Here is a 53,564-nt window from a genome sequence, read left to right on the forward strand (position 1 = left end):
CGTTGGGTTAGAGATAAGAAGCAAACATAAAGCAAGTCAAAGGGAACAGTGAGAAACAAACAAGGGGAAGAGAATCCTACTAGAAGGGTCAGTCAGATGGCGCCGGCTGTGAGATGGTATTTGAGCAGAGACCCGAGGACGTGCTGGAGGGAGCCGTGGAGAGATGTGAGGGGATCATCCCAAGCAAGGCCAACTAGCAAGGGCCAAGTCTCTGCGACAAGCACCTGCTTGACATGGTCAAGAAATAGCCGGGGCTAGTCTGCTGCGAATGAGCAAGGGAGAGAGGCCATAAGACGGGAAGGTGGAGGTCATGGAGTGGTGAGGTCTTGTCTCTTGCCTCCCACTGAAATGAGAGACAGAAGACCGGATTACCCTTCCTTAACGCCACTGAAGAGGTCAGTCCCTCGCTTCCAGCTGGGATGCAGCGCAAGGCAGGAAAGGACTACATGACACGAATCCCAGTGCCAAGGAGGGAAGAGACGAGACCTGATGAGCATCCGCCTGCTTGGAAGTCTGCTCCAAGATCATAACATGGGGCTCTTGCAATTTTTTATCTGAAAACACTGCTAATAGCAGGGTGAGGTTCGTGATTTCCTTCAGTCTAAATGCAGTAACCTCCTATTTTCCCATCAGGTGAAACAGAAATGCTAGTCTAAATTCAGCCTAATCACGGTGCTAATAATAGCACAAACGTGAAGAGCATCTCCGAGCTAGAGATCCCCAAATTCTGCTTCTGAATCGAGCTTTGTTACATGCCCTTCAGGTTCAGGTTGATCCTCGTCCTGCGGAGAGCAAACTTGAAGGCACAGACACGACACCAGAGCTGGAACTTAGAACAAACAACTACTGAGCACCGACCAGGCAAATGTGCTGCTCGCAGTAACCTCAGCTTTCCAGTTGCTGTATTTTTAGCAGCCACTTCTGAGAAACTCATTTTTCCACATTGAAGCTACTGAACAATTTTCCAACAGAACTTGCACAAAATTTCATCAGCTAATTTGTTTACATCTCACAGATTTATCCCCTTCTTTCCTCCCCCCTCCCTCTCTTACTTCCCTTTCTCTTACAATCTTTTTTTTTTTTTTAGATTTTATTTATTTATTTGAAAGAGAGAAAGATCACAAGTCGGCAGAGAAGCAGGCAGAGAGAGAGGAGGGGGAAGCAGGCTCCCTGCTGAGCAGAGAGCCCGATGTGGGACTCGATCCCAGGACCCTGAGATCATGACCTGAGCTGAAGGCAGAGGCTTTAACCCACTGAGACACCCAGGCGTCCCAACCCTTCATTTCTCTTATTAATCATAGTTACATCCTGGGCCTAAATGGTCTCCTTTACGTATGAAGTCTCTCACTACTTTAGCGAAAGAAAGACCTTTTACTGTGTTTAATTTTAATGGCAAGTTGGGTACAAAAGTACATCTGTTTGGAGCCGTCTTAAGATTGCATTGCAGCTCAAGTCCTCCTGGTGAATTCTCTTTCTAGTGAGATGCTTTCGTGGTCATTGCTGCAAAAGAGAGGAAGAATATTTTTTCCTTCCGGATGGATGTCAGTCAAGGAGCTACATGGGAACTCCTGCCACTTCATGTCACAGCCTAGCACACCCGGTCCTCGTCGTCCCAGACTTGCTGGGATATGAAGACTCCATTTACTGTTTGTTCATCACTATGGGGAAAAAGACAATGTAAGGGAAATTTAAAATGTGATGATGTCACCAAGCACTTTTAAATCCCTCCACTTCTTCAGGTACTTAGTTCCTATTCTACACTGAAATCTAATCCGAGGCAAGCAAATCTCTCTTCTTGCACCCTTCCTGGACTTTCTTAGGAAGCTTCATCTATGAGGTATTTGCTGAGCAATACTGTGTGCCAGGTCGTTTTCTAGGTGCTGGACATACAGCAGTAAACAGAAAAAGGTAAAAATCCCTGTGATTGCTTCCAGTGGAGAGAAACACACTTTATAAAATTTAAATAAGTGAAATACATAGCTTGGAAAATTGTGATAAATGCTACGGAGAAACGGAAGCCAGGAAAGGAGAGTAAGAGGGCCTGGGGGTTACGGAATGAGCCGTTTTACATAGGTGGTCAGGGAAGGTTTCACGGAAAAGATTCACTCGAACAAACGGAAAGATTCAAACCCGTGAAGAATCCTTTCAGGAAGCGTTGTCATTTCTTCTCTAAAGACATATTCTCCTTGGTGAGTTTAAGGAAATATATTTAAAGCCTTGCGGATTTCACCTTACACAAATTCAAATATGTTAGCTTAAAGATGATCACTCTCACCCTTATTATCTAACATTGTTTTGGAGGAGACAGTAGCCGGTGAAATCCGCCAATAGAAACTAGATTTAAAAATAGCAAATGAGGAGGTAAACATCACAATTTGTAGATTCATAGACTTAGTATATCAACTGTTTCAACATAAAGGCATGGGGTTGGGGAACCAATTACAACTAAAAGAATTCAGCAATGTGACCAGTTACAAATGTACCCACGTCGTCTTCCTATCTATTTTTTTTAAGATTTTATTTATTTATTTGTCAGAGAGAGAGAGCGAGCACAGGCAGACAGAGTGGCAGGCAGAGTCAGAGGGAGAAGCAGGCTCCCTGCGGAGCAAGGAGCCCTGCGGAGCAAGGAGCCCGATGTGGGACTCGATCCCAGGACACTGGGATCATGACCTGAGCCGAAGGCAGCTGCTTAATCAACTGAGCCACCCAGGCGTCCCTTCCTATCTATTAATACAAACAACAACCAGTTTAAAAATGTAAAGGAAGATAAATCCCATTTATATTAAAGCAAAAGATGGCAAAATACTTAGGAATATATTTGACAAAAAATGAGAACTATGAAGGAAATTTTGAAACACCACCAAGGAGTACAAACAATGACCTTTAACACATGAAAATGAATAGTAAGCTCATGATTAGGAAGACTGAACATCATGAAGATAGCGATTCTCCCAAACTTAAAAATATATAGATTTAATACAATCCCAATGAAAATACCAATGAATTTTTGTTGGAAAAATAGCTAAGTGCGTTTAAAGTACACATGGATAAAGGAAAAAGCCACAAGGCTTTAGATCTATTTTTATGTTTAAAAATATAAAATTAATAATAAAAGGGGAACAAGTCTACTATATTCATTTTTATTTTGAAACTTCAATTAAAATAGCATGATGCCACTGAATGACAAATGAATTAAACAGAATAGAAGGTCTAGAAACAGACATAAATATAATAGAGGATTTAGTATAAAGGTAACATTGCACATCGCTGGGAGAAAAGATTACCAAGTAAATGGTTTAGGAACAACTAGGTTAGTCATCTATTTCAAAAATGTATGTCGTATCTTTTATATGAAAATAAACTTTTGGTACATTAAAGTTTTAATCTTTAAAAAAGCTCTAGAAACAAGAAAGACTTTTTTAATAGAGTAGGTAGAGTCCTACTAGATATAACACAAAACTGGGAAATCATTAAAAAAACAATAAATTCAAATACATAAAAGTTTTAAATTTCTGCAAGACAAAAACGCTATAAGCAAAATTAAAAAGCACACACATGCAACAGATTTTCAACATGGATAAAAAGTAACATGTGTTGCTGGTGGGAGTATAAAATGGTACCAGCTCTATTGAGAGCAATTTGGTACTATTAAATTTTAAGTGTATATGTATCTTTGACTCAGAAGTCCTTCTAGGATTTTATCCCATATATTTGATACATGTGAGAAAAGACATGTCCAAAGGTATTTATGCAGCATTACTTAAAATATCAAAATATTGGAACAAATGGGATATATCCATATAATGCAGTCTTATGCAAACTTTGAAGAGTAAGACAAATCTATATGTACTGATAAGGAAGGCTCTCCATTCTCTGCAGAAGCAGAGACCCCAAAACCAATGGATTAGGTGTGAGACAATAGATGAATGCTCCTGAAGAGATACAAAGAGAGGGCAAGTAGAGATGGAAAACGGACCTGGATGTGGTCCAGGACTGGAGGCCCTTTCAAAGGATGAGTGGGAACTTTTTAGGTCCAGGAACACAAAGAAAAGGACTCAGTGATAAGTTATTCTTAGTGTGCACCCCCCACTTTGTCTATAGATAGTAACTATCTTACCAACCTGGATAGTCTTAAAATGTCCCTTGAAGAGGAAGTGGAACTCAATGTGGTGACCTTGGACATCCTACATAGAGATGAATAACTAAGGGAAAATTCTGTCTGACCAATGTGGAATTGAGGGGAAAAAGTTGGAAATTTCCATTTTTAAAAAGTAATCGATACCCCCACAACTATTATATATGTCATCCCAAGGAATTTGAACTTACTTCCAATTCCCAAACTTTGTATCAATCATTCTCATTCATGGTGTCTTCCATGAAGAGCACTGTTAAAAACAGCAGTCCTGACGAAACTCATTTATGGTGATGGAAATCAGAATAGCCGCTATCTTTAGGAGTAGGTAGGTCAGGGAGTAGTAGGTCGGGGAGGGCTCATCTGGGAACCTTCCGAAGTACTGAAAATATTCTCTATTTTGATAATTGGTGGTTATTTGCATGTATACATACTTTAAAATGTTTGTTTAAAACTTACAGGCTTGGGGCACCTGGGGGACTCAGTGGGTTAAAGCCACTGCCTTCGGCTCAGGTCGTGATCCCAAGGTTCTGGGATCGAGCCCCGCATCGGACTCTTTGCTCAGCAGGGAGCCTGCTTCCTCCTCTCTCTGCCTGTCTCCCTGCCTACTTGTGATCTCCGTCTGTCAAATAAATAAAATAAAAATCCTTAAAAAACAAAAACTTACAGGCTTACCGTACATAAACTATACCCCAACCTTTAAAAAGTAGCCTGAAATCTCCTTCCATGAAACCACAAGCTACTTGGACATGGGTTCTCCACATTTCTCTCTCTCTCCCATAAAGAATAAAACTCATCATTCAGCAAAATTCCAATGCCAGGTAGTACAAATGCAAAGTCACAAGGAAAACAGAAACACAAATATATTTAGCTGACGGAGAGATCAAAAAAAAAGCAAATAGTGAACTGTGGCTTCATCAAACATTTACAGAACAGTACAGGGCAGAACAAAGTAGCTGATAATCAAGTTATATGTTAAGATTATATTTGCTTTAGGGCAATTTATTTTCAAATTTGTAATTGGTTTTAAAGCCTTCATTTAAATCTAATATTTTGTTAAGAGATTCTGACAAAATTTTGTTTAATTGTGGGTTTAGAAAACTATAATCTTTTAATGATTTTTTTTTAAAATGCTGTTTAAAATTTTTAATTTCCTTTCTGAGATTTTGAATTTGCAATTGCCCTGCTACCCAGGGGCAGCTGCCAAACACTCGAGCTGGACTAAGAAAAGAAAGTTGAATTCTTTTTCACACTGAATTTTCTTCTTTTGCATATATGGAAGTTCTCTCCAGTTTGGAAGGTGTTGTGATTTGCTTTAGTTCTGGGTCTCTGCTTGTTTCTGTCAAAAATACAATAATCCCCACTACCCTATTCTCATTCCCCTCACTTCTCGACAGAAGTAACTTTTGGTGGAAGGGTAAAGAGCAAAGAAAAGTCATAGGCCAAGGATGGCCAAAGTCAATAACCTCCAGGACAAACCCACTAAACTCCCTCCTACCAGAAGCCACAATCTGAGGGGTGTGGGATAAGCAAAGTCGCTGCAAAACAAACTGCTGTGAGACGGAGGGCTGCTGTCAGAAGGAGCTGCATCAGATTCACCCAACTGCACCATAATGTCCATTAGCAATAGTACCTTTCGTAAGAGTCCCATGAATTCTGAGCTCATAGCAACAGAAGGCCAGGAAATAATCAGATTTCAAAGAGAAGAAAGAACTTGGTAATATTAGTAACAATTATTTCCAACTTCATTTTTCTCTTTTACGAAAAAAAAAATGACAAGGAAAACAGAATTTAGTGTAGCCCTGCTAAAATATACATCAACTTGAAGTTGTTTCTATTATTTATGAATCAAAAACTCATGATCAGTTTTTGTATTTTCATCATCTAACCATTTCTGTAAAGACCTTACACCTTTGAATTATGGAAAGGGAATTGAACCTGGATCTAGAATATTTCATTTGAAAATCAGGGCTTTGCATGTAACAATTTATACAAATGTAAGCTATGAGAGAAGCAGCGTTACCAAGTGGGAAGAACAGAGGCTCAGACATAAAAAGATCCTGGTTCAAATCTGAGCAATATCACTTTGACCATGCTAAGTTCTCTGAACTCAAATGCCCCATCTGGGCTGTTGCAAGGATTAAACATTAACCTAAAGAGAGGCCTGATCACTTAACAGGCATCCAATAAATGATAGCTATTATTTTGAAGTTTTCTCCATTTCCTTTAGTCATTTTTCATTCATTTAGTCAATAAGTAGTCATTAATAGACACTCTGTTAGGGTTTAATTGTGAATAAGACATATACAACTCCTATCTTCATGGAGTTGTCATCTAGTAGTGATGGGCACAAACTGAAAATTACAATATAATTTTCTATGTATTGTTAATAGGGAAAGTGTAGGGTCCTAAGAGGACACAGAGGAGAGACACGTAATCCAGACTCAGGTTTGTACTACGGAGGCTCCTTGGAGAAAATGTAATTGAGCTAAAAACTGAAAGACGAATAGGAATTAGCAAATGGAGAAAAGGGAGTACAGGCAATTTTCTACGCAAAGACACATGCAAAGACCCAGGAGCAAGAGATATCACTTTGGTCAAAAAATACCTCAAAATACCTACCAACATGTACTCTTTGTCCTGGGATTAGAACATAAACACTTCTATATAAATTTTTCTGTCCTTTCCTTGTCCACAGACATCACGTCTTTCAGCCTATCATCTGATAAACACCCATTGCAGACCACCGGAGAAAACTTGTTTTCATTTTCAGCCAAAATCCTACCACAACCGATCACATTATCAAGCATAAATTCCTGGTTATGTGGCTCAATAATTCACAACTTATATCCTTATTCCAAACTACTGATACTATAAACATATCAGATTGAATGGTGAGAAACACATATCACTCTCCACGAGTTCAATAATCCAATTAGAAAAATAAAACATACAATAGATTATGCAACAAAATACTATGTGATTAAATATTAATCATAATTGGACCATGAATGTAATAGATTCTGGTTGGGCAATAAATGTCGTAAAAATTTAGACAAGGATAGACCATGTCAAAAATCTTATAAATGCCACTGCAGTTTGGGAATACTTTCTTCACATCATTCAGTGAGGGCCATGGGCTTGTTATATGCAGATACTGATGAGTTCGTTTATTTAGACTTTATCTGAGGGTCTGCTATTATATGCACACAGCAGGTACAAAGGCAAAACGAAGGTCCTTCCCATAGAGATCTTAAATTATTGTTGGCAGAGGAAGCAATAAACAAAACAAAAAATAAAGTGAACACTTTACATATATATTTTATATAGTCTTTGAAACAACTCCATGAAACAAGATTTATCATCCTCCTTTTACAAGAGACAGGGGATGTCGAATAATTTGTCTAAAATCAGACAGTCAGCAAGTAGCACAGCCAGAATTTTAACCTATGTCTATCAGACTATGAAGCTCATGTCCAATGTGAGCCATTCCATTCCACTGCTGGAACTTTCCGTTTCCCTGAACCACAGAGGTTGCTGGAGGCTTCTCTGGCACATGGCTGGTCCTCAAACGGTGTGCCCAGGAATTAGCCAAACGATTCTCATACTCTTTCTTCCCACCAGACTAGGTTGTGAACTATTTCTTACTCCTGCAGTGTTCTTCCTTCTATCTGCATTGCTTTACTTGTGGTTTTGGTTTCCACATCAAAATATATCCATGGGTTCCATTCTACGCAATCCTCTTCTCTGCTCTTAACATCTACAACTAATTCTCCATTCATTTGCCTCATTCGCCCAAAATAGCTGCTAAGTAGCACTGTACTCCCCTTCAAAGGCACGGCACTAATGGGCAAGGTGGCAACTGTGATGTTGGAAGGACTATTGTATTTGGATTTATACATATTAACAATAGCTCCACCATGACGTAATTAAGTGCCTGGCCCTTTTCTACATTATCTCACTTCGTCTTTTCAATAATACTGTAAGTTATTATACAAATTTCCTGTTTTGCAGGTAAGGAATTGAGGTTCAGAGAGGCTAGTTACTTGCTGAAGGCCAGGGTATAGTCAATTCAGGTCTTCCTGTGTGCTTCCTCTACACCATCCTGCGTTCTCCCTAAAACTATAAAAACTATAAAAGTAAAACTCCCTAAAACTATAAAAGTCACAGAAATGTGCATTTGAAAGGACCCCCAGTATCTTTTACAAGATCCCTTCTGGTGCAAAGACATCATGTAGGCACCCTTTCTACAGAACACTTCCCAGTCATCCAGTCTCTTTAAATCCTGGCTTTGTCGCATACAAATTGGGACCTCTGTGAGCCCTGGAAAGGTTCCTCTATCTTATCTATAAAAGGCAACACTACTATTTATTTCGCAGTTATTGTGATGATTTAATGACAAAGTACATAAAGGTCCTTGGAAAACAATAAATCAATTTACAAATGCTCCCTGAACTTCCTTTACACATAAGTTAAAGCTGTAGAAAAATTTTATCTTTGAATTTAAATCATTGTAAATTGATTCTTCTTTATATGCCACTGATTTCATAATGACAGATTTAAACAGAACAATATGTCCACAGCTTTTCCTACCAGGCAAAATTATTTTACATTACCGGTAAAACTGAGCCTGCAATACAAGCTTTCCTCAAACTCTTTTGGAAATGGAGGAAAATAATCAACTTTGAAACTGCTATGAGAAAGTGAATTTCCTCTTAAATGTGAAGTTCTGTAAAATAATTAAAATAGCTTGCAATAGGACAAGCATTAAATTAATTTTGTTATAAGTTTTATTAAAAGTTGTACAGATATTAAAATGCTGATATAACCATAATAGAAAACATTTACTAAGCACTTTCTTGACCATTATTAACTCATTTAGTAAAATTATCCAGTTATAGGAAAATGATAATTTAACAATTAAAGAAAAGTTTAACAATTGAAGGAAAGTTCGTGCCAAAGCTATAAAATAATATAGGCAAGAGAAAAACTACATACATACGTAACCTGACTTTTAATAGAGCTTTTGGTAAATTATTAAACCCAACAACAGAAATGTTACAAAGCACTTCATAGAAACTATAGGTTAAATTTTGTTATCTATAAAACGCCGACATGTATACTCTTTAAAAATTCATCCGTGACTATATTACATCCCTTCATCCATGAAGATGGAAAATAAGGTATCTCCATTTACCTGCTACTTATTTAGCTTTCAAATTATCTTAGTACATTAATCTTAATGTCTGTCATTTCCAGGATTGTTTCTGTGTTTTCTTTTCTTGGCATTCATATTGTTTCCCTTTCTTTTCCAAGGATTTTATTCTAAAAAGCCATAAAAATGTGTGAGCAAATATATACTTGGTGTGCATGCATGCCCACTATATGCATCTTTTTCTAAATTAATATTTCTTTTGATAATGAATATAAATCCAATCAGGACAGAAGGTTCATCCCTTCCTCACCCCCCACTAAGGCAAAAAGGTGGAAATACATCGTGTCTTTTGTATTGCATAAGCCCATCTCACTAAATGAAAACACTTAGTGTTTTACTTACAGCCAATGTCCTTCAAATTGCTTGTGGTGATATGTGTTTTCAGCAATGATGTCTGGAAAATCAAAGAAATCCAGTTTTCCACCTTCTAAGCTTCTTATACCTCTGAATGATGCAGGCTCAAGAGTTGCCAAATGAGATGGGCAAAGGCAGCCAAATAGGGCTTCCTAGCCAATCTAAAAATAGCAGGTGGTGGTGGGCAGATATACCATTTCTCTCTTGCTCTTTTTGTTTTTTTCCCTAGAAGCTAGGTACCATAAACATGGCTTATTCAATAACAAACAGTACAAAAAGAATTATATTCTCTCTTGTCCTAAGATCTAAACATGTGGTCAGTTAGGAAAATTTGTACATTTTGTTTAAAAAGACGTGAAAGTCGGGGCAAAGCTATATTCTGTATTTCTTACAGGAAGGTTTCCATATCCAATTTCCATTTGTTCAGAAAGGAAATCTGACCATAACTTCTGGGATCAAGAATTGCCTTAGCCTCTTTTCTTTCTTGGAACATCTTGAATAATAACTATTAACATTTGTATGTTTTGTAATTTAAGAAGTCTTTCCACTGATTTTGCTATTGGCTTCTTATAAGCTTGTGCCTTGGAAAGGTTCTAGTATTACAATTTGAAAAATGAGAAAACTGAGGCTCACAGAAGTTGCAGCTTGCCCAGAGCTATCCAGACAGATCTGTCTTTGCATTCTTCTTTTGTCACACACACTGACACACACACACACACACATACACACCCCTCCCTAAAGATTCCAACATAATGGAATTTAAGGTTTGAACTTTTAAAGTAACACACATATGTAAGCATGCACAAATATACATACACCAATTATGGGGAAAATGCTACAATTTTTCTTGGATTAGAGGTTCTTTACAAATGCAAAAGTTCTATTAAATATGAAAACATGAAATTACTAATTATTGAGTATAAATGATAAATTTCTTTAAAGAAATTCATTTTTCAAAGTTATCACTTGTGCTTGATTCAGCAGCACATGTACAAAATTATCAGTTACAAAAGAAATTAAATAAGTAGTTATCATGGGCATTTACATTTTGTTTGAAGATGGAGCAAATAAACAGCTCAGAAGGAAATACTAATGTGTAAATTGGTGATCTATATCTCAGAGGTAGGATTACAGATTTTCTTTCTTCTCATATTTTCTGTACATTTCAAATTTCATATAAGCAAGAAAATATGGTCTTAACTGCATTTTCAAAAATAACTTCGACATAAAAGTTTTTTTATAATATACTTTAAGGGAAGAAGGCAGGACACAAAGTTGAATCAATAGTGCCATCTCAATTTGGTAAAAAAGAAAAATGTTTCTTTGTAGATGCAAATATCTAATTCTGGAAGTTTGCTAGGACAGTGTTACTGCTGAACAATGGGATCCAGGAGTTTTCTTCTTATTTGAAACTGTGCAATCTGAAAATTATTCTAATGAGCATATTGTACTTTTATAAAGAAAAGGAAAATGTTTAAGTTTATTATCACTTCCAATGGGAAATTAAGCGGAAGTAAAAATAAATCAACTCAAATTATATAAATCAATGGAAAAATATTAGTATACCCAAATTCTAATTTAAACTTTTGGCTTTATGTCCATTAAGTTAGGTACAGGTATCTCTCAAGAAACAGAAAAGACGTGGGTCATTGCATTTTGTCAATAATCACATCTTAGCTTAAAAAAACCCTAAATGATTACATTTTCAATATGGAACTCAGGATCTGGAGCCCGAATGTAAGCAAAAGCCCCCCAAAGATCACAAACATATACAAATGTATGAATTAGGTCTATATATATACATATATGCACACACATGAGGATATATACACAGTGGCTATGAACAAGGGTGAGGAATTTCTAGGAGACTATATTTTTTCCTTTATAATTTTCTAGATTGTTTAATTTTCCATACTCAACACTGCTCTCGGATCCATGAGATTAGGAATGCCTTTCTCTCCTTTTCCTTGATTACTTTGTTTGCAATAAAATAGAAACTGCAGAACATCAATAGAGACCAAAAGTTTCATTCACTTTCCTTTTGGTTCTTTTTAAATAATATTGAGTATTATCCTGGTATTACCAGTCCTTCTCCACCAAAGAAGGTATTCTTCAATGTCTGAACAGTCCTGAGGTCCTGACCAGGTGTGAAACTAATGCAAGACTATTGCCGGCAACTGAAAACCAAACCCTTGCAGAAGCATCTGGCAACAAATGGGTGGGATGAGGAATTGAGTATTCTGTCCCTTTTACCACTAACCCAGGGCAGAAGTATTAGACGCATAACACTAATCATAACATGCTTTTATTCAGGGGCACCTGAGTGGCTCAGTCGCTTGAGTGTCCAACTCTTGGTGTTGGCTCAGGTTGTGATCTCGGGGGTCATGGGATAGAGCCCCACTACGAGTTCCCCACTCAGCGGGGGGTCTGCTTCAGGATTCTCTCTGTCCCTCCCTCAAGCTCTCTCTCTTTCAATAAATGATTTTTTTTAAAAATTAATATTCTCTTATTCAAATAAGAGAAGAGTAATAGGCTTCTAACTTGTACAAAAATAGAAAGAACAAGGGCAATTTGTAAACAAACAAGCTTTCTTATAGATACTGAGAGTTCTGTTCTACAACCTCTGTTGTAGGAAGGAACACAAAGATCCTTATGGATCTTGCTTGAAAACAATACATAAAGCCATAGCCCATTAATCTCATCTACTTCCCAAGAGAAGGACGGTCTCTTGGTGCTAGGGAAGTATCTAGTATCAATTTCTCCTGAGAGTCTTCTATAACAAATATTTATCATTTTTATAATCTGGATACAATAAAGCTGAGTTACTTTCATATTTTACAATGAGAACTTTTATATTCACACATGAAAAATTATAATTTTCTGAAACATTAATAAAGATACGAAAAATGTTTATATTCAACATCACTCAAAAAATTAAAATACAGAAAATAAAAAATAAAGGAAAATGCTAAGAATTTAGGTAGCAATCTAATCTTCCTTAGGTAGCTTCAAAGATCCTCAAGGGAAAAAATAATTCCTAGCCACTTAAATGTTCCTTCATCAGTCCCAGGTATATGGTATGAGATTAATAAAATATTTGCAGAATAAGTAACTTTTAAATATTAAATGAATTGCCTAATTTCTAATTTTCATACCAAAGACATTCTCTCAAGGACTTCAACTAGCACTCCAGTCCAACTCACCAGAGGCAACTACAATGAAGAGTTTGGTGACTCTTTCTCTGCACAAACATACACCATACACACATACCACATATATGTGTATTAGGTGAATACATGTTAGGGATATAGAGAGAGAGGTACATACTAGCTATAAAACTAGATGCATATAGATATAGACCTATCTCTGTAACTACCCATCCATCCACCCAACTACTGAGAGGGAGAGAAAGGTGATCATACTATAACTATGCCACTTAAAAAATACAGTGGATATAGTCATTCAGTTTTAACAACTCCACAAACTTTTCAATTTTCCAGGTGCTTTCAGTCACCAAGACACCAAATGAAAAGAGATAATAGTAATGGCTAACATTTTTTGAGAACTGTTCTAAATGCTTTATATATAACTACTATACATACACTATATTTATATTATATATATATAACTACTATATAACTATAGCCATTAAAATTACACAACTTTATAGGTGCATACTATTACTTGTGTCCCTCTTATAGATAAGGAAATTAAAATACGTTACTTGCTCAAGTTTATAATGACTTGCCCAAAACTAGACAATAAATGGCAGGGCCAGGATTTGAAGCTACCACTCTGTCTTTGAAGCCTGTATTCTTTCTTCCTTTTTTTTAGTTAAGATTTTATTTATTTATTTGACAGAACTAAAGAGTACAAACAGGGGGAGCAGTAGAGGCAGAGGGAGAAGCAGACTCCCCATTGAGAAGGGAGCCCAATGCAGGGCCTGATCCCAGGACCCCGGGATCCTGACCTGAGCCAAAGGCAGACACTTAACAGACTTAGTCACCCAGGTGACTCTGGAGCCTATATTCTTAACCAACAGTGACTCTGTGATGTTAAAAATATTACAGATAAATTCTGTTGGCATATACCAGATGTAAACACAACAGAACAAGTGTTTCAGTGTGCATGCTTTTTACAATTTTATCAGAAACTTCTATGAAGTGCCTTCAAAGAAACCATACCAAGAGGTTACATATTGTTTAGAGTCTGCCATTATTCCGAACACTTGCATTAGCAAAAAAAGTATGAATTTGTTCACATATATTTCATAAACTTACCAAGAAAAGAGATCTAAGTGTCTTACTATTACCTTCTTTTATGTCCCAAAGCAGCTTTTTTCCAGTTTTACTATCCATTTTATTCACTTAACTGTCACTAAATGATTTATGGTCGGTCATAAAACAAACAAACACATTATATCCAGTCACAAAAAAAGAACCTGAATCATACTTTTTAAATACCTGACTCAGACTCTAAACTCAGTTCTAAGAGTGTTGTTTTGTTTTGTTTTTATTTTTTTTTTAATTTTTTATAAACATATATTTTTATCCCCAGGGGTACAGGTCTGTGAATCACCAGGTTTACACACTTCACAGCACTCACCAAAGCACATACCCTCCCCAATGTCCATAATCCCACCCCCTTCTCCCTAACCCCCTACCCCCAGCAACCCTCAGTTTGTTTTGTGAGATTAAGAGTCACTTATGGTTTGTCTCCCTCCCAATTCCATCTTGTTTCATTGATTCTTCTTCTACCCACTTAAGCCCCCATGTTGCATCACCACTTCCTCATATCAGGGAGATCATATGATGGTTGTCTTTCTCTGCTTGACTTATTTCTCTAAGCATGATAAGCTCTAGTTCCATCCATGTTGTCGCAAATGGCAAGATTTCATTTCTTTTGATGGTTTGTTTTGTTTTTTAAGATTTTAATTACTTATTTGACAGAAAGAGAGACAGCAAGAGTGGGAACACAAGCAGGGGGAGTGGGAGAGGGAGAAGCAGGCTTCCTGCTGAGAATGGAGCCTGATGCCCATGCCAGGCTTGGTCCCAGGATCCTGAGATCATGACCTGAGCCTAAGGCAGACACTTAATGACTGAGCCACCCAGGGTGTCCCTCTAAGAGTGTTTTGAATAATAAAAGAATCTTTGAAATAAACATATAGTCTCTCAAGGTAACTATTCTGAAGAAGACAATATTCAATTGTCTGTTTAAGGTCAGTCTGTTAAGTTAGTTATCATACTTAACAGTTTCATTTCATTAACCAGTCCAGCAACCAGTCCATGTCAGCCATCAGCAAAATAATAACTTATGCCCATATTGGCTATCCTGTTCCCAAGCCAGATCTGATAGCTAATATTCTAAGCACCATAAACATAACAAAATAGCATCTCTGTGCCAAGTGGAACGAAAATTGTTTTATAACATTAACTAATTTCCTAATTTACTCTTTAAACATAAAGTGATTCCACTATAGCTGACCATAACAGCAAGGACAAAATGGCAGTTTTAAGAGATGCTTTACCTTCGAATGAACCTTTTTGGTTTTAAACAAGCAATGATGGTAAAAACAGTGCCTACGTACACATATAGATATATTCGGTATCACCAAACACCAGCATCACCACCAACATTTTGAAGTGATGCCAATTAACATGAAGAGGTCATATATCTTGGGGCACCTGGGTGGCCCAGTTAGTTGAGCAACCAACTCCTGATTTTGTCTCAGGTCATGACCCCAGGGTTGTGAGATCCAGCCTGCATCAGGCTCTGTGCTCAGTGTGAAGTCTGATGGAGAGGACCTCTCTCTCTGCACCCCCCGTGCCCCTCCCCCACGCAAGTCTGCATGTACGCGCTCTCTCTCAAACAAAGTCTTTAAAAAAATGTAATACAGGGGCGCCTGGGTGGCTCAGTGGGTTAAAGCCTCTGCCTCGGCTCAGGTCATGATCCCAGGGTCCTGGGATGGAGCCCCACATCAGGCGCTCTGCTCAGCAGGGAGCCTGCTTCCTCCTCTCTCTCTGCCTGCTTCTCTGCCTGCTTGTGATCTTTGTCTGTCAAATAAATAAATAAAATCTTTTAAAAAAATGTAATACATCGCAGAAGGGTCAATCAAAGATTAGGTTTTGACTACTTCTGTTACCCATTCGCTTTCTTGGTTTTCGTTTTGTTAAATACATCTTTCTTCCTGGAAAAATAAACATCTGAGTTCCATGTAGTTCCATAGAATAGTGAAAATATATTTGTATTTTTGTATATTTGTATATACAGTATTTGTATATACAATTGCCAAATAAATGGTAAACAGTTTGGCAAGACAGCCCTCAATATAAAGTCTAATGAGTGAACATTAGAAAATTAAATTCCTTGTCAACCTTAAGCATAATTATCTAACTAAGTACTGTTCCACAAAAAATAACAACTGGTATTCCTCAATCAAATACTCAGAGAAGTAGCACGGAGTTGTATGGTGGACTTTATGGTAAAATAATTCTAAAAGGCCTTTTGATTGCTTATATTTAATCCAGAAGCACATTTCTTCCCCCCAACATTTGAACACATAAAATATCATTCAGTGAAGTATTTATTAATCGATTATGCTTTTGCTCTGGCAATAAAAAAGACCTCTCAAGAACTCCTTTTCCAAAGACTCACCATCAAAATAATTTTGCTTGGATTATAGCCAGAGAAGAGGAAAGAATCAAGTATATAATGACCTCATGTGGTAAATGACTATAACTACTGTTTAACTTAATCATGGGCTTTATTAAATTACTTTTGTTATCAAATTTTTATTTTTAAATTGCTATTAGAAACAGGCATTAAATACTACCCAGAATTAAGGTAGAAAAGAAAAATAACTTTAGATATACAGAGCACAGGGTGAAAAAAAAAAAAAAAAAGCAGAGGTAAAAATTGTCACTATTGACTAAATAAAGTGAACCTACATGCTAGAGTCAAATATTTGGATTCTTGTTTCAGATTTTTTAATTTTTGTAGGATCTTGAGAAATCCCTTAGCCTCTCACATCCATGAAATGATGATAAATTCTGTCTCCTACAGACTTGTGAGTCTAGAAGATGGTTATATGAAAGGATTTTATAATACATTATATACGATAATTTTATCTTACTTATGGTATTTCTATTCCACATATAAAAGTTTTTAATCTCTTCATAAAACTAAACCAAAACCCCAAGTACAATTTCCTAGTTTGACTTCTAATTGTCACCTTTTATTCTAGTGTAATGGATACTGATTGGTATAATATTTTTCATATACTAGGCATAGAACTAGTATTAAATAAAGTCAAAGGATAGCCATATTGCTAAGAAACTTCCTTGAGGATGGTCTTAATTCTTAAAAATTTAAAAAAAAAAAAAAAAACGCACACTTCAATATTTATCAATTTAAAATCTGCCAAAGCAGAACTTAGGTGTTAATTTTTTGTGAAATCCCTGAACCAAATCCACATCTTCATTGATATATTCTGAGAACAGCAATATCATAGTCAGAATTTATAACTCTGGGGACCGAGTGGTTCAGTCAGTTAAGTGTCCGACTCTGGATCTCAGCTCATTTTGATCTCAATGTCATGAATTTCAAGCCCCATACTGGGTTCCAACACTGGGTGTGGAGCCCACTTAAAGAAAAAAAAAAAAAAAAAAGGGACGCCTGGGTGGCTCAGTCGGTTAAGCTGCTGCCTTCAGCTCAGCTCATAATCCCAGGGTCCTGGGATGGAGTCCCACATTGGGCTCCTTGTCCAGCAGGGAGCCTGCTTCTCTCTCGGCCTCTGCCTGCTACTCTGCCTGCTTGTGCTCTCTCTCTCCCTGACAAATAAATAAATAAAATCTTAAAAAAAAGGGGGGGGGGGCGCCTGGGTGGCTCAGTGGGTTAAAGCCTCTGCCTTCAGTTCAGGTCATGATCCCAGTGTCCTGGGATCGAGCCCCGCATCGGGCTCTCCACTCAAAGAAGAGCCTGCTTCCTCCTCTCTCTCTTTCTCTGCCTGCCTCTCTGCCTACTTGTGATCTCTGTCAAATAAATAAACAAAATCTTAAAAAAAAAAAAAAGAAGAAGAAAATTATATAAGTCAATAAACATACAATTATAGAGTTGCAGCCACAATAATCTAAAAAATGGTGGGTGGAGGTTGGTGGAGAAGAAAGAAATTCTTTGGGAGATAAATTCTGCTTTCTGTACCATGTATCCCCACCAATTTTTCACCCTTTGGGGGATTAATAATTCAAACTGCACTTAAAACTAACTTATAACATGACAGCAACAACAAAAACCTCTAGGGAACCTTCAGAACACATAGACATGTCATCTGCATGTAACAGACTAGAGTCCTGGAAGATGCAACCTCCTCATTCCTCTCATTTGATATAACTTATACAACGCAAAATAGCCTGATGCATAATTCACGTTTTCAAAATGACAACCTCTGTACAGAAAGTGTTAAGTAAATTAGAATGTTTTTGCCTGAGATGGTAATGCTTAAGTATTGACTTGTATGGCATACTTGTTTAGTGTATTTTGGTGTAGACAAAGTCTTTGTACCAAGAGAGCAAAAAGGGTGATTGCATGTAAAGTGATATCTTTCCAAGACATATTATGGCAAAAAGTTATTAACTAAACAGTTCTTACAGGGGAAGACTGGATTTGGCATTACTAATCTCAGTACTAATACGCTTTATAATTAATGGCAACATTGTAAGGAACTACACAGGATCAGGAAAAAAATTAATTCAACTAACTGAGGATGAGAAAAGTTTTCGTTGTACAAATAAATACTTAAAATAAAAAAAAACTTTATTAGGATATAGCCTTAAAAACTCTCCAAAGTATTACTAATCCTAAGTAGCTCAGGCCTCTAGGAAACATAAAATTACCCAATTTCAGGACTTAACATAAAGCTAATCAAGACAGTATGGCAAAAGGACAGACAAATAGATCAATGTATACATAGTCAACTGATCTTCAACAAAGGAGCGAAGTGAAGCAAAGATTACCTTTCCAACAAATGGTGCTGGAACAACTGGACATCCAGAAACAAAAAAAGGAATCTAGATGTTGACTCTATGCCCTTCACAAAAATTAACTCAAAATGGATCAGAGACCTAAATGTAAAATGTAGTTCTAAAACTTTTAGAAGATAACACAGGAGAACCCCTAGATGACCTTGGGTATGGCAACGACTTTTTAGAAACAAGATACAGGACCAAAAAAAAAAAACAAAAAAAACAAAACCCCAAAACAACAACAACAACAAGAAACGACATAAGATGTAATGCACAAGAGAAATACTAAGATGGACTTAATTAAAATTAAAAATTTCTGTTCTAAAAAAAAAAAAAAATTCTGTTCTGTGAAAAACAATGTCAAGAGGTAAGATAAACAATGGACTGGGAGAAAATATTTCCAAATGTCACATTTGATGAAGGACTGTTATCTGAACCTGTGTTGCTGGAGCGGAGGGGGTTGGGAGGGCTGGGGGGGCTGGGGATGGACATTGGGGAGGGATGTGCTGTGGTGAGCGCTGTGAAGTGTGTAAGACCTATACCCTTGGAACAAAAAATACCTTATATGTTAATAAAAAAATTAAAATATGAAGGACTGTTATCTGAAGTATACAAAGAACTCTTAAAACTCAGTAAGAAAATAAACCCAATTGGGTGGCTCAGTTGGTTAAGCAGCTGCCTTCGGCTCAGGTCATGATCCCAGCATCCTGGGATCGAGTCCCACATCGGGCTACTTGCTCTGCAGGGAGCCTGCTTCTCCCTCTGACTCTGCCTTCCACTCTGTCTGCCTGTGCTCGCTCTCACTCTCTCTCTCTCTTACAAATAAATAAATAAAATCTTTAAAAAAAAAAAAAATGGGCCAAAGAAAAAGACACCTCACTAAAGATATACAGTTGGCAAATAAACATTTAAAAAGATGGTTAATATCATGTCATTAGGAAACTGCAAATTAAAATGAGATATAATATACCTATTAGAATGGCCAAAATCCAAACCACTGACAATATCAAGTACTGGCAAGGTTGTGAAGCAACAGGAACTCATATTCGTTACTAGTAAGACAGCAAAATGATACAACCATTTTGGGAGACAGTTATGAAATTTCTTAAAAACCTAAACACACTTTTTTTTTTTAAGATTTTACTTATTTATTTGACACAGAGAGAGACTACAAGTAGGCAGAGAGGCAGGCAGAGAGAAAGCAGGGGATGCAGGGTCCCCGCTGAGCAATGAACCCGATGTGGGGCTCGATCCCAGGACCCTGAGATCATGACCCGAGCTGAAGGCAGAGGTTTAACCCACTGAGCCACCCAGATGCCCCCCTCTTATCAAGCAATCTAGCAATTGTACTCCTTGGTATTCACCCAAGTGACCTGAAAACTTTTGTCCACGCAAAAATCTACACACATGTTTATAGCAGTTTTATTCATAACTGCCAAAACTTGGAAGCAACTAAGATGTCCTTCAGCAGGGGAGTGGATAACTACAGTTTATGGAGACAATGGATAATTCAGTGCTTAAAAAAAAAGAACAAGCTATCAAGCCATGAAAAGAAGCCATGGAGGAAACTAAATGTAAATTACTAAGTAGAAGCCAATCTGAAAAGGCTACATACTAAATGCTTCCAACTAAACAATGTTCTAGAAAATGCAAAGCTATATAGACAATTAAAAGATTAGTGGTAGCCAGAGGTTGGGTGGGGGTGATGAACAGAGCAAAGTGGATTTGGGGGGCTATAAAACTATTTTGTATGATACTACAGTGGTGGATATATGTCATTATTCATTTGTCAAAACCCACAAATGCACAACACCGAATAAACCTTAATGTAAACTGTGGACTTTGAGTGATGATCTGTTGATGTAGGTTCCTTGATTAAAACAAGTGTACCACTCTGGTGGAGGATGTTGATGGTGAAAAAGGCTATACAAATATGGGAGAAAAGAGTATATGGAAATTGTACTTCCTACATAATTTTACTGTGAACCTAAAACTGCTCCAAAAAATAAAGTATTTTTTAAAAAGTAAAAAAGAGAGAGAGAGAGACTGGTAAAATCCAAGTAAGTTCTGTAATCTGGTTTAGCATTTCTGAAGGTAATAAAATTTATATATCTCTATAAAAAATACTTTGGGACTTTGTCCTTTAAAATAAGACACACCTGGGATGCCTGGGTGGCTCAGTCAGTTAGGCCACTGCCTTCCGCTCTGGTCATGATCCCAGGGTCCTGGAATAGAGTCCCACATTGGGCTCCTTGCTGGGCGGGGAGCCTGCTTCTCTCTCTGCCTCTGCCTGTCACTCTGCCTGTTTGTGCGTTCTCGCGCTCTCTCTCTGAGAAATAAATAAACAAACAAAATCTTAAAAAATAAAAATAAAAATAGAATAAAAATAAAATAAGACACACCTAATTTCTAGGGGGTTCTGCTCAAACTTTCAGACATAAATAATAAAAATATTCTGATAAGGGACTGTTTGCACAATTAAAATTACCTTCGTAAAAGGGTCAACTCTAAAAAATAGTACATAAGGTTGATCTGACATAGGAAATAGGATCCAAAAGAAATACAAACCACTAGGCTCAATACTCTTGTACCCACCTAATGGTACAGCTTTTATTTGGAGTCATAACAAATTTCTAAAGCTTTTATTTTTTAAAGCTTTTATTCAATTCTACAGATTATAGAAGGCATAAAGGTAAACATTTCTAGAGGTTACTAAAAATCTCTAATGTCTCTATCTCTATGTCTTCACTTAAAACAGAATCAATGTTATTTAAACCAGTTACCTTTTTTTATATTCATAATTTTTTTAAGTAGAATTTTAATTTTAAAAAGATATAATCATTTCAATGAGTATAGCTCCATCACAGTACATGAGGTTTATACTTATTTATTAAGCTAATATTTAGTAAGAAAATTCATTTGTATCACACACAAACAAAAACACCCTGTACAATATCATGAAATAGTTTCAATATTCATGGTGAGTGTAGGACTTGAGACAGTCTCCCTTTCAAAGATCAGTGCATCTGGAATGTTTAACCTACAAAATTATCATCCTTGATTATCTAAAAACCAAAACAAAAAATGACATTTTAAAAAGGAAAATAAGTTTCAAAGTTAAAGTGACTCTTCCCCTCCTTTCAAACACAGAATTTTTCCAAAATGTCAAGTAGAAAGATTAAATACATAGAAAAAACACTACACACCTTACCTAAACAAACTTGAGGGGAAAAAAAACAACCTTTATCTACACACCTAATAAAATGAACCCATGCAGCTTTTAAAAGTTACAACTACTCTACCTCTTTGTCTTCTTTATTATATATATTTCCTAAGATATATTTAACAAAAATGATAATGCTTTCAAGATACAGAACATATAAAACAAGATGATTTTTATCAGTCATTTAAAGGAGAAGGAAAAAACCTTAGGGTCTAACCCTACAGAGAAGCAGAGCAAACTGTGAAGTGACGAGTGGTCATGATGTTCTCAAAGTAGAAATGTGTGACTTTCATTTAAACTTTAAAATAGCAGGCCACCAGGGTGCGGGTCTGGCTCAGTCAGAAAAGCATGCAACTCTTGATCTTGATGTCATGGGCTGGAGACACACGATGGGTACAGAGATTACTAAAAAAAAAAAAGAAAGAAAGAAAAAGAAGAAGAAGAGGAAAATAGCAGGCTGCCTAATTAATCCAGACAGCAGGGAAAGCAGGGTACGGCAGAAAGTAAGAGCTGGAATAAAAGAGACTATACTGCTAAGAAGATCATCTTGTCTTGTCTTCAATTTCTCTTCTGACTCTCACCAACTATAAAGGTAATGAAAACAACTCATTCCCAGCACAGGGTCAACAAAAAATAAAATAGAAAAACTTATCCCTTGCTCTGGTCCACTAAATTTTTACCTATAAAAATGGGAAGAAATTTAGGGAAAACTATACCTTCACCTCCAATGAGTTAAAGACAATCATATTTTAAACCAATCTTTTAACTATAAGAGTAATAGTCCATTCTAAAAGAATGGCCTGAGAGAATGTAGGTAGCTACTTCAGGCTCCATATAAATTGAATCTTTATACTTTTTTCTTTTTTTTTTTTAGAAGTTTGTTTTTTTTTTTTTTAAGATCTTATTAATCTATTTAACAGCGAGAGAGAGAGAGAGAGAGAGACAGTGAGAAATGGAACACAAGCAAGGGAGAGTAAGAGAGGGAGAAGCAGGGAGCCTGGTTCGATCCCAGGACCCTGGAATCATGACCTGAGCCAAAGGCAGACACTTAAGCAACTGAGCCAGCCAGGCACCCCTCATTTATCTTTTAAGTACAGAAACATTTTGGGTTATCATTTCTGCTTTAATCCTCTAAAATCCCATAGAAAAAGATGTAGTCTCACCCATACCACAGATGTGGAAACAAAAGCCGAAAAAAATATTAAATACTTGTAAGATAGTTTATGCCATTACAAAATGGGAGCAAAGTCTGACCTGCTCCTTAATGAACGAATTTTAGACACATTCATAAATATCACTGAAGTGATTAAATACTAAAATGGTTTTATCTTCCACATAAATTAAGATGGTAGGGGAGACACTTGATCAAAAGTATTTAAAACTTCATAATCCTTTTATAGGGGTTCCTTAAATTCCACTTTCCAGCTTGCAATAGTACATTAATTTGCACAGGGTACATTACCATTGACTATATACCATTAAAGCTCCCAGTTAAGAAACTGGTGAGGGGAGAAGCCAACCTGCTGAGGAGAATAACAAGGGGAAAGACAGAAGGAGGCTGGGTCCTTTGTGATGTAGTTTAGGCAGTACTAACTCTGGAACCATCTACCTCCAGACCTTTTGTTATGAGAGATAATTAGATGTCTTATTTTTTTAAGGCAAAAAAGAAAAGAAACAGCTCATAAACTTTTACATAGAATTCATCAAAACAATTTTTTTCTTGGAACAAAAATGGTAAAAAACCTGGGTTTTCTAGAGACTTGTATGAATACTGAGCTACGAAGATACACAAAGCTGAAGTATCTGGAATCATTTGGCTGCCTGTAGTCTTCAGCAAAATCACAAAGTGCTCAAAAATTCTTTGACCTGAGGGGAGGAAATAAATATTAATGTAATTCCTTGGCTAATTTGAAATATCTTGTATTCATCTCTATTTAATAGTAATAACTGCTGAAGAACCCAACTGTATAACTAACTCCAACACAAAGCCATAGCATTTATTTTCAAAAGATATATTAATTCTTCAGTAGTAAAAGATAAATGACCTAAAATATCATTACAGGAGTTATTAAATTTACATCTAAGATTGATACAGTTCTCTAACAACCATACACAAATTTCATAATCTCTTTATAATAACATTGATCAGGGACATGCAGCTTTAGCACCAAAAATATTAGTAATTGTGATGGTTTAAACAACTCTCAAAGGTCCAGACACTTAAAACTTGCAATTTTTCTGAAGCACAAATCTGAATCATGTATGCAAATCTGTAATGTTAATATGCAAGGAAAGGTCATGTAAGTTGTGAATGGACCTAACCAACTGACTGACATCACAATGCAAAGATTCTGTTCTCCATAAATTCTAGATGACGCAGTAATTCTTCTGAAGAAACAAAGATTATTGCCTTGTAAAAATACTTAAATACCTAAGAAAGATATACCTAAAAAATAACTATTGTAATAATGTCATATGGTGACCGAGGGTGACTACACTTATGGCGGTAAGCACTGAGTAATATATAGACTTGTTGAATCAGTATGTTGTACACCTGAAACTATATAAAACATTGTATGTCAGTTATGTATTTCAATAAGAAAAAAAAGGCCAATTATTAGCATTATTAATCAAAGTAAATGTAAACAATAACATTTAAAGACTATTCTTAGTCAAAACACAGAAGTGTTAGATAAGATTAAAAAGTGGTTTTACAGATTGACTCAGTTAAAATGTTGGTTGGCTGTTAGAATTACAATGGCTGATTTAATTTTATTTCATTTATTTTCATAGTATTATAAATGAACTATATCCTATATTTTTAACATCATTATGGTATAAAGAGGTCATCTGAATTTTCCAGATATGCTTTACTTTTTTCTATCATGAGAAAAACAATCATATGCTTACAGAGTAGTTAATAATAAATGTTGAGATTTTCAAAATTCTTGATATATGTATTTTATGAACGTCAGGTTTCTGTTACAGTAAATAGCAGGCATTTTAGGAAGGAGAAAAAAATTAAATTTCTCTTAAAACTAAACAAACCAAAAAAATATGGCTTTGTCTTTAGAAATTGGATCATCACTAAGTTAATTAATACGGATAGTGGGATATTTATTACACAATCCCCATTACTATTCTCTCTCAAGTGCACATCAATAGATTTTCTCCCAGCCCCTTTATCAGTACAGATGTCACTCTTTAACAGAGTGTAATCAGCTCCCAAACACATGGAAGACAGCGGAACTCTGATTAAGACAATGACTCGATGATCAGGCGATGCCAACTCATCACTGACAAGGTCCCACATAAAGTCAAAACTAAAAGTCCTTTAATCTCAAGACTTTAGCTCATATAAAAATGGATGAAATCATTATCCTACAACTTCAAATATCTTCCATACTGAATTTAGTTGCAAAAGATGGATTTAATTTCACAAGTTAGTTTATTATTCAACTACCTAAAGACTGGTGATGGAGGGAAGAGAGGAAGAAGCGGGAACAAAGCAGAAGAGAAGGGAGTGAGCAAGAATTTTCGTTAATGTGATTATCCCTATATTACAGATAAAGGGATGAATAGATAAAAGAACCTCCTCATTCTAGGTAAGGCCACTAAGCTAGAATTTAAACTTAGGATTAGAATTTGAGGTCTAAATCCCTCTAAAGCTCTTAATTGTCTCTTATTGTAATTTTATGCATATTTTTCTCCTAGAAAATCATTTTTTCACAAGTTATAATACTTCTAGACAGGACAAATCATGTTAGTGTATAGTCTTTGTATAAATCTACCTTTTCAATCAGACCATCATGTTTGTCTTTAAAGTCTTCGTTAATATCCAATGTTAAGATAGGGATTTCTTGTAGAAAATCAAAGTTGGTTCTGTTTTAAAACAAGAGAGAGATGAACAAAATAATTAGAAAAAGCAATAAATAAAAGACAAGCACTAAAAATTCACTCCTATATTATCTCTGGGAATTCAAAATGTTGTCAATCATTTTACTTTAAATTTATCTAGCAAGTACTTGGAAACCCCTTCTTTCTGCCCTAGACTTACTAGTATATAACAATACTAATAGTAACTAAAAATCTCAAGTATAAAAAAATAAAGCTAGGCATTGTGACATGTAATTCTTCTCAAAAACCAAAAACTCCCATAAACTAAGGAATGTTTGCATTGAGAAGATGAGAAAACTAAAGCTCAAGGAAATCACTCTGAGGTTCAAAGGATGCCTAAGATTACACACTAACAAATCGGACCCAAGATCTGACTAATAATGACAACAAAGTCTGTGCTGTTAACAACTGTACGATACTACCTCCAAAGCCTTGATCTAAAAATTAAATTTGAAGTATCTTAAATTCTCTCTAAAAAAGAGTACCTAAGTAATGCACTCATAAATTTCCAACTTTACCATTTAATTTCCATATATTAGGCTATCAATACCACTGGAAGAGATTAACTACAAAAATTTCAAGAAAATAGGATCTCATTAAAATAAAAAGAACCAAAACTCACACCTAATTCTGGGAGATCCTATAATACTAGTTTAAAATAAAAATGGCTGAAAATGAAAATATGTACATGTTTTAGATTAAAATTTGATAAAGGTCTTTAAAATAAATAGTAAATAACTTACTTCAGTGTTCTATGCAGTAGCCAGCTCTCATGCTTATAGTGAAGCTTCTCTAAATATTCAAGGGGAATGCCTTGTTCTTCATTTCTTCCCCGTAAATATATTCTATTCAAGCATTTCTAAAAGCAAACAGAAAGGGGTTGGGGGCAAGGAACAATTATTCTTGTCTGCGATCATTAAATACTTCTTCTCTAGTGTCTCTTTAGTTATGCTAGACAAAAATCTCCATTTATGCCTTCCAGAAAATCGAAATAGTTCATTTTTTTCCTACTTGTGGAAAAATTTGGTGGTTCTAACCATTTGGTGGTTCTAAATCAAGTAGTACTTTCAGAATAAATCTATAAACTTATGGGATCCCTATTTAAAAAATACTGTATAAAGTAAGTTTGGTAAGAAGTTCAATACACAAACTATGCTTCAAAATTTATTATAAATCTTCTTTTCAAATACTTAAATATCCTACAATCAAAAGATATTATAAATAATATTGATGAAATAAAGTTTTGTGTTTATAGACTTGAAGATACTATATTTTCTAGCAAAATGAGATTATTATATTCTTTATGTTCTACATTTGCATTTACTATTTTTTATAATTAAAAATAAAAATTATTTTCAAAAATAGAAGTGAATTTCAAAATTATTATATTAAATTCTGGCTTTCTTGATATTAAAAAGAAGAACAAAATCATCAATTGGGGGGCACCTGGGTGGCTCAGTGGGTTAAAGCCTCTGCCTTCGGCTCAGGTCATGGTCCCAGGGTCTTGGGATCGAGCCCCACATCAGGCTCTCTGCTCGGCAGGGAGCCTGCTTCCTCCCCTCTCTCTCTGCCTGCCTCTCTGACTACCTGTGACCTCTGCCTGTCAAATAAATAAATAAAATCTTTAAAAAAAAAAAAAATCATCAATTGGAATCAGAAACCTAGTTTCTCTGAAAATTCAGCTTCAGTAGCAACACAGTATTCTTTCTGGCTAGTAGTCACGGCATTCATATTCATCAGAGCCTACTCTGTGGTTTAGGGAAGACAGGGGAATAAAAAAACATAAAAACCGGAATGGAAGCAGGAAAACCAGAAATCTGCTAATAAAGTAAGCTCTTAGGTTAGCTTTATGAAAGGAATCCACCTCCTGGATTCATTACATAATTTCATATATAAACAAGAATGGGGGCGCCTGGATGGCTCACTCAGTTAAGCATCTGCTTTCAGCTCGGGGCATGATCTTGAGTCCTGGGGTCGAGCCCCGAATTGGGCTCCCTGCTCAGGAGGGCAACTGCTTCTCCCACTCCTTCCTGCTTGTGCTGTCTCTCATTCTCTCTCTCTCTCAGATAAATAAATACAATATCTGGGATGCCTAGGTGGCTCAGTCATTGGATGTCTGCCTTCGGCTCAGGTCATGATCCCAGGGTCCTGGGACAGAGCCCAGCATAGGGCTCCCTGCTTAGTGGGTGCCTGCTTCACCCTCTCCAGCCAGCTTTTCCCTCTCCAGCTTGCTTCTCCTGTCCAGCTCCCCCATGCTTGTGTTCCCTCTCTTGCTATCTCTGTCAAATAAATAAATAAAATCTTAAAAAAGTAAAAAATAAAATAAAAAAACAGACACATGGCGATTCACAGATAATACCCCTGGGGATTAAAATATATATTTATAAAAAAATAAAAAATTATTTTAAAAAAAAAAGTCTGTTTATAGGGGCACCTGGGAGGCTCAGTGGGTTAAAGCCTCTGCCTCCGGCTCAGGTCATGATCCCAGGGTCCTGGGATCAAGCCCCGCAAAAAAAACAAACAAAAAACAACAACAAAAAAAAAACAGACACAATCTTTTTTTAAAAAACATATAATGTATTATTTGTTTCAGGGGCACAGGTCTGTGAATTATCAGTCTTACACAATTCACAGCACAATTCACAAATAAAGCAAAATAAATATAATCTTAAAAAAAAAAAAAAAAGAAGGGCGATGTTATAATCTATAATGAAAGTCACATTTTCAAGTAAGCTCCCTTAACTGAAAGTGGCAAGGGTTCTCTAAATCTCTTCTCAACTGAAGCCACTATCCAGCCCAAGCCATGAAAACATAAAAGATTTCTTGAAATGGACTTCCATCAACTTTGCAATTCACTCACAAGTATTTGCTGAGCTCCTACTATGTACCTAGGCAATGCAAATTCAGTAACTAAAATATCTGGTCTCACATCAAGAAACCTATATTCTGGGGCATCTAGTTGGCTCAGTTGGTTGAGTGGCTGCCTTCAGCTTGGGTCATGATCCCAGGATCCTGGGATCGAGTCCTACATTGGGACTCAGCAGGGAGCCTGCTTCTCTCTCTGCCTCTGCCTGCCACTCTGCCTACTTGTGCTCTCTCTCTCGCAAAAAAAAAAATAAATAAAAGCTTTAAAAAAAAAAGAAAACAAACCTATATTCTAAGGGTTGCTTGAGCAAATTTTTTTTTAAGATTTTTATTTATTTATTTGACAGAGGGAGAGAGAGAGAGATCACAAGTAGGCAGAGCAGAAGTGGGGGGGGGGGAAGCAGGCTCCCTGCTGAGCCGAGAGCCCAACGTGGGTGGGGCTCGATCCCAGGACTCTGAGATCATGACATGAGCCAAAGTCAGAGGCTTAACCCACTGAGCCACCCAGGTGCCCCACTGAGCAAATTTTTAAATCTAGCTGTGATAGATAAGAGACCAACTTCCCAAAGTTAGGAAGAAATAATGAAGAACAAAACTGAGGAAGCACAGAGTAGGGCCTAAAAGAGCAACTTGCTAAATGTGGGTTTCTGCTTTGCTGAGAAAAGAGAATCCTTCTATCTACGCAGCTTCTAATTTGGATGTGGGAATAGAAAGTAGGGAGTGGAGTTGAACTAAATTGCCTTCACTGCATACCACTAAAAGGACTTCTAAATATTACTTTAAATTGTCAATGGAGCAAGCAAATTTTTTTAAAACACTTTTTTTTGAAGATTTTATTTATTTGAGAGAAAGAGTGAGTGAGTGAGAGAGAGAGCGCACACGCAGGGGGAGGGGCAGGAGAGGGAGAAGCAGACTCTTCACTGAGCATCAGGGAGCCTGACATGGGGCTCGATCCTGGGATTCTGGAATCATGAACTGAGCCAAAGACAGACGTTTAACTGAGTCTCCCAGGTACTGCAGCAAGCAAATTTTTACTGAGTCTCACCTCTGGAGTGGCTCGAAGATAAATGATTCCATCTAGTTCAAGGCTTTGGCCAAACTGTTGATTCATCCAGTCATGCCAGTCTTGATAAATTGTCCACTCTGTTTCATTCATGCAGTCAGATTCATACAAATTAGATGCAAAGACATACCTGAAAGAGAGTCCTCATCAAAACATAATTCCTTTCCACAAAACACAAAGAAATAGAAAAGAGAAAATAAATCTATTAAATGGACATAGAACATTCTCCAAAAATCCATGGCAGATAATGAGTTAGCAGAAAAACAATTAATAGAGTATCTCCAACTACAAGAAATATGTTCTTGGCCATCAGTTCTCAAAAAGGTAGGGTCGGGACCCCTGGTAGTCCCCAAGGTCTTTCCAAGAGTTCCGTGAGGCCAGATTACTGTATGTATAATACTTCAACCAAAAGAACATGGTACACAGATTGACTATAGAAGCATAAATGAGTATCCAGCTGTCTCCCATTAAGCTAGACATTATAGAGATTTGCAAAATACAAGACAAGCCTCTTCTCACTAATTTCTTTGTTTTGAAAAATATAATTTTTATAAGTGTTATTTATGCTGATATGTAATGGGTTTATATTACTAATTTTAAATAAATTAGTAAATGTTCTTTATATTCCTCAATCTTAATTTTTAACATGAATATCAATAAGACACAAAGCTCTTTGGGCTCTTCAATAATTACAAAGAATGGAAAGGGATCCTGTGACCAAAATTTGTGAATATTTGTGTTGCACCAACTCTCTAGCTTAAAAGAATCCTTACATAAGCAGGGTAACCCTTAGAGATTTCTGATCTTGCTCAAGAAGCAAGTCTTGAATACAGATCCAGATTTAACCAGGGTAGATGAAAATTTTAAAAGGGTTGGAAGAAAAAAAAACTTCTCCATAAATTTGAATAATATGGCTACCATGGTCCCCAAAGTCTCCATGGAAGCTAGCAATTATGAATGCTAGAACTTCCCTAATGTCTTTATTACCAAACTGCTAAAGGAAATGTTCCATCTCAAATCCTCAGCATAGCCTCTTACTCCTTTGATTACCAGAAATAGAAAAAAAAATTCCAGTTCCATGCCACGATTCCAGAATGACAAGTGCAAGACATTTATATATACCTGTCACTATATATAGATCGCTCAAAAAATAATACAGGTTTCTCTGCGTCTTTGAGCTTGCCATCAAGGCAGGCAAGCTGGGCTCGTATTCGACTGAGGCAGGCATATGATTGGAAGGTAAAAGACCATCGTTCAGGTTTCTCATACATCATTTGAAGAACATTTCCACCACTTTCCTGAGATGTCGTCAGTTCCTATTTTGAATTTGAAAAAGAAACAAAAAGCAGAATGAATGCTCAATAAAGCTATTTAAAAATTTTTTTAAAGTTCAAAAAGAGAAGTTAGATAAATAAATGCATCGCAACTAGCAAAATCAAGATGATTAAGTCCTCTTCCTCCCGCTCTTTCCCATTGCAGTTCTCAGGTTGCCTGAGGTCTAGAAGAATCTGAAAGGCTAGCTTAACCATCAGTTCCTTAGAGCGTTTCCACAAGAAGTCACAACCTAAAAGCCTATGGCAGAAAATACTTGTTTAGCCCTTTTAAAATTCTGAATTAGTTGTCAATATTTATTTAACTCTTTTTTTTCTTTTAAGATTTTATTTATTTATTTGACAGAGAGAGAGCACAGCAGGAAGAGGCACAGGAAATACTAATCAAAACCATGAGATATGACTGTGTACCTGTCGGAATGGCTAAAATCAAAAAAGATAGTAAGTGTTGGCAAGGATGTGGAGGAAAAGGAATCCTCATACACTACTGGTGGGAATGTAAATTGGTACAGCCACTGTAGAAAACAGTAGAGAGGTCTCTCAAAAAATTAAAAATAGAATAACCATGTGATTCAGTAATTCCACTACTGGGTATGTACCCAAAGAAAACAAAAACACAAATTCAAAAAAATATACACACCCTTTTTTATTGCAGCCTTATTTACAAAGAGTCAAGATATGGAAACAACATTAGTGTCAACATTTTCCTTATCCACTCATGGATAAGGAAATGGATAAGGAAAGGATAAGGAAATGGATAAGGAAAATGTGATATATATAAAGGAATGGATAATGGATGTGGATAAGGAAAATGTGATATATATATAAAAAACATACATAAAATATAAAAATATTTAAAAATCATAAAAATACATATAGTGGAATATTACATACAGCCAAAAGAAGGATGAGGTTACGCTGTTTGTGACAATAAATGGACCTAGAGGGTATTATGTTAAGTGAAATAAGTCAGTAAAAGGCAAATATATGATTTTACTCATATATAGAATCTGAAAAAAACAAATGAATAAAAAAGTAAACAAAAAGCAGAATCAAATCTATAAATACAGAGAATAAGCTGATGGCTGTCAGAGGGGAGAAGGATAGGAGATGGGTTTGGGGAGTGGGTGTAAGGGAGTGGGAGATACATGCTTCTGGTCCTGGAATGAGTAAGTCACAGGAACAAAGGGCACAGCAAAGGGAATACGGTCAATGATAGTGTAAGAGTGTTGTACGGTGCCAGATGGTAGATACCCTTGTGGTGAGCACAGTGTAAGACAGAGTTGTGTTGAATCACTATGCTATACAACTGAAATTAGTGTGACATTGTGTGTCAACTACACTCAAATGAAAAAAAAAATTTTTTTAAATGTGAGAACCAAGCAATACTGTGCCTATAGTTCCTCTCAATAAAAATTACCCAGAACCAAATCACACATGCTTCCATTAGGTGGGACATATGCCCTCCAGTTCATCATCAGCCCCTGTCATTCCCTGCTGATTCTCACAACAGGCCTGACTCATTTGTTCAGCTACCTGACCCCGCTAAGCATTTTAGGCCCCAATTTTCTAATAAAACAGAACAAGTCCTCCCTAAAATCTTGTGATTTCATAATCATATTGTTGGAAACAATATTTTCAGTTTAAGAAAATGGAGAATAAAAAAATAAAGTAAAATCTCCGTAATCTTTTTTTTTTTCCCAAGCGTGAGATGGAGAGCATGAGCAAAAGGGGCAGAGGAAGAAAGAATCCTCGAGTAGACTTCATGCTGAGCACGGAGTCTGACATAGGACCCAAACTCATGACTTTGAGATCATGAGCTGAGCCAACACCAAGAGTAGGACACCAAACCAGCTGTGCCATTCAGGTGCCCCAATCTCTGTAATATTATAAATGAATTTGAAGTAGCATCTGGAACTCATAAATAATTTTCCTTTCTATAAAATAGTTAAAAAAAAAAAAAACCCAAAAAACAGCTTTCCCAGCTCCATCCACCAAAAGGTGTATAAACAATGACAACCTTTTAGGAATAAACATAAATGTCACCCAGATTATGATCTCTAAATACCATTTCCCACTGAAAAAAATTAGTGTCACATACCTGATTCCATGCCTGAAGAAAGAAATGTAAAAGATGAGGTTAACACATCTTGCTCCAGGAAACAAGTAAACTATCAAAATCTGCTGAGGCTGTACCACAGACAAGGGAGCCAGTTATGAAAGGGCTTCCACTTGTCAAGAAGATAGGCCCCTGGGGCACCTGGGTGACTCAGTGGGTTAAAGCCCCTGCATTCGGCTCAGGTCATGATCTCAGGGTCCTGGGATCGAGCCCCACATCGGGCTCTCTGCTCAATGGGGAGCTCGCTTCCCACTCTCTTTCTGCCTGCCTCTCTGCCTACTTGTGATCTCTGCCTGTCAAATAAATAAATAAAATCTTAAAAAAGAAAAAAAAAGATAGGACCCTTTGAACATCTGAAAAGAATGGTGAATAGAAGACAAAAAAAATTATAAATTCATAATACTAAAGAAAACCAGAAAACGAAAAAACCAAACTCTTGAATCATCTTTGGAGGTTTCTAGGTAACCAATTAATTATTCTGGAAATTTCTAGATATAGAGAAAAAGTTATCCAAAATTTTATGCTGGTCTTTTGTATGCAAATGGTATTTCAAATTAATGGAATAGATGAGGAAAAGATCTCCTTCGACTGAAGAATCTCAGCCAACAGCGTTGATTATTAGAATATCTATCACCTTTTCTAATACCAACTGATAGATTAGGGCACAATTAGCTATAGATCCTAAAATCATTAGAGAAGAGCTAATATAATGTATGAATTAGGCTGACAAAACCTAAACAGACCCCGGAAATGCAAGTCAGAACAGAGTGATTCTAACATCACAAAGGACATCCTCCTTCGTGGAAGAAAGTACACATCGGCACTTAAGAAGTCTAGCCAAAAAAGAACACCAAATCTAATCAAAGCCCTAGAGATCTAACTACAAATTTACAGGAAATACAGAGATTGAGAAACATGTTAAACTATACCACAGAGATGCACTCAGCCAAGACCAGAATGACGGAAACTATACAAGAACAAATGACCCAGTTTCTTCAACTAATAAACTTCAAAGAGAAAAGAGGAAGAGGAACCAATAGATTAAAATTTGAAAGGCATATCAACTAAATATAATATGTGAACCTTGTTTGACTCTTGATATCAAAAATCTACAAGAAAATTATGAGACAAAAAGAGAAATATGAACACAAACTAGATGTGATGACACAGTAGAATTATTAATCTTTTAGATGAAGGGTGTTTTTTTAAAGAATCTTTTTTTCTAGACTTTCTATTGAGTCTTTAATTTCTATAGCTAAATATATTATCTAGTACAGAGGTCATCAAAGTGTGGTCGGGGAATGCCTGAGAAGTCCCTGAGATGCTTGCAGGGGTCTATACCAAAAATATATATATTTTAATAATAAATGTACCTTTTTCCATTCTCATTCTCTCATGAATGTATGATCTTTTTTTCCTGAAGATTTTGTTTATTTATTTGACAGAGAGAGAGAGAGAGAGCAGGAGCAGGGGGACAGCAGGGAGCCTGATCCTAGGCTCATCCCCAGGACCCTGAGATCATGACCTGAGCAGAAGCTGGATGCTTGACCGACTGAACCACCCAGATGCTCCAAATGTATAATTTTCTAGAAGCTAAGTAACACATGATACTGCAACAGTCTGAATGTAGAAACAGATGTGAGAACTCAGGAATAAGTCAAACATTAAAAGATGTGCAAAATGAGATATGCAAAAAAATATGTATTTATATAATATTTAGATATGGAGACCATATATCCCACCTAGTGGAAGCATGGGGGACTTGGTTCTAGGAAATTTTTACGGAGAAGAACTATAGGCACAGTACTGCTTGGTTTTCATATCAAAAAAATATTAATGTTACATTAATTCAGTTGTATAGCATAGTGATTCAACACAACTCTGTCATACACTGTGCTCACCACAAGGGTATCTACCATCTGGCACCGTACAACACTCTTATACTATCATTGACCGTATTCCCTGTGCTGTGCCCTTTGTTCCTGTGACTTACTCATTCCAGGACCAGAAGCATGTATCTCCCACTCCCCTACACCCATTTTGCCCATCTCCTATCTTTCTCCCCTCTGGAAGCCATCAGCTTGTTCTCAGTATTTACAGATTTGATTTTGCTTTTTGTTTTTTATTTATTTGCCTTTCTCTGACTTATTTCACTTAACAATACCCTCTACCTATAAAGTTTTGTAATTAGATTTTTATATAGTCCAATTAAAGTAATATACATTAGGGGATACCTAATTTAATATGTGGCTTTCTTTTCTTTTTTTTTTTTAATTTTTTATGTTTTATAAACATATATTTTTATCCCCAGGGGTACAGGTCTGTGATTCGCCAGGTTTACACACTTCACAGCACTCACCAAAGCACATACCCTCCCCAATGTCCATAACCCCACCCCCCTTCTCCCAACCTCCCTCCCCCCAGCAACCCTCAGTTTGTTTTGTGAGATTAAGAGTCACTCATGGTTTGTCTCCCTCCCAATCCCATCTTGTTTCATTGATTCTTCTCCTACCCACTTAAGCCCCCATGTTGCATCACCACTTCCTCATATCAAGGAGATCATATGATAGTTGTCTTTCTCTGCTTGACTTATTTCGTTAAGCATGATACGCTCTAGTTCCATCCATGTTGTCACAAATGGCAAGATATGGGCAGCAATTGCACTACTGGGTATTTACCCTAAAGATACAAACGTAGTGATCCAAAGGGGCACGTGCACCCGAATGTTTATAGCAGCAATGTCCACAATAGCCAAACTATAGAAAGAACCTAGATGTCCATCAACAGATGAATGGGTAAAGAAGATGTGGTATATATACACAATGGAATACTATGCAGCCATCAAAAGAAATGAAATCTTGCCATTTGCGACAACATGGCTTTCTTTTTAAAGAGACCTGGTATTCTAAATGAATCTCTAATTTGTAAAATATATAGGAAATAATTTTGAGCATTTGAGGACTGTCCATTGTCACTTCACTACTATAGTTCATGGTCAATAAATCCTACCATTCCACACTTTCCAAATCAAAATAAAAGGATGAACAGAAACAAGTCACCAATATTTCTTCCTCTTTGTGGCAATATTCTTTCTTTCTTTCATAGTAATAGAATGTATTAGAATACTTTAATATTAGAGTTGTCAGATTAAGAAAGAAAAAACAAAACCCAGGACCTCAAGTTAAATTTGAATTTCAGATAAACAACAAAAAATTTTTTAGTATAAGAACTCCCCAAATGGGGCACCTGGGTGGCTCAGTGGGTTAAAGCCTCTGCCTTCGGCTCAGGTCATGATCCCAGTGTCCTGGGATTGAGCCCAGTATCAGGCTCTCTGCTCCAGGGGCCGCCCCTCTCTCTCTGCCTGCCTCTCTGCCTACCTGTGATCTCTGTCTGTCAAATAAATAAAATCTTTAAAAAAAAAAAAAACCTCCCCAAATATTGCATGTACTTTAACTTAATATACAATAGCTTGTCTTTCCAACCCAGTGGATTTTCATTTTTGTTTTCTTATTTAATTCTTGCACAAGCTTGATTTTTCCCATTATCACTCCCATTTTAATGATAAAAGTTTAGAAAAATTAAAGTGCTTTCTAAGATTACATGGCTAAATAGTAGCTGAATTAGAGTTTATAAGTATTTAGATTATATATAAAATTTTAGTGCAACAACATATAATGACACTGAATTTTACCTATAATCTTATCATTAAGCATATGCTTCCCTTTTTAAACTCTTAAGCCCATTTTAGGAAGGAAAAATAAAACCAATTCCAATTTTATCTATAAGGAAAAGGACAATCTCACATACCTTGGGATATGTCATTCTCACTTCCTAATATTCCCTCTCTCTAAATTCCAGTGACCCAACAGTAATCCCTAAAAGTTTCAACACATACCAAATCAAATATATAAACCTGATGTTTCCATTTACAGGAACCATACCCCATTGTTATTAGTTCAACTGCAACTGCTTTAGCAAAGAGTTTTTATTCATAGTCCAGACAACCAGAAGGGAAAACAGCCTAGGAGAGAACTCCTCCCTTTGTGAACTAGAAATGATCATTTCCCTGCCTGTCAGAAAACCAAGAATGAGCTCTGCCCTAACAGATGATTATCTTGAATACTACTGTTTTTAAAAGAAAGACATTTTATCCACCATGTGCACTATAGGGGCAAATAGTTATCGATAATCCCAGACAAAAGGAAGAAATAAGAAGCTGTCTTCATAGGTCCTTTGATGGGCAAAGACAGCTTTCTCAGCCTTTTCCGTAATGTGAACCCATATAAAGATTCCCCCCAAAAGTCATAAAAAGTCTTCAATCTCGTATAGTAACTTTCAAGGAATAAAATATGATGGCTTAATTCCTAGTCCAAAGAAACACCCCTGAACACTTCCTAGAAGTTCACGCTCAAAGTAGGTAGTTTTCCTCTGGGGGAAAAAAAAATCCAGATGTGTAAATATTGACCTCAAAGTTTCAGTTAAGAACTAAAAACCACACAAACACATGGCACTCAGGCAGAATTTAAATTACATACCACAAACCACATATTAACTGAATCTTCTTCTTTTTGAAGAAAAAAAAAAGTATAAAATAGCAAGAAGCTAACTGTCAACAATAGGTCTGCTTAGAAAAACTCTCAATGGATGATGAACTGAAACAAAGGTATAGTTTGTTGCCTTCCCAAACTGCTTAAAGACTGAATTTTTAAAGTTTCATTAAAAAGGCTTTGTTAATTTAATTATAAACTGACTTTCCATTTATTCAGCATCCTCCAGGAGAAAAATGTTTCATACAAGTGAGTCTTTTCAACTAAATGAAGTTTATCAACTTAACCACTTTTTTTTATGTAGTTATTTTTTATAGGGAGAAGACACTAGTATGTATTTTATTTTCCTACCCACGTAAGGATAGCATTTTGAAACTACTCAGTAATAGACGCTTATTCTTAGACAACTTTATAAATTTATAAATACCGAGTGCTGGATTTATAAAAGAAATTAGGAACAGAGCACAAGCCTCCAATGTACACATAAAATATCAGGCACAAAGTATTCATATTGCTATGCAATCTTATACTAAATGAGCCCAAATTGGTATTAGTTTTTAGTTCTTGTCTATTTTTGCTTTTCTATTTCTTCCTTAGATGTCAGGTCATCGATGTGGCCATCTCTTTACAGTCCCTCCCTTGCTAGCCCCTTCTAATCAGAAAATAAGTTTATTAGATTGTGTCAAAAGTGTTAAGTAGATACCCTATGAAGAAACCACATTCATTTTAATGCATATTTTTGTGACCTCCATTTGAGCTGCTCAAATGATTTGTTTCCTTCCTTTTTCTCAGCTTATTTGTGCATGCCTAATCCAGTACTTTTTAACTATTACAAACATCCCTTCTTAAAAGAAAAGGTAAGTAAATGTGTTTTTTTTTTTTTAAGCACATTTCCATCATGTATTGTCATTCAAGCAGAGTTTGGCAACATAAAATAATTTGGTAAATTTTACCAATCAAAAAACGTTTTCTCTTAACTAAACTTCTTTCCTGGATGTCAGCTACTGCCCCTCAAAGAGGGTCTATGAGTAGACCAAAAAACAAGTATAAACCTACAGTGTGAAAAAAAAAAAAATCAAAACAATCCAATAAAACAGAAATGCCAGGTCACATTATATTTCTTTCAGTAATGACACCAGCTTTTACACACTTCCCCAGTTCTTCAGAAAGGTGGTAGATGATTGTGGTCATGTATTTTAAAGTAAATCATATTCAAAAACAGCTTCAGGGGAGAGAAAGTGATATAAACCAATGAAAAAAATTAAAAATAATAAAATGAAATAGAGCCATTAGGCCTTCTCTCTTTATGCATTAAATTAACCAGAATATTAATGAGTTACCGCTGATTTTCTGAGTTACAGTTAATTTCATGATAGGTGCTAGCATTTATCTGATAGCAAAGTAGACTCCAAGCTTAATCCTAACATCATCTAAAGAAGTTTTTTCCTTTCACTAAAGGAATTACGTATCTTTGATGCTAAAGTAGAGGGGCAGGGTCATAGTGGTATCCATGTATGTACAGAATTCTCTGTAATGAAAATATTAATTCAAAACAAAAAATTTAAGTCTTGGATTAGTCTGCTCTATTCCTGGTTACATTATTCATGGCATGCTTTTTTAAAATGAATGTGCTTAGGACTGTGAGCACATTTAAGGGCATATTTAAGTTTTTCTAATAATTTATTTTTTTATCTCTTAGAAGTGGAAAATAGAGACTATCTGTTGAAGATCTCTTCCACATAAGTTAATTAAACTTGGAAACTTTGAGTTTAAGTTACATTAAAAAATAAACGTAAGGTACTCCTATTTAGAAATGCATGTGTGACAGATACTGCTATTTGTTCCCTAAAGACATATCGTTTTTCTTCCTGGACACAAACTAAGTTTTATTTCCCAGCCTCCCTTGTAGTTGAGTGTGGCCATGTGACTCAGGTTCTAGTCAATGGAAGTGGAGCAAAACAATGAATACCATTTCCAGGCTTCACTCTAAAAACCTCTCAAATGTGATGTTTCTCTCTTTCTCCATCAGCTAGAAGCAAAGGACACCAAGACCCTAGTGCAGAGGTTCTTCAACTACAGCTCCAGGACAGGGGTAACAAAGTATGGCCCCCATAACAGCAACATCAGCATCACTTGGGAAATTGTGAGAAATGCACATTTTTAGCACCCACTCTACACCAGACCTAATAAATCAAAAACTGGGGGTAGGGCCCAAATATGTGATTAAACAAATCTTCTAGGTAATTCTAATAAACATTAATGTTTGAAGCACTGTTATAGAAGTTGGATGAGCCACAATTTCGAAAGCGTCTGGGTCCCTGAGTCACAGCATGGCATGTCGTCCACCAAATACCGTGTTGTACTATTCTCTGAGAAATGAAATTTTATTATTTTGAACTACAGAGATTCTAGAGCTCATTACAGCAGCAAATCTACCTGATACATACACTTAATAATATCTATTAGAACTGAACTTGGTTCATCTGAAAAACACTTAGAATAAATTTGCTATGCACAGGGATAACAAAGTAGGTTATATACATTATAAAATACGCTTGTTATATAGTGAGAAGTTTGAAACTTTTTTTGAAGAACTTAGAGGATAATATGCTAGGTGAAATAAGCCAGTCACAAAAGTACAAATACTGTGTGATTTCAATTACATTAGGGTATCTACAGTAGCCAAATTCAGGAGTACCCGGCTGCCTAAGTCAATGGAGCATGCTACTCTTGATCTCAAGGTTGTAGGTTCAAGCCCCACAGCGGATACAGAGATTACTTAAAAATAAAATCTTTAAAATCAAGAAATAAATAAAACCTTAAAAATAAGTCAATTAATTAATTAAAGTAGTCAAATTCATAGATAAGAGAGAGAAGAATGGCAGTTCCCAAGGGTTAAGGGAAAGGGGCAAAGGAGAACTGTTTAATGAATAAAGTTTTAGTTCCACAAGATGAAAAGATTCCAAAGATCTGTTTTACAACACTGGAAATATACTTAACACTACTGAATTGAACATTTAAAAATGGTTAAGAGGGTAAAATTTATGATATGTTTTTTACCACAATGAAAATATTAACACACAAAAAAAGGCTACACATTTCTTTTTATTTGGCTTTCCCAATACTCTCTTACTCTTGCCCAAAGTAATTCCAAAGTCTACTACATGAAAATAACTTAGAGAACCAATACTGACTCATCACCCAATTATAAAAATAATAGGTAGTGCTCTAAAAATATAAATGCTTAAATTAAAACTAAATCAAAAATCTGCAGTACAATTTTACAGCTCTCAACATGTTAATTGTCTGAGTTTACACCAAATTAGAAAATTAACAGTAAAGCCAGGATATCATTTTCCAGTTTTTCAGGGTAATCTAAGAGCCCATACAAAATGTTTTCTTTTGATTCTATGTATGAGGTTCTGGAGACTACAAATTGCTGGGGTTTTTTGTATGCAACTATGACTGTTCAGGATAAAATGCATATTAAAATTTATCCAAAAAGACACTGTGTATCATCTTTATCAACTTGAGTGTAATTTTATCAGTTTTTTCCCCTCTGTAAAGGATCCAGATTTTAAAAAAATGTGAAAACCTCAGGGTCAAATTACATTATGCAAAAGTTCAAAGAATAGGGTGCCTGGGTGGCTCAGTTGGTTGAGCAACTGCCTTGGGCTCAGGTCATGATTCTGGAGTCCCGGGATCCAGTCCCACGGGGAGTCAGCTTCTCCCTCTGACCTTCTCCCTTATCATGCTCTCTCTCTCACTCTCTCTCTCAAATAAATAAATAAAATATTTTTTAAAAAAAGAATATCTCTAGAATGCAGCTTAGCTATATTTATTTTTAAAAATCTGTATTCTTGGGCCACTTAACCTCACTTTCGGAAATTTGTCTTAAATAACCAAGAATACAGATTTAACCACAAAGATGTTTATTACATGACTAAGCAAATAGGCTACTGTTCCACTATTATTAGGCATTTGTATATATAAGTACTGGTACAAGCACACAATAAGTTAGGCTTCCATTAGAAATCATTTATAGATTGACATTTTTAATTACCTTTGATATAAACATTATGGGGGGGGAACAAAGCACGAAAGTGTTTATTGTCGTACCAAGTAAAATCTGTAGTTTTCTCTAGGTAATAAGATTGTAGGCAAGTTTTATTTTCTTCCTTTGGTAATCTATATTTTCTTAACTTCAAACAATGAACACGTATAATATTCTTAAAAATTATGTCTCCTCCCCCGCCTATATTAGATATAGTAAATTACAATCTCATCTATACATAAGATACATGTAAGGTTGTGGGATAACAGATGAGTTTTACTCTGTTTCTGTCATTTATATCTGTAATTCTATAACACACATCATGATAGAATACTTGATTATTTTGCAGAAAGCACAAATTATTGTCAAGATAAGTGAAAAATCAGTAATACTGAGTAAAGATACAAAACCATTTATCTTTTAATTCCAATCTAATCTTTGTAAACAATGCAAAAGAGTTGAATTAAGTTCAATCAAAAAGATCAGAATCTACCGAACAAGATAATCATAAAATAGCCAACAAAAGTTATCAAGTGATTTCAGAAGGTATATATAGAAGTACTTTATCAAGCATTCTTAATTGATTTTCAAGAATGACTTATCAAAATGCTGTTATTTGAAAAACAAGTATGTTTTATCCCTTCTTTATCATAGTTCTAATTTCCAGTAGCTCCTTAGTGGTAAAATGTGTTCAAGTAAATAAAATACTTTACAGTTAATAACAAAGATCCCCTTAGACTTCAGCTTGATAAGAAAAACAAGATAGAGCTTGATAAGAAAAACAAGATAGAGCAGAGATATGTTCCTAAGAATTTGTCCATCTCAAAAATAAGCTAAAAGGAAGCAATTAAGTCAAAACTTTGGGCCTCAATAATAATATAAACCACCAAATAAAGGACTATTTGAAACAAACCTTCAATTCAAAGATTGGCAGCAACTTTAAAGATAATCTTACCCTGTGAGGGAAAGGAGGGAAGGCAATATAATCTTTTTAGGTTCTCGGCCTCATTGTTTTGCTAAAATTGGAGCAGCTGATCAATAGTAGAGCAACATTTCAGCCACTAGGTGGCAGGTTAAAAAAAAATTAAAACGACTAAAAAACAAAACGCAAACAAAGGATGCAGGTGCAAATCAAGTTACAGACTAGGTTAAGAGATCAAAGGTACCAACAAACCAACAACCCAACTCTTCCAATTCTACAGCAACTGCCAAGAAGTGTGATTAAGTGAAGAACATCTCAAGTAGGACTGGCCTTGCCAGGGTTGGGTCTGAAGACCGTCTACTTCTCACTACTGATACCCTACTAAGAAAATTGAGATTTGGACAGTGGGTGATTTACATTATAATGTCAAGGAAACAATCAGAAATGAGTCTGGGGAAGAGAGCTCAAGGATGGAGGAAGAAAATACCTTTTCTTGCGTGTAGTGGAGGTGTGGAATAAGAAGAAAATATCCAAAGATACACAGAACCCACCCACCACCCCCTCACACTCCACAACCTTCTCCCCAAAATACCATGCACACTGCCTGAAATTCCACCTAGAAGTGCAGAGGACTAACAACATAAACAGACCCCAATATAGGCACACAAATAAAACTATTCTCTAAGAATGTGCACCAAGTTATCAAATTTTAATACCATGGAGACATGACTAGATTACAGTAAACTGTATAATGAACATATTGGTTCATCCATATGGTAGTTACAGAGATCAGTTTGTAATTCTGACTCCAGTACGTGGGAAGAAAATGCCCCTACCCATAAACAGGAGTATCAGATCCGTGAGACCAAGAGTCTTAAAACACAGACAGATGCATCAATCTGTCACAGTCTGATGACATCAGTCATTAAGACAATATAACTAATTCTCCTGGGCTCTGATTCTAACCTTAATAGACAATTGGCTTATTATACATTTGTCTTCTTATATATACTAATACAATGTTTTCAACCTCTCCTTTCCAACATAACTAAAGGGGTCAATATAAACCCAAGACTAACAGTGATTCACTAGGCAGTCATTTTTACCCAAGAGGCATTCCACATATTAAAATTCCCAAGGGACTGTTTGTCATTTTTATAAAATACCCTAAAACTCTGAGATTCTATGAGTTCCTTCCACTGGTTGAGAATTATGGGACTCCACAGAGAATACATTGACCTAATTCAGTTAATCTGATAATTACATTTCTCTCTACAAATTAAATGTTTCGGCTTTTTGGTTTTTATAGATCAGTTTCTGTACCCCAAATTAATTACAGGTATACTGATAGGCAGAGATGTGCCTCTGATGTGCCAAAGAACCAGTTGTATATATTTAATATGAGTTAGAAGCTTATGACACTAAAACTAGAATGGGCCTTAAATGGAAGTCAACTAATCCAATTTAGTTTAACATTCTCTCAATGAAAAAATCCCTTCTGTATTTCTCACGTTGGTTTAATTTGTTCTACTTCCTACCTAACACCTGAGAATAACTGCACTGACAGTTTACTCCAGAAATGAGGAGGAAAAAGGTGTTTTTAGAATACAGGTCTCTCATTTCTAACGATAAGCACACCTGAGCAGGGCACTTCAGTGAAAAAGGCCACAAGACATACTTTGGGAGATAAAAATGCAGAGTGGAGGGAAGACTGAAGACTCAAAGGAAAATGACAGCGGGACCTGAATAGGGACTCCACAAAAGAAATCCAAATGGCAAATAAATTAATTAAATAAAGGAGCACAATCTCATTAGCAATAAAAAAAATTTAAAAACATAAAAGATATTAAACACCCAACAGAATGACAAAAATTAGGAAGCTGGATAATAACCACTTTGGAAAATAGGCGTCATACAAATAGCCCACCAACCAGGGATTTTACTTCTTATTCCCAGAGAAACTCTTTTATGTGTACACCAGGGTTCATGTTCATAAGTGGGCTGTTTTTATAGAAACTAAACTAGAAATCACTCAAAAATTGATCAAAAGTATAGAACAGATAGGTGATATATGAACACAAGTGAATATTATATGGCAATGAAAATGCACAAACTGCAAATGTATGCAACAATATAGACAAATTTCACAGACTTAAACAAAAAAAGCAAGAGGAGAAAGATTACAAACAGTTGATTTCATTTATATAACATTTAAAAACACAAAACTAAATTATATTTCTCAGAGATATGTTCACATATGGTCAAATTATTTTTAGAAAGCAGAAGTATTATTGCAAAAGTTATCTTATGGGATTGATTACTCCTAGCAGAGTTACTCAAGAAAGAGATACTATGACCTAAGGACAAACAGGGAATTCTAGAATATCAGGTATATTCTATTTCTTTACCTGGCTGATGATTAGCTTTCCAATTGTTCTTCAAACTATACATAAGTTTCCTATACTTTTCTATAGTTATGTCATGTGTCATAAAAAAAAATGTGGAAAGAAAGAAGCAAATAAATTTACCCACTTTAAAATTCTACTTACGGCTAATCTTGCCTTTCCCCACAGACCAGACTGAAATATCAATTTCTTAAGAAAACGGAGTACATATGGAAAAGAAATCCCTTCAAGATTTAATCCTAGGTTATTCTAAGGATCAGAGTGTACTAAGCTGCACCCCTAAAGTTAACTATGCTTGACAAATCAGTGTGAGAAATATTTTTTGGTTTACATTTCAAATACTCAATTATTATTCCCAGATCCCTTTATACCAACAGCTAAACTTGAAAAAACAGACATTTTTGTTCAATCCTCTCTCTTCCTCTATTCTAACAAAGTAAGTTTATAGAACACATTTCCATTTGGAAGATTTCTGCTATGCTGCTTTCAATTTCAAGTCTCATTTCTCCAGAAATGAAAGTCTTAGCCATCAGATCTCTTTCCTTTATATACATACAATAAAAAATATTGTTATAAAAAATGAAAGTTTTTTGCAATGTAGAATGGAAAGTGCTAGGAAATTAACCATTGTGTCCAGGGTGTCCAGGGTGGAAGTCTGGTAGAATGAAAAGTACAAAGAAAATAAGAAGATAAATCTTCTCACTAATACAAAAGGCTCAGAAAGTAAACTAATAGAGATGCCTGAGTGGTTCAGTTGGTGAAGTGTCTGCCTTCGGATCAGGTCAGGATCCCAGGACCTAGAATCAAGCTCCACATGGTGGGCAGCGGGGGGGGGGGGGGGGGGGGGGGGGGCAGTTCTTGCTCAGCAGGGAGCCTGCTTCTCCCTCACCTCCCCACTCATGCTCTCTCAGTCTCTTTCTTTCAAATAAATAAATAAAATCTTAAAAACAAAAAAAGGTAAACTAATAAAATTAAGTTACTGTATACTATTTTTGGTCTTTGTTTTCCTGTTCACTAGTTTTTAAACAAAATGTTAAATCTATTCAAGGAATTTAATTTGCAATTAGATATTTTTAACTTTTTAATTAATTTTTTAAAACTCTTAAAATTCTACTTAGATGTAATGAGTACATAAATCTTGAGTGCAAAGCTCAATGAATGTTTATACACACACACACATCCATAAATGAAGATGAAAATACAGACTTAAAGCTAGATTTGAAAATTTTATTAGGAAAAAAAAAAAAAAACCCCAAAAGGTTAAATACCACTGGTCCTCTAAAGCAAAAGGAATTTATTTTATATAGTTAATTTTGTTTTCATACCTCACAGTCTCTTTGAGCATTTTGAACATTGCACCACCTGGCAACAGGTTCAGGAACCACTTCCCAATCGTCACAGACCTGTTTAAGGATATTCACGAATGTGGTCTTCCCTGAAGCTGTTGTGAGAAGAAAAGAAAATTGAAGAAGGAGACTTAGGAAAAAAAAGTCAAAATAGTCATCAACTTTTTCAAAATTTATACCAGCAAAAATACAAAAAACAAAAATATTCCATTTCTTTAAACTTTCTCTTTAGATTTGTTTTAATAAAAACTAAAAGGATCCCTACCACTTGTATTAGGCATATTTGTTATTCTTTTTAGCTTATCAAGGCTACAGAACAGAAGAATTTAAAACCTGGTGAAATTGTGGGCAAGGTGTTACAGCAGAAAAAAAAAATCCTAGTCCTAACCTCACTTTCCTTAATCAAGTAATTAGAGATAACTGTGGGAAATGGTTAAGGCTATTTTTCCATTTAGTTAAATATGTGATCTTAGGCAAGTCATTGAATCTCTCGGAGCCTGTTTCTTCATAATACAATGGAAATAATAATACCCTCTTTATGGAAACTGTTGTGACAAACAAGCTATGACTATAGTGACAATCATTATGGGCTCTTGCCTTTTCAAAATTTTTCTGTCTACTGGCTCTATTCTCTCAGTTTACAAACTTAAATCCTTCCCATCTAAAACCAACTTAGAAACAGCCAAATGAACTATAAAATCAAGATAAAGATGTATCCAATATCCAGAGTTTTACAATGAGAATTGGTATGATTATATGACACTAACTGTATAACTACACAACATTAAGCCATAGTACCCAACAGAAATTATAAAAACATTTTTATAAAGACCCTTATAAGGAATAGCCATGTTTTCTCTGCTTCACTTTCACAGTTCTGTGCACTTATCCAACCCTTTAGAAAAAAGCTGTATGTACTTTGCTTCTCCTTGATCATTCACTAGCTTCTGAGACACCTATAAGGAAATAGTTCACATATAATCAGAACATATTAATTCACTATTTTAATATTACTTGGAAATACATTCCATTTAACAGTAGGGAAAAGTCTTGACCTAGAATTCAACAGGGTGTAGCAACATTCCTAATGACCACCACACCCTTCCTATCTGAAGTCACCAAACGTGGTTATATTAGACATCTCTGGTCAACATAATGTGCTCTCTCTTTTTCTCTCCATATGTATATAAAAATACACACACAGATTAAAATATAAAAAAGAAGCTTCTGCAAGCTTAAAAGGAAAGGTTCCACATCCTTATAAACCGGATCCGAAGAGGGCAAAAAGAACTTACTTTTGACTTGAATACTATATTCAAATCTAGGACATTACACAAGCAACAGAAAAGAAGAAAAAACAGAACTTTAAAAGACCACACATAGAGGGACACCTGGATAGCTCAGTTGGTTGAGTTTCTGACTCTTGGTTTTGGCTCAGGTCATGATCTCATGAGTCATGAAATCAAGCGCCTTTTCAGGATCCAAGCTCAGCTGGGAGTCTGCTTGAAGATTCTCTCCCTCTGCCCCACCCCTCAGTCTTTCTCTCAAATAAATAAATTCTTTTTTTTTTAGAAGATCACACATAGAGCAAAAACAGGGACGGAAGGAAGGGAGTCAATAAGAAGGTAACATAGAACAAAGAACTGCTGAGAAACAACACACAAAGTCATATTATATTATCACCACAGGAAAGAGGAAAGTTTTAAGGATAAACTAGATGACCATTAGATTTAATCATGGGAAAAAAGATTGGTGACAACAGATTTCGAATGGAGCATTTAGTATGGTAAGCAGAAGAATGACCACTGGACATTCACTGAACTAGATGGAGGAAGGAAAGGAAAACATGATGTTCAGAAAGAGAATCCAGTCGGGACATCTCGGTAGCTCAGCCAGTAAAGCATCTGCCTTTGGCTTCAGGTCATGAGCCCAGGATCCAGGAATTGAGTCCCACTGGGAACCTGGGATGGAGTCCCACATTGGGCTCCTTGCTCAGTGGGAAGTCTGCTCCTTCCACTGCCTCCTGTTCTCTCTTCTTGTGCTCTCCCTTTCTCTCTCTCTAACAGATAAATAAATAAAACCTTTAAAAAAAGAAGAAAAAGAAGAAGGGGCGCCTGGGTGGCTCAGTGGGTTGAGCACCTGCCTTTGGCTCAGGTCATGATCTCAGGGTCCTGGGATCGAGCCCTGCGTCTGGCTCTCTGCTCCACAGGGAGCCTGCTTCCCCCTCTCTCTGCCTGTTGCTCTACCTGCTTGTGATCTCTCTGTCAAATAAATGAATAAAATCTTTAAAATAAATAAATAAATAAATGGTTTTTAAAAAATTTTTTAAATTAAAAAAAAAGAAAGAGAAGCCAGGGAACACATTAAAAAATCATGCATCAGCCAGAGCCTGAAAGCGTTCAAAGCTAGAACATTCAGCTTTCTTCTGACATGCCTACAAACAGAAAAATTTCATGTGGTCATACTCTAAAATTTTAAGAGCAAAAACAGTTATTCTTTAAAATCATTCTTTAGTTCAAGCAGAGTAACAATAGTTACCTGTCACTCCAATCAGATTAATATCTAGTACCTTAACTTTGGGGAGAAAGTAGGGAGCTAGAAAATAAGCCAATTATAAATTAATACTCGATGAAAGCAAAGGAAAACAAGGATCAAAGACACTGATGTTAAAACTTTAAAAAGCCATAGGACCTAACAGAATTACTAATGCCAAGCAGGTATTATGATGCCAAAAATCATCTATACAAACTATTAAGATGAGAAGAAACAGGTAAGGCCTCCAGAAATCTAACACAAGTGCGTATTTTAGTAACAAAGAGCGTGAGAAGTTACATGAGTATAAAACTAAAATGACCAGTTGAAGTTCCAATTCTAGGAATCACAAAATACTCTTCTACACACATATTAGCAATTTGTATATTTATACTTATTTGGGTCTTGCAAATAAGGTGGAAGGGACAGAAACAGCAGTGCTAGCACATTAACAGCAACTGACAAAGCCTCAGTGTCAGGAAAACAGTGAGTGGTAAGAAACATAATCCATCTAAATAGCAAATTGTTATCTAACAGAAACACAGGACCAGTGTTACCAGATCTTCAGATATTTTAAGAAATGCCAAAAATCTACAAGTTCAAAAGAGATCTCGAAATTTTTAAATGCTAGCAATTCATTAATTTCTTTTTTCCCCAAATCTATGTGGGCCACTACTGTGCAAATCCAAGACACCAGTTTGCCAGTTTGCAAGTCCTTCCAGTGTAGGTAATGGAGAAATTAGAGAATGTTAAGTAGGGGATAACACAATTAGATTTGTATACAGAAAGTCTGCTCTGGAGCTGGTAAGAGAAACTGGAGATGGGGTGACATATTAGGAAATTATTTCAGGTGTTGGGAAGATTATAAAGATGCTTGGGGAGTAGTAACTTTCTAGATATGTTGCTTAATTGGATTTAAAAAATGGAAAGGGATTAACTCATCATTGTATTGATCTAAAGGTTGATCATTTAAATTGACTTTTGAAATGGCTTTGTTCAACCACTTCCTCCTTTATATATGTTCGTCTTTATCCAATATGTAGCTATGGGGAACCCTACTAGTAAACATTCAACTTCAAAGAACTTATCCTAAGAGGTAATGAGAGTCTATTATAAGGCTCTTTTCCACTGGTGCCTGAATACTGGAGCAACGCAACAAGACCTCCTCTTTAAGAGTGTGTTCAGCTACTCTCTACTCCTTGGAATGCTGCTAGAGCATTTGCCCCAGCTTTTTAAAGAAGTACAAGAGTTTTGAATGCAGTTAAGAATTAAAAAAACATTTGCTGTATGCATGAATGACCACTACCCAACTTGGAGCCAAAAAAATTCTATCAGAACAGGAAGTGCCAGGCATAGGTTTCCTGTGGTAGGAAACACAGAAGAATGTAAGTTCAGATGCACCTTGCAAATGGACATGCATGGTCTATTCTGCCCTCATCTGGGTTAGGAACAGAAACATGCGGGTCTTTCAATCAGAAGCCAATGTTTACTTGGATGTGGGGCCAAGAGTGAGCGACGCCATGATATTAAGATCATTAAAAAAAACTCTTTCCTGGTCTCTTCCCTTGTGCTGGAATGTTTAGAGCCATTTTATCCATAACCGTTACAACGGAAACCATCCAAATGCTCAGAGCCGGGGAGAGAGAAACTGTGGTACATCCAGGCCCTGGAATACGACTCGGCAATGAAAGAGAACAGAGACAGACAACGCGCTCAAGTAAAAGCAGCATCGTGCTCAGTCAAAGAAGCGAGACCACGAGAGGCTACGAACTCTCTGACTCCATCTAAAAGACAGTCTGGAAAAAGGCAACACTTGGCGGGGCAGAAACCCAGTCAGTGGCTGCCAAGGGGTAGGAGTGCGGAGGCTGCTGACTGCGCAAGGGCGCCGGCGACCTTCCTGACGCGATAACCAGGTACTGAGGCCTGACCGTGCAGGCAGCCGAACAGCCTTACGTGTCTGTCAGACCTCATTGAAGAGGACACCTAAAAAAGGATAATTGAATGTACATAAATCACACCTCAAGAACACACACACACACACACACACACACCCAATACAGAAACAAAACCCAGAACAGCCCTTCCCTTTGCGCAATCCCAACAAGGGGAGGAAACCGGCGCAAAGTGCACCTTCGCGAGGCCCGAACGCTCCGGCGCGCACGGCCCGCGGCCTCGGGGCCGCCGCCACCTCCCGCGGCCGGGGCAGAAGCTAGGCGGGGCGGGACAAAAGGATTGCGGAGCGAAGGGAATTCAGGCCGCGTCCGCATCCACACGGCCGGGCTGGAAGAAGGCCCTCACGGAGGAGCTGCACAGATGCAGGGAAGGGCCGCCGCCGCCGCCGCGTCCCCCCGCTTCGGGAACATCTCCCGAGGCTCCTTACCGATGTTGCCTTCGACGGCAATTTTCTTGATGCGGGTCCCCTCAGAGCCGGTCGCGGGAGATGGGCAGCTCCTCTTCGGCGGGGTGGCCATTCTGGTCTTGCGGCGGCCCGGGGCGCTAGCAGGGAGGGCTGGGAAGAGGCCACAGGTGCGCGCGGTGGGGCTCGCGCCGCTGCCGAACGTGACCTGACACGCAAGCCGAGCTCCCGCCGCTGCAGGTTCTCCAGCCGGCGGGCCCCGGGGTTTGATTTTGGCGCGCGGAGGCCGCTGCCGATGGGGGCGGGACTGAGGCGCGGCCACCCGCCCTGCCGGGAAGCCACGCCCCCTCCCTCTCCGGAGCTGGCGGGGCCTCCCGCGGCCCCTCGGCCTCGGACGCCGCGGGCGGGGCCCCTGCGTGCGCGCCCGGCACGTCGGGTCACGCGGGGGCACGGGGCGGGGCGGCGCGCGCAATAGCGCGCCTTTTCCCGGAGTCGGGGTGGAGGCTCCGGAGACCTGTGGGACCGGGGGTGAGCGCCGAAGGTAGAGGCTGAGCGAGGGCAGGGTGCCACCGCCTTCATCGCCGTGAGTGCGCCGGCCTCCGCTCTGAAGAACTGGCCTTCCCAGTGCGGCCTGTGGACCTAGAGCGTCTGGAACGCAGCTGGCTGGGAAGCAGTGTGCGGTGCAGGGATCACACGGCTTCCCTGTGTCGTCAGCGGGAGGACGAGCGTCGTGCTACAGGGCCGCCGGGCACCCCAGCCCTAAGGAGATGTAGGGCACTGTGGATGCGTGCCAGGCACGGTTTCGAGAGCTGTACTTAAATTAACTCGCAGTTAATTCATGAGCCCGATTTCTCAGTGAGGAAACAGGCACTGGGAAGCTACTCGTTCGAAATCTCAAAAGCAGTGAGTGGATCGGACTCAGGAATGTATGCAGTCAGACGCCACTCCACAGCGAGCTTTTCCTGAGGTCAGACCACTCTCCGAGTCCCATTTATGTTGAAAGAGAATATGCCACCCCAAAATATGCACTATGACATTGTTTCAAAATAAAGGACAAGGACACTCTGCCCCTCCTTTGTCCCCACTGAAAGCAGGAGATGAATCTGTGTGAAAGGTATCCTCCCTGTACCAGGAGATAAGGCCTCATCACCAGATGGGGAATTCAGGGCCAGAAGGCCTATTAACAAACCTTGCTACTTCACCAATTTATTACCCCAAATCCAAACCCCATTTGTCTTGTCAATTCTCACTAATTAATTGTCTAAAAGATTAAATGACCTACTTTGGTCATTACTTTGTATGTAGCTCCTATATATATACACACATAATGAAATTTGGTTTCCTATGAATTTGTCTTGTGTCAATACGATTATTAGACCAGGCAAAGAACTTAGAAGGGTAGAAGAAAGTTTTCTGCCCCTACAATGCTATGTAGAAGTTACCACGCTGGTTGATAGGGTTCTGTACGCATGGCTATAGACAGCTTAATTTTGCATGCCCTACACCTGGCACATAGTTAACAAATGCTAATTTTTGAATGCAAACCTATGTGCCATGAACTCTGCTAAAAGACTCATCTAGCTGGGAACAGATGCAGTGTAGAAACACCCAGAATTCATTTTTAATCTTGGTAACATCTGCTAAACTCACTACCCCGTCTAGAAGTTCCTGGGTTAAATAGTCTATAGAAACCAAACGCCCTGTTACTCTGTTTTTACCTTTCAAATACCAAGACATGAAATGTGTCTTAATGGTAGAGTCAGAAGGGGTGTAAACAGTGAGTCCGTTCTAAGAAATAGAAGGCACAAATTAAAATGTGAATTCATGGGGAACTCTAGAATAAAAACAGCAAAAATCATTCTTTGTTAACATCCCTATAATTATTTTGATGTTATTATGTTTATTACATTCATTTATCCCCCTAGTGATTAGCAGCAGGACCGCTGAAATGAAAAAGCCTCAACACTTGTCATCAGGGATGGCAAGGAAGCCCCAGAATCCATGGAGTGTTATATTCCACAGCCAAGCTTAGAAAACCCTTGAAATGGTAAAGATACTGGCTGTACTTAGAGTTAGGCAGGGTGAGGGAGACCTTCAAACAAGAGGAAAGTAGAAGAAAAGAAATTCCATATAGATCTGATAAAGATGTTTAGAGTTGAGAAATAGTAATACCCAAGTGTGAT

The 53,564-nt window shown here is 37.0% G+C and overlaps 2 protein-coding genes and 1 long non-coding RNA gene across 4 annotated transcripts in view; 1 reads left to right on the forward strand and 2 right to left on the reverse strand.

Moving 5' to 3' along the window:
• SLC4A4 (solute carrier family 4 member 4) overlaps window positions 1-9,792 on the reverse strand; it is a 462,487-nt gene extending 452,695 nt beyond the window's left edge. The window contains exon 1 of the mRNA XM_082726305.1: window positions 9,690-9,792. The gene's annotated coding sequence lies outside the window, so the exon portion shown is untranslated. The remainder of the gene's footprint in view (window positions 1-9,689) is intronic.
• Window positions 9,793-21,361: 11,569 nt separating this feature from the next.
• DCK (deoxycytidine kinase) lies at window positions 21,362-51,783 on the reverse strand. The gene is made up of 7 exons (XM_082726324.1): window positions 51,406-51,783; window positions 46,473-46,588; window positions 30,892-31,085; window positions 29,752-29,899; window positions 26,585-26,700; window positions 25,736-25,826; window positions 21,362-23,810 (listed from the first exon to the last, which is right to left on the reverse strand). The coding sequence occupies exons 1-7, from the start codon at window positions 51,494-51,496 to the stop codon at window positions 23,784-23,786; spliced, it is 783 nt and encodes a 260-aa protein (XP_082582450.1). The 5' UTR covers window positions 51,497-51,783; the 3' UTR covers window positions 21,362-23,783.
• Window positions 23,832-40,064, forward strand: LOC309862461. Of its 2 annotated transcripts, XR_014310531.1 has the most exons (3): window positions 23,832-24,450; window positions 38,559-38,623; window positions 39,796-40,064. It is a non-coding gene; the product is annotated as an uncharacterized lncRNA (long non-coding RNA). The 2 variants fall into 2 exon arrangements; XR_014310532.1 differs by lacking the exons at window positions 38,559-38,623; window positions 39,796-40,064 and adding an exon at window positions 34,665-34,889.
• Window positions 51,784-53,564: the final 1,781 nt, after the last annotated feature.

The sequence above is a fragment of the Mustela nivalis genome (genome assembly GCF_964662115.1).
Source record: "Mustela nivalis genome assembly, chromosome: 4".
Lineage (NCBI taxonomy): Eukaryota > Metazoa > Chordata > Mammalia > Carnivora > Mustelidae > Mustela > Mustela nivalis.

What these genes read in the sequence shown, in the direction of transcription:
- DCK (XM_082726324.1), bottom strand. Translation starts at nt 51,496, where the DNA reads ATGGCCACCCCGCCGAAGAGGAGCTGCCCATCTCCCGCGACCGGCTCT. An exon ending in ATCTTCGAGCCACTCCAGAG is followed by an intron (nt 26,701 to 29,751) that starts GTGAGACTCAGT and finishes GTTTGCTTTTAG; the next exon opens with AAATGCTTGAATAGAATATA. An exon ending in CTACTGCATAGAACACTGAA is followed by an intron (nt 25,827 to 26,584) that starts GTAAGTTATTTA and finishes GTTTTAAAACAG; the next exon opens with AACCAACTTTGATTTTCTAC.